The sequence below is a fragment of the Chanodichthys erythropterus genome, chromosome 3 (genome assembly GCF_024489055.1).
Source record: "Chanodichthys erythropterus isolate Z2021 chromosome 3, ASM2448905v1, whole genome shotgun sequence".
NCBI lineage: Eukaryota > Metazoa > Chordata > Actinopteri > Cypriniformes > Xenocyprididae > Chanodichthys > Chanodichthys erythropterus.
Genome location: NC_090223.1, coordinates 54,253,122 through 54,325,210, shown reverse-complemented (window position 1 = coordinate 54,325,210; position 72,089 = coordinate 54,253,122). Strand labels below are relative to the sequence as shown.

Here is a 72,089-nt window from a genome sequence, read left to right as displayed (position 1 = left end):
ATGCTTATTATCCAAACCCAATTAAACGGGATTATATACTTAAGGATTTTGATAACTCTGAAATTAAAAGAATAAGAAAAAAATATTTGTCTTTTCCCCTCCCTCCTAAAGCGAAAGAAGTGAATTTCAAAATTTTAAATGAGATTTATCCCACCAATGATTTCTTAAGATTAAAATTTAATCTTGATGTGAATAATTGTGTTTTTTGTGAAACAAATATAGAAAATTTAGAACATGTGTTCTTTTTTTGTGATAGGGTGCAACCTTTTTGGAGAGATATGCAAATCTGGTTACGGTCTAGGGAGGTTGAACTCCCTTCCCTTACTGTAAAGACAATTAGGTTTGGTATTTTTTTGGAAAACAAAGAGTTTGAGTTTATTTGTAATTTTTTGTTATGTCTTGGAAAATTTTTCATTCATAAGTGCAGATGGTTTAAATCTAGTCCTAACTTTAACCAGTGGCTGAATGAGTTTAAACTCTTGTGCAAATCCTTAAAATTAGTTAAACACACAAAAGCCCTCAAATTGATTTCTCTGTTAGTTAGATATAAATTATTTTAAAATTAAGCCCCTTTTGACTTATTTTATTATATATATATATATATTTATTTATTATTATTATAATTTTTTTTTTTTTTTTTTTTTTTTTGTTAGTTTGTTTTATTGTGATCTATGTTTGTTATTGGCTATGCTCAACCTATGGCTGATCATTGAAATTTTATTTTGTGAATTGATTATGTACCTTATTTGTTTGTTTGTTTGCTTGTAACTGGTTCATTAAAAAAAAAAAAAAAGACATGCCGTTAGTTCCTGATATGTCCTCTTCTTCTTTAGAATAATTTGTGGACTAAATGTGCACAGAGAGCGCCCTCCGGCTGCAAGCATGAATTGAAAACACCATTCCTGAAATGTCCTCTTCTTCTATAGAATAATTTGTGGACTAAAGGTGTACAGAGCGCCCTCCGGCTGCAAGTATGAATTGAAAACACCAGCACTCATAGTGATGATAATAAATATTGAATAAATATAACTCCTCTGTATAGAAAATTGACATAAACATATGAAAATCCATCAATATTTCTCCAAATGTGAATGCTTTTAAACTAAAAACCTATATTCAGACTCTTTGCATCACAGAAATACATTATATTTTAAAGAATATAATAGAATACCATAATTTTAAATTGAGCTGAGACATGATTACAAAGGTTTTTTTCACAGCCTACATGACTGAAAGGCCTCATTAATATGCAGCACCATTAGAGGTTCTTTATGCGATTCTTTTGTCTTCTCAGGTGTAAATGACCCATTATTCATGATGATTCACGCCTCCACGCATACTGTGTTTCTTGACAAAAAGTGTCTTACAAAAACTAAAATATATTGTTTTATATGAACAAGTAGGCATTATAATTTTTTACATAATTTTGAAGCAAAAACTCTAGCCTACAACCCCCAATACCCAGAAGTCTTGTAAACACAGATTTAATATATATTTCTGACCCCAATTTTCCACATTAATAAAGTAAATCAGTTTACTATGGATTTTATTAATTATTTAATGTACTATCATCACATAATGTACTCGTTCCTTTACAATGACAATGAAATGATTTGACCTCATTGAGGGACAATGTAATGTTATCCCTTATACTTATTCAAAAGTTGCCCTTTTCAAGATGTACACATGTAACTTTTAAGTTTAAAGATCACTTTATTAAGTTACATAGAATAAACATTAAATAAGAATATTGAATACAATAAACAAATCTCAATAAAAGCAATGTAAACCTTTTAACCCTCATGTGGTGTTCGGGTCACTTTTGACCAGAGAAGATTTTCTTTTTCCCGAAAATACTAGTTAATGTTATCGCTTTGGACTGAAACTTAGTGACTTTGTTCCCAAAGGGTATAACTAAATCTCAATATTTTTTTGGACATTTTCTTACTTTTTTGTGGGGGTTTTGTTACCTTGTTACACTCGTGGTGTTCCCGGTCAAAAATGACCGGCCCATAAAAAATAGCTTATAAATCACTCATTATACCATATTTTCACCCAATCTTGGATTCAATCTTTTTGTCAACTTGTTCTTTTTCAATTAGGACTGGTTTTATATTTCTGTTTGCATCTGATTAATCGTGGGCCTCATTTATCTGAGAGTAGGCATCTCATTTTTTGAGTAATTTTTTTAAAATTTTTGAATAATTTTGGAAATATTAAATAAAATCTGAAGAAAATTGGTATTGTTGATCACACTAGTCTACTCTAATGTTTCACCAGGAATTTTGTTTTGAAACTTTTGTTTTGTAAAAAATATGGCACATAGTCACACTTGTGGTGTTCCCGGTCAAAAATGACCGGCCCATAAAAAATAGCTTATAAATCACTCATTATACCATATTTTCACCCAATCTTGGATTCAATCTTTTTGTCAACTTGTTCTCTTTCAATTAGGACTGGTTTTATATTTCTGTTTGCATCTGATTAATCATGGGCCTCATTTATCTGAGAGTAGGCATCTCATTTTTTGAGTAAAAAACAAATAATTTGTGGGTAAATTTGGAAATATTAAAAAAAAATATGAAAAAAATGGCTACTGTTGATCACACTAGTCTACTCTAATGTTTCACCAGGAATTTTGTTTTGAAACTTTTGTTTTGTAAAAAATATGGCACATAGTCACACTTGTGGTGTTCCCGGTCAAAAATGACCGGCCTATAAAAAATAGCTTATAAATCACTCATTATACCATATTTTCACCCAATCTTGGATTCAATCTTTTTATCAGCTTGTTCTCTTTCAATTAGGACTGGTTTTATATTTCTGTTTGCATCTGATTAATCATGGGCCTCATTTATCTGAGAGTAGGCATGGTCAAAAATGGTCACAATGGCCGACCATTGAAAGTAAATGGGAGAGACTGAAAATAACAGAACAATTTAGTTTTCAGGAGCATGTTCATTATTTTCATGTACACATATGAGCATATGTGCTTGCAAACATCGAGCCCTTGGACCTGTGCATGTTTCGATACATTTATACACACGCTACCCAGACACACACACGTTAAAACATACAAACTTTTTTGAGTATTACACACATTCTTTTCCACAGAGAGAAATTTGATCCTACCCTAACCTGCATCTAATATACATTTATCCATCTGACATTACCACACACACACACACACACACACACACACACACACAAACACAAACTGGCCGTGACTGCAGTGACCCGGCTTCAAAAGAAGAAGGATTTGCTTTATAATTAAAATTTCCTGATAATTCACTCACCCCATGTCTTTCTTTCTTCAGTTGAAAGGAAAATAAGGTTGAGGAAAACTTTGCAGGACTTTGCAAGGGCTCGATGTTTGCAAGCACATATGCTCATATGTGTACATGAAAATAATGAACATGCTCCTGAAAACTAAATTGTTCTGTTATTTTCAATCTCTCCCATTCACTTTCAATGGTCGGCCATTGTGACCATTTTTGACCATGCCTACTCTCAGATAAATGAGGCCCACGATTAATCAGATGCAAACAGAAATATAAAACCAGTCCTAATTGAAAGAGAACAGGTTGACAAAAAGATTGATTCCAAGATTGGGTGAAAATATGGTATAATGAGTGATTTATAAGCTATTTTTTATAGGCCGGTCATTTTTGACCGGGAACACCACAAGTGTGACTATGTGCCATATTTTTTACAAAACAAAAGTTTCAAAACAAAATTCCTGGTGAAACATTAGAGTAGACTAGTGTGATCAACAATACCAATTTTCTTCAGATTTTATTTAATATTTCCAAAATTATTCAAAAATTTAAAAAACATTACTCAAAAAATGAGATGCCTACTCTCAGATAAATGAGGCCCATGATTAATCAGATGCAAATAGAAATATAAAACCAGTCCTAATTGAAAGAGAACATGTTGACAAAAAGATTGAATCCAAGATTGGGTGAAAATATGGTATAATGAGTGATTTATAAGCTTTTTTTTATGGGCCGGTCATTTTTGACCGGGAACACCACAAGTGTGACAATGTACCATTTTATACAAAATAAAAGTTTTTAAAAACAAAATTCCTGGTGAAAATTTTAAGTTGACTAGTGTGATCAACAATACCAATTTTCTTCAGATTTTATTTAATATTTCCAAAATTATTCAAAAATTAAAAAAAATTACTAAAAAAATGAAATGCCTACTCTCAAATAAATGAGGCCTATGATTATTCAGATCCAAATCAAAATATAAAACCAGTCCTAATTGAAAGAGAACATGTTGACAAAAAGATTGAATCCAAGATTGGGTGAAAATATGGTATAATGAGTGATTTATAAGCTTTTTTTTATGGGCCGGTCATTTTTGACCGGGGACACCACAAGTGTTATAGGGTTTTGAACACCACATGAGGGTTAAATAAATATTGTGAAGTAGGGCTGAAATGATTACCGGTTTGCCTTGCTTGCCTGGTTAAGGTAGGTTTTGAAGCTGGTATGCTGGTTTATGCTGGTCCTATGCTGGTCCAATGCTGGTCCCAGGACCAGCATAGGACCAGCATTAGGCGTTTAAGAATCTGCTCAAAATGCTAAGGGGGAAATTCTGGTATCGTCACATTTTTAAAATTTCAGTACCTTACTACTTTAAAACTTCACTACTTTATTACAGGAGAGGATTTGTGAATGGCAGTGAAGCGACACATCTGATTATGTGGTCATGTTACATGTGTGTAGGTCATGTAAAGGCCCCGATATACTACAAATAAAATCGAAGAACGAACTGATGTGACTACATTTCAAACAAAATCAGGCCAAAATAAAGTTTGTTTTGTGTTCTTTTTGGAAGTTCGAAACGGCTGCAAAATACCTTTGTGCCACCATTGGCCCGTGACAATAACATAATAGAAGGTGTGCGCAGTCTTCTTTCACGTGAAACCCTTCTCTGACTCATTTGATCTGTTGAGTTTGTTGAGGTAAGATCTCTATTCTTCGTGGGTGAAAACATGAACACACTGGATAGCCACTTTATAGTACAAGATGAAGTTGTGCTTTCTGATGAAAAAGGCGCTGACAGTTTTTGGTGTTTGATACTGTAAAGCTGCTTGCTTTTAAGCAATCTATTGAATAAACATCTCTTCTATATGCTATATAAATAAACATGACGTGAGTGCTAATTTGCAGAGCTTGTGTTTATTTTGTTACTGAGAAGAAAGTGCACAGCATATTTACATATTCATGTAACCGTCGCTCTCAATGGGTGGTGTCAGATGTTTGATTACAGCAGAGCCGTTGAAAAACAGAGTTGAGACACTCCTATAGACTTCCATAGGAACTTTGGAATGCAGAAGTAATGCGTGTCGTGGAGCAGCCGATAGTCCCAAACACTGATAGTTCCAGCACTGAACCCCATTCATTTTCAGTGTTTCCAAAGTTTGCTCGCTGGTAAGTTGATGAAATTTCTGCATTTTTGACATTTGAACGCATTAGCCGACCTCTCATGAATCTAGTCAATAGTTGTATTTTATGTAACCAGCTTTAGTTAATGTTTATTGGAAAATAACGTTAGTTAGACTCTAATTGCAGCTAGCTTAAAGGAACTTATTTTTTTGAAAATAGGTTCATTTTCCAACTCCCCTAGAGTTAAAAAGTTGAGTTTTACCATTTTTGAATCCATTCAGCCAATCTCCAGGTCTGGTGGTACCACTTTTAGCATAGCTTAGCATAGATCATTGAATCTGATGAGACCAATAGCATCTTGCTCAAAAATGTCCATAGAGTTTTGATATTTTTGATTATATATATTTTATTATATTTATTTGATTATATATATTTTTAACTATGTAACAGTTACATCCTGTACTAAGACAGACAGAAAATTAAAAATTGTGATTTTCTAGGCCGATATGGCTAGGAACTATACTCTTATTCCGGCGTAATAATCAAGGAACTTTGCTTTGAGTGTGTTGAAAATGATGTTATAACGTTACTCTGTGCGTTCACTCTGCGGCTGCTGTGAGACACTTGTTTGAGACTCACTGTAGTAAGATAGATCGATTTTAGAATATCATATTAAATGCTGGATGGCTTGTGTTGATAAATGGCATGCAATTCATTTTAAAATGTATTGTATGATGGAGAAAATTCTGCTCCAAAAAATAAAGCTGCATCTGATTGTGCTATGTTGGCTACTTGACAACTACTCGGAGAAAAAAAAAAAAAAAAAAAAAAAAAAAAAAAAAAAAAGAAACCCAAGAAAATTAGATTTAAAACAATAAGACTAAACGTGTTGAGTTATATAACAGCAATTCGTTTTCTGTCTATAAATATGTAATATATTAAAGCGTCTTTGGTGTTTCTATGGTTTCTACAAAATAAAACCGGAAACCGAGGGTAACGCGGGTGTGACGCAATTGACAGGCGACTCCTTACACGTGTTACGTTACACACCAGGTTCGATGAAGGCAGAGAGACGTGGAACAGAGGAGGTTACCAGACAGAGGGTATATCAAGACAGGATTACTGAACTTGATCTTCACACCAGATTCAACGATGACCAGGAGACTTGGAACAGAGACTGCACAGAGACACTCACGGAGGACTGGAGAACACAGAGGATCTAGGAGATACACTGGAGACAGGTAAGGAGTCCATGGTCTGCTGCTGAGGACAGAGGACCCCGCCATCATGGTGGTCGGCCTCTGCCTGGTCTGTTGGGATGTCTGGCATGGAAGTCTTCCAAAAGACTCGGATCCAGGATGTCAACTCTAGGTACCCATGATCTCTCTTCGGGACCGTATCCTTCCCAGTCAACAAGGTATTCTAGATGGGCACCACGACGACGGGAGTCCACGATTTCCTTGACCAGATATGCTGCTCCGTCCTTCAGAATGATCGGAAGGGGGAGTTCTTCTGCATCACCATGCTCTGTGGCGGGAAGAACAGATGGGTGGTAAGGTTTTAGCAGAGATACATGGAATGTGGGGTGAATTCTGACCTCAGGAGGGAGTTGTAGCTGGTAAGTGACAGGATTAATTTGCCTGAGGATGGTGTAGGGGCCATTGAATCTGGGACTCAGTTTCTTGCAGGGAAGGCGCATCCGATGTTCGGCCAGGCTCCGGGAGTAGATGAGGATATCATCGATGTAGACAATCACAAACTTGTGCAGGAACTCCCGGAGCACCTCATGCATGAAGTCCTGGAATACGGAGGGGGCGTTGACGAGTCTCATATACTCATAGTGGCCAGTAGGGGTCACAAAAGCAGTCTTCCATTCGTCCCCCTCACGTATCCGGATGAGGTTGTATGCGCTGCGGAGGTCCAACTTGGTGAACACAGTGGTGCCGCAGAGATGTTCCAGCACAGACGGGACGAGAGGAAGTGGATATCTGAACTTGACTGTTATTTTATTTAGGGCTCTGTAATTGATGCAAGGCCGCAAGCCTCCGTCCTTCTTGGCCACGAAGAGAAGCTTGAAGCAGCAGGGGAAGTAGACGGGCGGATGTAGCCTTGTGATAATGCCTCAGTGATGTATTCCTCCATGGCCTTTTCCTCCGGAATGGACAAGGAATATTTTTCCTCTGGGCACTGGCTCACCGGGGATGAAGTCTATGGCATAGTCCCATGGCCGATGTGGGGGCTCCGGAGATGAAATTTCCAGCTGACCCAGAGTCAATGAAGGCATTGACTGGAACACAAACATCAGCAGCAGTAAGGTTGGTGATAATGGTGAGTGGATTTTGATGATTTAACATAGGAAGGATGACACTGACCATAGATTGTACAGGACGAGTGGGGCATTCAGTTCTGAGATGCCCAGGAAGACCACAATATAAACAGACCCTGGGTCAGCCTCCTCTGTCGCTCAGCTGGTGATAGACGTGATATGTCGATCTGTATCTCGTAGCTGGCTGGTTCTGGGGTGCTGACGGATTCGGGATGGCGGAGGAAAGATGGGAAATGTTGCTGACTTTGGTGCTCTTCTATGCACAGCTGCATACGGGTGGCGAATCTGATGGAAAGTTAGATGAACTTCTCGAGTATCCTCGTATGCAGCGAGATGCAAGTTTCCAGACAGAGTATATATCAAGACAGTGATACTTGACTTGATCTTCACACCAGGTTCGATGAAGGCAGAGAGACATGGAACAGAGGAGGTTACCAGACAGAGAATATATCAAGACAGGATTACTGAACTTGATCGTCACACCAGATTCAACGATGACCAGGAGACTTGGAACAGAGACTGCACAGAGACACTCACGGAGGACTGGAGAACACAGAGGATCTAGGAGATACACTGGAGACAGGTAAGGTGTCCATAAGGTAAGCATTCAGGTTAGTATGCATTAACGAGTCCAGACAATGACTGAGTGACTGTGAGTGTCTTTATTGGTGCTGCTGATTGGAATGATGATCAGTGCCAGGTGCGTGTGATCAGTACTCTGGTGAGGGAGTGCAACGTGACTGGCTGGGTGCAGAGCCTTGTGTGTCTGTGACAACACGTCCCGGTTGGGGGCCTTGGTTAAAATTGCAAATTTCTCATGATTTACAAATAGTTGCAAACATTTGGGATATTGTAAATACTTAAGTGAACAAAATATATAACACTGATCTAGTGGTTTTTGGATATTTTACTGCAAAATCCTTACATATTGCATTTTAAGGGAATAGATTTTTCACTAAAGGGTTATATTACAACTGTGAACTGTGGCATGTTGTAGCTATAGTTTATAATTGTGTTGCTATTTTTTTTTTAAATAATAAATTCTATAAAAAGAAAGAAAGAAAAAAATGGTCTTACCTGTAATCATATCCTTATTGTATCAAATACTATAGTTAACAATTACAAGAATTATGTTACTTTTAAGGCCGAGTACAAGTTAGAAAGAGCTTTAAAATATGGACCTTCTTTAATTTTTGACTAAACATTTGGTTTTGTTTAAGAATGTATGAATATGAATATTTGATAAATATTTTGAATATTTACATTTGCATAATAAATCATCTTCTAGTGCTATGGGAGGTCTCTGACTAAATTACTGATACCTAGTGGTCGAAAGCAATAGCAAACGTAATAGGTCATTATTATTAAATTGTGGACAAAGATTTTGGATAGCTAGGTTGACTTGTGGAAGGATGACTGGTGCGGAATGGGTGCGGTAGGTGCCCCAACCTCATATTCTTTCATAGGTCCCAAAATTGCTAGCGGCGCCCCTGCCCATGCAAAGACTGCTGTTTGATCACGCTCAGGCACACACAACAAAGCACTGAAAACGTGACATCACAGCTTGTTCATTATCAAAATAATACAGTCAAACAAACATATATGGCGTCATTTCTACAACTTTCTTACTGTAATTCATAACTGCACATTTCTAATGAACAATGCATTAAGGTGATTGTCTTATTAAAAACTGTGTACATTTCATGTAAATATAACATGGTAATACTACAAATACTACAAGGTTTATTAAGGTGTTAGTTAATGACTTGGTGTTAGTTAATGACTAACAAGTAATTTTCAAATGTATTTTAATAGTTTTTGAGCATTTATAACTACATAAATAAGAATGGTGAGTTCAATGCAATACCTGCCAAATAGTGTTTACAGCCTGCCCACGGAAGATAGGGGTGGGATGAACATTAGCTCATTATCATTTAAAGAGACAAACACCGAAACAGCTCGCCATGAACAGAGCTGTTTTTGACAATGTAAAAAGGGTGTTCCCTTTCGATACTTCACTCTTACTGCGTATGGGGAAAAGTCTCCCTTTTTCCCCGCTACTGAAGCCTTTTCAATAACGCAGTGTAACTGCATCGTCATTGGTTCACTCATAGACAAGTTCTTGAACCAATTACGGCGCGGCATAGCTGCGCGGCCTATGGTGACAAAGCGCGCAAATTTTCCCGCTGAAAGGGGCGGGGTAATGGGCTATATAAGTGAGCATTTCGCCATAGGCCATCAGTCCTTTCTCCTTCAGCGACGACTCTACTTCTTTTCGCTGATCCTCACTGAAACCTGCTCACCGGAAAAGAAGCTCGCCACCGAGAAGAAGCTCTGCCGCCGTCGAAGAGGCCCCACAGCGGACCCTGCTGACTCGCCGGATCCAGCCAGCACCTTCGCCCTCATTGACTGCCGCCTCCGCGTCGCCAACAAGCCGCCGCCTCCCGCTTCCTGCTACCGGCTGCTTCTTAGCGTGTCTCCTGCCGCCATCCGGCGAGTCTCACAGAGCATGTTCCTGCGGTTTATACAAGCCGCTTTTGAGCACTTTTCCAGCAGTTTTCACCGCTTTTTGAGCCCGGCCCTCGCCGTTAAGAGCCTCCCAATCGCCGTTTTCACAGCGCCCGGCATTTTTAAATGCCACACCACTCCTGTGGTACGTGCAGAGCCCCTCTGCACGAAGAAGACGGACACGGCGAGTGCGTTGGATGTCTGGGCAAGCCCCATGGAGATGACGCGCTTGCCGGCGGCTCATGCCCGCACTGCGAGTGCATGAGTTTGGCGTCTTTGTGCTCGCGGGCCCCCTTCTTCAAGGAAAACGACCCCGCCGTTCACGCTCTCCCGTCTCCCTCCCCTCGCGAGCCGGCGAGGAAGAGACCGTGGGGCAGAACGGTCCAGCGCATGGAGTTGAGCAAGCCCACGTCGGCCCAGTGCCCGCGTGCCTCGCCCTCTCCCAACAGAGAACAGTCCCGTCTTGTTCTCCTGCCCTGAGCAACGTCCCTCAGCAGATGCGAGCGATCTTGTCTCCTTCAGCGGATCTGACAAAGAGCCGCTCTATGACTCTATGTCTCTGGAAGCCTCTGAACCTGAAGGATGGGTCGGCGAATCGGACGACCCCGCCCCCCTGCCTTCCCTGGAGCCCATCGACCATGGCACGGGTATGGACACCAAGCTCTTCCGCATCCTCTCTAGAGCCGTGGAGGATCTGGATCTCGAGTGGGCCCCACCAGAGGAGCCATCGCGGAGCCGCTTGGATGAATGGTTCCTTCCAGGCCGTCGTCAAGCCCTTCGACTACGCTTCGCCCCGTTCTTTCCCGAGGTGCACGAGGAGTTGACGAAGTCATGGCGCGCTCCTTACTCCGCCCGCCTGCATACTACCAACTGCTCAGCCCTCACCACTGTGGATGGCTCGGAGGAGAAGGGCTACGAGCACCTGCCGCCCCTGGATGAAGCAGTGGCCGCTCACCTCTGTCCGCTTGCGGCTGTGGGATAGAAAACCAACGTTATTCTTCCTCTTGCCACCTGGGCCGAGGGTGTCAAGCTGGATTTTAAAAACCATAAGCCAGGGCTATTCGCTCCAGTTTGCCAGAAGACCCCCGCGCTTTGGCGGGGTTATTCAGACTTCAGTACAAGCGGACGATGCTCATGTCCTCCGAGCCGAGGTTCTAACTCTGTTAAGGAAAGGGGGCTATAGAAATAGTTCCCTTCCCGGAGAGCGAGTCAGGCTTCTACAGCCACTACTTCTTGGTTCCAAAGAAAGATGTAGGTCTCAGGCCCATTCTGGACCTCAGGTTATTGAAACTTTCCCTCATGAAGCAAAAGTTCAAAGTCCTGACGCTGAAGCAGATCCTCGCACAAATACAAGAACTGGTTCTGCTCGCTGGATCTGAAGGATGCTTATTTTCACATCCAAATAGCCCCCCAGCACAGGCAATTCTTGAGATTCGCGTTCAAGGGTATGGCTTACCAATATACGGTCCTTCCCTTCGGGCTGTCCCTGGCTCCTCGCACTTTTACGAAGTGCATGAACGTGGCACTTTCCCCTCTGAGACAGATGGGAATATGGGTTCTGAATTATCTCGACGACTGGCTCATCCTGGCCAGCTCGCGTGCAGAACTGGAACACCACAGATCCGTGCTCCTCAGCCACTTAGAGTGCCTAGGTCTCAGGGTCAACCCAGCCAAGAGCTCACTGCTTCCCACTCAACGTATTTCGTTCCTGGGTGCAGTCTTCAACTCAGTCCGTATGACGGCAGTAGTCTTGCCAGAGCATGCTCTGGCCATTCAGCAGCTTGCGGCCTCCATCAAGAACAAAGCCTAGCTCCCTCTGAAGCTGTTCCAGAGGTTGCTAGGGCTCATGGCTTCCGCCTCCCCAGTTCTCCAGCTCGGCCTGCTTCGCATGCGGCCTCTGCAGTACTGGTTGAAAGTTCAGGTCTCTCCTCACGCCTAGCGTCACGACCGCCTGCGTCTCAAGGTCAATCAGGCCTGTCTAGCAGCCCTGAAACCCTGGATGAACCCCACTTGGTTCAGTCTTGGAGTACCCCTACAGGCGGTGTCACGAAGAACGGTGCTTTCGACAGACGCGTCCAACCCGGGTTGGGGCGCTCTGTGCGAGGGCAGTCCTTCGGCTCGTGGTCCCATGAGGAAAGCCATCTACACATCAACTGCCTCGAGATGTTGGCAGTGACACGAGCCCTCCATGCTTTCCAGGCTTACCTGACGGATCGCCACGTCTTAGTCCAATAGGACAGTATGACCGTGGTTTCCTACATAAACCGACAAGGGGGTCTTTTGTCCAGCCGCTTGTGCGCTCTGGAATGGGCATCCCCAAAGGTTTGGTCACTCAGAGCAACTCATATACCCGGGAAGAACAATCTGGGAGCAGATAAGCTATCTCGGAGCAACGTCCCCAGACGGGTTGATGCTCCACCCCCAGACGGTTCTCACTATATGGGAGTTCTTCGGGAAAGCAGAGGTGGACTCTCATTGCCCAAACTATTATTCGAAGGAGGACAATGCATTGGCCCACACTTGGCCCAATACCCTTCTTTACGCCTTTCCCCCGATCGCTCTGATCCCTCAGGTTATCAGCTGAATCAGGGAAGACAAACACAGAGTTCTGTTAGTGGCCCCACTCTGGAGGAGCCAGATTTGGACCTCAGAGTTGTTAAGGCTTTCCACGAAAGCCCCATGTCCGATTCCCCTGAGACGAGACCTTCTCTCTCAGGCGAACAGAACAATCTGGCACCCACAGGTGGAGCTTTAAGCTCTACATCTGTGGCCCCTCGACGGGAGCCGTCTGACCTCCCAAGGAATGTGCTAGATATCATTTCCCAGGCGAGAGCCCCGTCCATGAGACGCCTCTACGCCCAGAAGTGGTTTGGATTCGGGGCGAGCCCCCTCCACGCTCAAGGTTTACGTAGCAGCCATTGCAGCGTTTCACTCACCCATCGCTGGTCAGTCAGTGGGACGGAACGATCTTGTTATAAAGTTTTTGAGGGGTTCCATGCGATTGCATCCACCTCGGACCCTCACCGTTCCCCCCTGGGACCTTTCCTTGGTCCTCAGAGCTCTTAAGGGTCCTCCTTTTGAGCCACTGCGTCTAGCGGACCTCAGGCCCTTGACGCTTAAAACCACTTTGCTACTTGCGTTGGCATCGGTTAAGCATGTTGGCGACTTGCAGGCCCTCTCCGTGAGCCCTGTATGCCTTGAATTCGGGCCAGGTGACTCTATGGTCATTCTGAAACCTAGACTTGGCTACGTTCCCAAGGTGCTCTCAACTCCGTTCAGAGCACAGGTCATTTCGCTCTCTGCGCTCCCCCCTTTGTCGGACGAGCAAGAGCTGGAGTTATTATGCCCCGTCAGGGCATCACAGCCTTTCCGGCAGTCTGATCAGCTCTTTGTCTGTTTTGGTGGCCGCACCAAAGGGTCTTCGGTCTCAAAGCAGCATCTCTCACGTTGGATTGTCGACGCTATAGCTCTCTGCTACTCCTCTTTGGGCATGACTTGCCCCATCGGAGTTAGAGCCCATTCCACTAGAGGCATGGCTTCGTCTTGGGCCTGGTCCAGTGGAGTCTCAATTAAAGACATCTGTGAGGTGGCCGGCTGGTCTTCGCCGTCCACTTTTGTCACGTTCTATCAGTTCTTTGCAAAGTTTAACGCTAAGCACAGAGATGAACTCACTAACAAACTTAAAAAGGGAAACATACAAAATCACTGGATAAAAGACTGTCTGGCAGAGTATGCAGAGAGCTTTCCTGGAGGCCAACATCAACCAATGTGCTTATGGACCGGAAGTATTTGAGAAATATGGGATCTCTATGGACAATATTCTGCCCAGAAGGCCAGGCCAGATGATTTTAGTTTGAGTCAGAGTGATTCGATCCAGAAGGCATACAGCTCTTTCAGCTGGTAGCTAAATACACATGTGACCAGTCTTCAGATGAAAATATTTAGGAAGTTCAATTATGACAAGAATCAAGCAAGTTGTCTCAGTCACAATCCGCATTAACACAACATTAACTCAATGTTTTCAAATTATTACCATTTCAACACATGATGATTTTCATGATAAAAAAAGTTAATCAGAATGTTATGACTTATATTTGTTACACAGATGTCAAGCTCTTCCATCAATGACTCCTCATGGCTGGATAAAACTCACTTATTAGAGGTGATCAAAGTCCACAGCTTCAACAGTCTCATACACAAAATTATTAAAGGTGTACTCATTCACAACCATAAGTCATGTTTCATCTGCACAACTGTTCCTGAGTGACTCTGCGGTGAGTAATATTTACATACTCAAATGTATTAAACATAAATTAGTATAGTTGGAGTTAAAGTATGTAATATTATGTAACTGTTTTTTGTTTTGACATATTACAGGTCGAGTTGGAGGGTTGTGTGCGACTGTGGGAAAATCCCAATGGTACCCCACCAGCTGACCTCTCCTAGGTGAAGGATGATGCAGAACGAGGACTCTTTAGCCCCATTCAAGTGTACCGTGACAACACTGATGTCCTGAAGAAGCAGCGAGTGATAAAATCACATCGAATTTGGTTTTACCAGAACCTCCAAGCTACATTAGTGGTTCTGTGCCAACTCCAAAATCTCTTCTTTTGGAGTCACATCTTGGAGTCAACCTTAGGACACACGTTTGAGCTCCACCACCTCCAAGAGAGCTGCCTTTTTCTGACATATTTCACTGGATCTATCGTTTTGATGCAGCTGTTCACACTGACATCCATTCTGAGTATGCTGTGTTCCAGTCTGCCATAGCACTATTCAAAGTTAACTTTTAAAAGAAATGTTCCAACAATGTTCCTAATTGAAGTTCACAATATGTTCACTTGTGTGCATCCACTACTGTGGTATAACATGTTTATAACTGCTGCACAATGTATTGTCCAATCCTTTTGAGGTAGACATATTTTTCACATATTTTTGTACTTTTTGTGTCCCTGGGTAGGTTGCTTGCAATTTGTACACAATGGGCAAGTGATTTACACGTGATAACTTGTTTTGAACATGAGAAAGATTGTTTTCTTTCATACAGTGTTGCTCTGGACCAGACAGAAGGGGTTTCAGTTTGACTAGTGATCCAAACACTCATTGAGTGATTACACACCATGAACAAAGACATGGTCTGTGGTCGAGTCGTGTCTCCTCCTCCTCCTCCCTATCACAGTCAGCGATTGACAAATTCACATTGAAGTAGCTTTATTGGCATAGTAAAATGGCTTTTCATTGCAGCGCTCTGATCCAGTGGTGTTGAGCATTATCAAATTCACAAGCAACAATGGGAAGCTAATCAAGCAGTGATAGCCAACAGATGGGCCTGGTGGACATAGGCCCGCCCACTATGATGAATAGGCCCCACCCAGAAAAATCCCTCACAGCTTTTGAATGGAAAATGTCTCTTAAATACTGAAAGCACTTTTTGCGAAGGTAGAATTATCAACATTTTAACACTTTAATGTTATTCTGTAAACACTATAGGTGCATCCCAATTTGAGTAGCCTACTTATGCACTATTCTATGACGTTTTTAAGTACAAATAGTGCGAGTAGTGCGTTCACACAGAAAATTCCAAAAAGAAAAAGTACACTTTAAATGCCCGGATGATGCATTAAATTAACGGAGAAAATTAAGTGTGGAATGTTGGACACTTCATGTACTCAACTCACAACTGTCGCAGCTTTAATTAGTTGAGGGGGAGAGGATATCAAACTCCGATGTTAAATGACAAAATTAACCTTATACAATTCACACACTACATGGATGAGTACATAGTGCTTAAGTACATAGTGTATAAGTGCATAGTGTATAGTGCGTCATTTGGGACGCAACTTCTGATTCCGATTCTGGAGCCGTCTTTCCACTACACATGACATTCGCATCCGATTGTTGCATTTTGACCCCTAGCGGAACTTTGAAATTGGTCGTGAAGCAACCGTTACCATGGCTTATTCACCATGGAAAACTGAACGATTTTAAAAGATTCCCATCCCTAATATCCAGTCAGGACTGCTGTCCTGTGTGGAAGATGCGCACAATTTGAAGTGTTGTGCTGATCTAACTGCGTGAAAACGTGGCGCTGTTGCGCGCTCTACAGACTCCGCCAGCAGCACTTCAGACTGCTTCGTAATTAATGAATAATACACATTTATGCCAAGCTATTGGTTATGCTAATACTGATGAATTATGACAATGTTTACTACACAATGTTTATATGGTAATATGTTTTAGATGGTTGTAAGAATGCATATTTTATCTCCCTCATGAATAGAGTTCCCCAGGGATGACGCGTTTTTGTAGGCAAAACCTGGAAGCGAGTTAGCATTTTAGGACTTCCGGTTCCAACGCCGTAACAAGTCTATGGGTTTTTTGAATGGGTTTTTGCTAAATCGCCTGAAATAAGGTCTGTGGTTAACAAAGCCTCTAAATATTTTCACGTTTTGATCTATGACATAAAACACACCAGTTATAACCCACTTGTGATTTTTTTTTACTTTTACTGTGTCTTAAAATCGGCGGTTGCTAACAAATTGCTAAAAGGGACTACTTCCTTTGGCGGGGACTTTAGACGTCATCATGACAAACAGGACATTTGGACAGCATTTCTCATGAAAAAGTGGATAAGTATTCATACACAGTGCAGATCATAATCAGTGAGCATGTTTTTAAATAGAGTTGTTTTCTAAATAAAGTTTGAGGACGCTTGGTGGTGACCATGGTGTGCTTTAGTCCGTTTATAGCCTACTATTAGCCTTTTATATCTGACGACTTTATTTAGGCTTCAAACTCTATAAATGTTGTGTTAACTTGTAAAGATTATCTTGATAGACAAAACGTGTAAGTGTCATAACCCTTTGTTAAACACAGAGCTTATTTTCTGCGATTTTCCAAAAGTCTATAGGAAAAATTAATAGGCTTTCAGTCGAGGGAACCCGTGCGCTGCTAACTTCCGGGTTGGCCTACAAAAACGCGTCATCCCTGGGGCACTCTATAGCCTGCTACTAATGACTAATAGGCTACAGTGCAGACTGCAGACATTTCAGAATAAGAGTCACGGTGTATTTCGGGATGGTTTATAATTATTATTTTTTCCTGGTCATTATGTTTAGCTACACAATAAACTGTATTAATTTATTTTCTATTTAATTTATAATAAACTACTATATCTTCTGTCACAGAAGGAAAACTAAGAGCATTATTTGACATCTTCAATATATTTTAGTATGGGTTATTATAGTTAACTAAACCTAAAACCATAAAAAAACTACTAAACAAAAATAAAAAAATACTTGAAATAAACTGAAATAAAAAATAAAAATGTAAACTTATTTCCTTTCATCTAGTTTCCAAGCTTTAGCTTAACCTGTCCTGATTAAACTAACTAAAATTTAAATAATAACAATAATAGTAATAAAAACTATATAGACATTTAAAAGCAAAAACAAAAAGACATAAAAAATTACTAAAACTTTTAACTAAAATCATATGATATTTAGTCGACTAAAACTACACTAAAACTAAAACAATTTCCGATGACTAAACTATGACTAAAACTAAATGGCATTTTAGTCAAAAGACTATAACTAAAACTAAATCGAATTTTGCTGTCAAAATTAACACTTATTTTCTAAACATAAGCACAACACTTGTTTTGACAAATTTATACTTTGACCTAAAAGAGCATGAAGCTCAAACCCTAGAGCAATTGCTAGCCATAGGTTCAGTTCATGTAAAGGGAAATGTTTGGACTGATGAAATGTATACCTTGAATGCAATGTAAGTTGCATTAGATATAAGCATTTGCCAAATGCAACAATGTAACAAAACTCCTTCAATATCTATTGAAAACTAAGCACATAGTTGATCTAATTACAAAAAAAAAAAAAAAAGAAAAAAAAAGAGAGAGACAAAAACAGAAGTGAGCATAGATGATCCTTATCCTCTGGTATTTTTCCTGTTTTCTGTGACACAAAAAGAAACTGTAATAAATATCACAAAAAAAGTCACTATAAGATTAAAAACGTGGGCATAATTCTGGCATACATACAGCATGTTATTACTGCTTTGGACAGCGTCTTCCATTAGACAGCTCCGTTGGCTCCTGTAATAAGAGGAAAATTGTTACCTATGAGAACAATTTGCTTGCAATTCATGACAACATTTTGAGCAAATCTTGACGAAGGCCAAAATATAAAAGATAAGAGTGTAGTCTCAAACTACTTATAGGTTTGTGACTGTATATTTTATTAATATTTTACAATAAACCTTAAATATAAATATACTGTATAATCAATCACATTTACATACTTTATGACTTTGTATAGTCGTTGTACTAAGCATCTTTTTTGAGCATCTCTGTTAAAACTCATCAAACTAGAGCAAGAAAACATTGTTTTCTGCAACACATTTGTGCAGTGTTGCCACAAATGAACCACTGCTGTGGCATCAGAATGTAATAACTGCATGTAAAGTTTCTCAAAACAAATTATTATTATTATATTTTGTAATCATGGACAAGTGAAATAATGTTTACAATAATACATTTCTGTCAACATAATGAAGTTGTGAGCACAAAACATTTTTTTAAAATGACATTAAAAGGAATGTTGTCTTATGGTCATACAGGTAGGTCCAGACGTATCTGAACAGTGATACAATTTTCATAATTTATTTCTCTGTTGGATTTGAAAATCAATCAAGCACTCTTTCTCTGCACATATAGTATATTGATTGGAGTTGGAGCTAAACTCAGGATATCTCTCTAGGAGGTGGGTTGGCTACCCCCTTCTTAAATGGTTCATGCTAAGGGTGCTCACTGATCACTGATTGTTGATTACGGGAAGCATACGATCACCGATACCAATCTTTTTGGAACCTTCTTTTTATGATGAATAATTATTAATAGGGATGCTCCAAACAGTTTGTTTTACATACATTCATTCAGGGCCTGAATTTCATTTTTGAAAATGGGGTCAATCCCGCAATTAAGTGACTCTTGTGTGGGGATTATTATTATTATTTTTTTTTTGGTCATGCAGTGCATTTTTGTTTTTACAGTGGGGCAATTGTTAGCACAATAGCTTTCACATGGCATAAGCCCATTTCAAACTCTGAATTGAATAAACATTGCTTTAAGGTATTTTATTATTATTATTTTTTTTTTAGGTAGGAAGGTCTAACCGTAATAATTGAGGTAAGAAATACTAAATAAATGTAATAAGCAATCAAATGTAAAATAATACTGATGCTCTTCACTGAAGAAATTAAATACAGATCCTGTAATCCTTACAATTAAAGGATTAGTTCACTTCAGAATTTACTCAACCCCATGTTATCCAAGATGTTTATGTCTTTCTTTCTTCAGTCAAAAAGAAATGAAGGTTTTTTAAGGAAAACATTCCTGAGTTTTTTCCATATGGTGGACTTCAACAGCTACCAAAGGGTTGAAGTTTCAAATGTCAGTTACTATGCACCTTCAAAGGGCTCTACATGATCCCCTGCCGAGGAATAAGGGTCTTATCTAGTGAAACAATCTATCATTTTGTAAAAAATAAAATCAATAAAAACATTTTACCTTTTAACCACAAATGTTTATCTTGCACTGCTCTGTGATGCACCACGCATTACATAACCACGTTGGAAAGGTCACGTGTAGGCGAATGTACCAAGCAAGTGTTTACAAAGCGAACTTGCAAAGACGGCCTTTACAAAAAAAGGGTAAAACAATGATAGCAGACAATTTTGAAGTAGGAGGAGAAAATGAGATGCAGTTTTTGACCCTATCGCAGTACTTCTGCCTACGTCACATCATGTGACTTTTCCAACGTGATTACATAATGTGTGGCACATCGCAGAAATGAGCATTTGTGGTTAAAAAGTATATACATTTTTAATTTTTTTTTTTAGGAAATGGCCAATCATTTCATTAGATAAGACCCTTATTCCTCGTCTGGGATTGTGTGGAGTGATTTGAAGCTGCAATGAAATTGCAATTAAGTTTGGACCTTCAACCCATTGGTAGCCGTTAAAGTCCAGTCTATGGAGAAAAATCCTGGAATGTTCTCCTTAAAAACCATGATTTCTTTTCGACAGAAGAAAGAATGAACATGAGCATGAACATCTTGGATGTCATGGAGGTGAGTAAATTATGGCAGACGCACATCATCTGACATTAAAAGGAATGTTGTCTTATGTGTATACAGATAGATTATGAGATCGGCCTTTATAGACCACCGATCAAACTTCCCAAATCGATTATTGGGCGATTCACACAATTTTTTTTGTTACAAATGCATCAATGTTTGTTATGCTTTTAAAAGATAACTATTGTTTTGGTATAGAAACTATTACAATATGACAATATGAGTTCATGATGAAATAAATTTCCCACAATTTAAAAATATTTTATTATATTAAGAATGTAATACTTATTAAATTGCGTGCCATTATTACATGTGGCTGTGTTTTTACATTATGAGTTGCTACACAACACTTAAAGCAAATTACTTTAGAAAACATCAGCAGATTTTTCTGCTGTACCTGCGCTGTTGACTGCTTACCTCCATTGGGGACATGTCCATTGCTGTAGTTTGTTGCTGGGAAGAGGAACACAAAAAAGATAAACACAGAGAGATAATTAATTAAGCTACAGATATTCCTACAGTCTATGTACATCTACTGACAACCGATATTTTATATATTTATCTATTAAAATGAGTTAAACACTGCTTACATTTATATTTTATACTGAGATAAATCTGGGGTGGAAATGCTTTTTCTTAGGGTGTCAGTTCAGTTCAGTTGTCTGCTCCTGATTACTGATTATGTTCTTCATCTGTGTCTTGTTTGGTTGCTCGTTTGCTCTGGTATATATTGCCCTGTGTTTCTGTCTTGACTTGCCAGTTGATTAGCATTAATAATGACAGCAGGTATATTTGGATGCTGTCCCTTTAAGACTGACTGCACCGATCCATTATACTCAAGCCTTGTCTTTCTCATAAATGGCTCATTTACTTAAAAATACATGATCACTTTGACACATAGGTATGTGTCAAAACCACTTGTTTTTAAACCGCAATGCTTAAAACATGCAAACATTAAGGTTTCGTGGCTGCGCAGCACAGTAACATCACGTGAGCGTAACCGCGATAGAGGCGTCTAACAACTGAGACAAATCAGACAAAATTATTTGTATATTTAACAAATAATTGTTTAAAACTCACTTTGGGGTCTGTCCCCTATCCCCTGAGAAGACCAGTCTGTACAGGCGGCCTCAGTTACAAGTTTTATTGTGCCGAAGTATGTGGGTTGCCACATGGAAGAGCAGAGACAAAGAGACACATAGACAAAACAAAACAGACTTTCCTGCATTAATTTATAGATGAACCGATCCATAAAAGAACATGCATCCCATGACATTATTATAAATGTCTATCAAACTGTTGTGTGCATGATATCTGTTTTATGCATATTTTATGATAAGAACCAATGGTTAACGTAAATCAACCTATGCCAAGTTTGGTGTCTACGAGTTTGTATTTTGAAGATTTAAATGATTGTTATTTAATATATTGATACCTGTGCAACATATCAGCATTACAAGAATCTTTAATAGTTTCTTCAAAACGACTCAACAAGTTTAACCATGCTCACAGACAAGAGCCATAAACTCCCCCCAAAAAGGAAGTTCCCGTTACAGACATTCCACTTTGCTCATTGGTCAGGTCCACCCGAAGAGGTGTGGCTCCTCCCAGACCTTTAGAGGAGACGCACAACTCCGCCTCTCTCTCTTGCTTCTTTTGGACGGACTGACTGAAGAGGCCTATGGGCCTGCAACCCCAGCAATGTGCTCCTCTAGAAGAGTGAAAGAACTCTTTCCTACCACAAAATTCAAACTAACCATGCAAGTTTGTTATCGCTTCTTCATTCAACGCAGAAGACATCGATTGCAACTTCAGTACCATCAGACTGAATTCTCAGGACTTCCTACAGCAGCAATATATCCAGACCCTCTTCAAAAAGGCAGAGGCCTAATGCAAGTACCATACCACATATTAAATTGCTGCTAGTTAGTTAAAATTGTGAACCTCCTTTGTTACAGGGGAGTTTTTATGATGAATACTGATGATTCTTTCCCTGGCTTTTGGTTTCTTCATAGCTCCTACTGTGTCCCACTTCCAGTTTCAGTCTATCATTTATCATTTTACCCGTTTATGTGCGACTTGCGTGTATGTATGTTTGTGTTTGTTAGTTAGTTATGTGTTAGGGATGTGACGGTGAGAACATTTTTGTCACTGGGGGGCCTATCGCGTCTAAAAATGTGTCGAAAGCGCGGCCACATCGCTTTCTCCTTGTGTCCAAAGCACTTGAGCTCTTGTGGCATTCTGTCATTGCTATGCAACCATGAACTGCGCTCTCCGCAACGAGGAACGTTTTTGACATGAAAAATAAAAACCCGCCCTGTATAGCTATGATCAGCTGTTCGGCTGAGCTTTCGATGTTTTGTTACGGAAAGGCCGACTGTCACTTTCAAATTAACGGCAATTGCTTGAATGGTGGGTTTACTCTTACTGAAAAACACTCGACAAAATGGACATTTTGGCATAATTTTTGTGTGTGTTATGGTTCATTAAGGGCAGAAGAGAATTCGATAACGGCGGGTGCGTGTTGTGTGTGTCACATAGGCAGGACATTCACAGGCCGCGCGTTCTCTTTTGCCTTGTCATGCTTGAATGGTTTAAAAGCATTAGCATGAATAAGAGCTTGATCATATAACGCAGAATGGGAAATCAAGTGACTTTGGCGCCCCGAGTCACTAATTCTATTCATAAAGCTCTGAAGCAGTGTTTTGAAATCGCCCATCACTATATTGTTGAAAAAGTCATTATTTTGTTTTTTTGGCACACAAAAAGTATTCTCATCGCTTTATAATATTAACAGACTGTACTCACATGAACTGTTTTAAATATGTTTTTAGTACCTTTATGAATCTTGAGAGAGGAAGAGTCATTGAACGAAGGTCTTACGGGTGTGGAACGACATGAGGGTGAGTAATAAATGACATTATTTTCATTTTTTGGTGAACTAACCCTTTAATTAATTATTTTTAAAAAATGCTTTGAATGAATTATTCAACGACTCACTTATAAGTACTTCATTATTTCATTACTGGAATCTGCGTTTTTTTTATTAATCTCTTGAATGAACGATTCAATGCAGAATACATTTTAAAACAGTCTCTTGTCGCCACTTAGTGGCATAACGATGTAACTGATACAATCGTTACTTTAAAACGTGATTCACTCTATTTTGATCGCTAACGTAGACATACGTCTTTATATATCTGAACTATACACTTTTTTTCCCAGTTCTGCTATGATAATATGAATATTTGTAACACAGAAATAACAACTGTGTGGTTGACAAGACATTTCATATCTATACGTCACAACTGCTCTCTCTCTGGGTCAGCGGAGCACAAACGCAGATTTGAACTTTCCGATGTGATTTTGTCAAAAGTTTAATCGTTTGAGCAAAATTTCAGGCGAAACATTGTCATTTAGGAATGAGAACGCGTGGACACAGCGTTATCGAGCTATTTTTCAATAAACATTCATTTTAGACAAGCTAGAAGGTTAACTGTTATTTGATCTGTACTCTGCTACTTCAATTCTGCGGTAAGGGTTGGACGATATGGCAAAAATATATCACGATTTTTTTCAGAAAAATCACGATTCACGATTTTATCACAATTCTTCATTTTGGTTTTAAAGGCAAGATCTATTTAAGTTCACATGTCATACTGAAAATAATCTATGCTTCTACCACGGGTTGAGAGCTGTAGTTCTAACCACACAACTTTGTAATGCTGTTTGTGAATGTTCGTTGGAACTATGGTTTTGGGAAACACCAAATCGCTGGATTATCTTATCTTGCAACCATAATTGGCTAACAATGCTTTTGGGAACCACACACCAGAATGTTAATCATTAGTAGCAAAAAACATTCCCTGTCAAAATACAATCACTATGTATTTTAAGCAGCAATCTATCCCATTTGTGTCAGAGAATTTGGCCAATGTGCAGCCCATCAAAACCATTAGAGAATCCAGCAGTAGGACTATCCACTACAGGACCTCTAGTGATAAAACTGTTGTACTGTATGTGTGAACATTCCATAACACTTATCTAAAGGGAAATCTAGATTCACTCCATTGGAGTCCTATCTGAAGCAGCTTACCTGGGAGAAGTGTTCCATTAGCACCATTTGCAACTCCATTTGTATTATTCTGTTGTGTCAGGGTGCCTACAGATATAAACAGGTGAAATTTTAGACTTTTTAAGACCTTTTTAATACCACTGTATATGAAATTTAAGACCAAACCTGCGATTGAAATACACATTATATATATCTTAGAGCTGCACGATTCTGGATCAATTAAAAAAAGTTTTGGTTTCAAACAGAGATCACAATTTTCCCACAATTCTGAACAGACTACTAAACAAAATAACATGCAATTTACAAAATGACAAAAGTTCTGACAAAATGTTAATTGCTGCAGTCTATTTAAAATGTTTAATGATTTTTAATGAATGATTCAATGCAAAATACATTTTTAAACACTCTTGTCGCCACATAGTGGCATAACGATGTAACTGATACAATCGTTACTTTCAAAACGTGATCCACTCTATTTTGATAACATAGCCGTAAGTGTTTATATATCCGAACTATACACTTTCCCCCAGTTCTGCTATGATAATGTGAATATTAGTAACACAGAAATAAATGTGTGGTTGACAAGACTATGAAGCTGTTTCATATCTATACGTCACAACTGCTCTCTCTGGGTGAGCGGAGCACAAACGCAGATTTGAACGTTCCGATGTGATTTTGTCAAAAGTTTAATAGACAGGCAAATCGTTGTCATTTAGGAATGAGATGGACTCAGCGTTATCGAGCCATTGCGATGTCAAAAGTATCATACGATTTTATCACGATTCTTCATTTTGGTTTTACTATTTTGCAAGTTACTGAGTATTAGGCTACAGCCAAACTAATTTTTGTTAATTTTAACTTTGTTTAAAAAAAACAAAGCTTGACATAATAACAAAATATAAAATAAAAAAGAATGGCAGACATTTAGGCCAAACGATGAAAATCTTTTGTCATTATTTATCTTTGTTATTAATATATATATATATATATATATATATAAGATATAGGCTACTCATTATACAAATTAAATCAACAGTGCTTTATTTTTTTCTGCTACAGTAGTTGTATTTAACAGTAGCATTGAAGTAAAAATGAAATGAACAAATATAAAAGTAAAAACTAGACATACATAACTGTATAAATAATACATTGATTCTTAATAAAGCTAATGTATTAAAGTTCTCAGTCAAAAGCAGTGGGTGATTTTCTCTTTGTGTTTTGTTTTATTAGGGATAGTTAGCCCCCCAAAAATGTCATAATTTACTCTCTAAATAAGTTTCTTTCTTCTGTTGAAAATAAAAGTTATTTTGAAGAATGTGGGTAATCAGACTGGTCCACAGTGACTTCTAAGTCAATGGGGACCAGCAACTGTTTGTTTACCCAATTTTTTTTTTTTTGTTCTGCACAAGAAAGAAATTAATACAGGTCTGAAACAACATTACAGTGAGTAAATAACAAAGTCCCTTTAAGACAAGTAATTTCACTCTCCGACCATCTTTGAAACGCCTCTCGAGCATCCTGGGCATCATGCAATCTCTTTGAATGGGGAAACATCAAATTCTCCAAAACTGTTCGCCAACCTTATGATTAAATTTCATATTTGAAATCACCAATGAAATCTAACAACAACCGGCTCATAAATTTAGTTTCGAAACGCTCGAATCATGACTAAAAAACTATTTTTCAGGCTGGATCAAGCTAATGCGCATGCGCAGACCTAAATGCGCGAGACTGTTTCTGACTGTTTCTATAGAAACTGGTGATTCTAACGGCCGGTGCAGTGACTTTACCAGTCGGCGATTGGCTCTTATGTAGAAGGCGGATCTTATTCCGCCATTGCGCGTTACACTTTCTCCCATTCAAAACAATACGAGTGACACGTCTTATGTTATTTTATAGTCTTTGGTAAATATTGACAGATTTTTTTTTATTTTTGGGTGAACAAGATGATCGCGTGAACGATTGGCTGATATTTTTAAGGCCCTACCTCGTGCACAGTATATTAATAATATTCCTTTCAGTGCACCTAATAAATAGTCTTTTATCACTTAGTAAAGACAGTTTCAAGTAATATTGCAAAAATGTATGAAACAAAACATCCTCTTTACCACCTTTAATGGTACTTATTCTGCTGTTGCACTGAGTTTCTCTACGCATTGCTTGCTGGTGCTGCCTCGCAAGCCGCATTCATTGAGAAGTATAGCTTATGTTGTACATATTCAGTTTTATACAGCATTTTTCTGCCTAGTATGTTGAATTTCTCAGCGTGTTGCTTGCCGGTTCCACCCTGCAAGCCGCATTCTTTGAGAAATATAATATGACACTCTCCCCCGTCTCGGGTGAGAGATCTATGTCATTTATACTCGGATGATATTGCGTATTCAAATCTCTCTGTGTGTCGCTTGTTGGCCCCGCCCTTGCAAGCCAAGTTCATGAGGACGTATGCGCTCACTGAAAGCGAGCTCAATGCTCGCTCGTGCTCGGTGGAACTAACATATGCTCATTATGCTGGACCTCTGTTCATGTCACTTGCTGGCTCTGCCCCGCAAGCCATGTTCATTGAGGAAGAGTGGTCTCACTTCCGACACCGCTCGGCTGAATAAACCTTGATGCTCTCCCCTGACTCAGGTGGGACTCATATGCTTCTTAGCAAAAATATACATCATATCTATTGCTGAGTTTCTCAGCGTATCGCTTGGCTGTTTCACCCCGCAAGCCACATTCAATGAGAATGAGCGTCCTCACTGAGCCCTTAAGCTGCTCAGCCCCCAAGCCGCGTTCGTTGAGGACACACGCACTTAGTGCTGATTTTTGCTTCTGAGATTTCCAACAGGTGTACGTTGCAGCCATCGCAGTATTCTACGCTCCCGTCGCTGGCCAGTCGGTGGGTCGAAACGGCCTTGTGTTGTGTTTCCTGAGAGGCTCTAGGCGATTAAATTCCCTGCATGGTTTCCCTGCGGTGTCCAAGACAAATGAAGTCGTTCCCTGCCGTGGCACGGCACGGTTGAATTCATTCCCCATATGCAGTACGAGCAGCGGCGGTTCTACATTGAAATACACCCTGGGCGAGACCCCTTTCGAGCGCCCCCCCAAGTCTACTTCATATGTACACTTCAGGCAGCTCCATAACCCACAATGCAACACGATTGTGACGTCACCGCATATCGCGTTTATTTTACCCAACCACAAACAACTCTATGATATATTAATTATTTTTTAAACATTTAAAACACACATATATACATATAGAATGCTGTATTAAACAATTTTGTAAGGGGAAAAATAAATAATAAATCAGCTCCATTGCGGATTCCAAGTGATCAAGGGCTTAGGACGTTCCAGTTCAGCCAAAGGTTCCGCCAGAAGTGGGCACTCGTGCAACGTAAGCAATGATGTACATCCGAGTCAACAAGACCGAGTGAAGTTAGCGAGGGAAGGGCATTTAAAAACCGAACTGGAACGCAGCCTTGGTGTGGATCCCCCGTCCCTGTCCCTTTTTTTTTTTTTATCTGCTCGTGCTGCCGCCCCCAATGTGTCACGAAAAAATGTCGCCCTGGGCGGCTGCCCGGTTCGCCCGTGCCTAAAACCGCTACTGAGTACGAGTGAAGTAACGAAAGGGAACGTACTCGGTTATGAACGTAATCTCGGTTCCCTGAGATACGGAACGAGTACTGCGTTATATGCTGTGCCATGAGGCTGCGGCTTCAGTGTCGTCACTTCAGTCGAATGACCTGAAATCCTATGGTGAAATGCCCGCTTATATAGCCATTCGCCCCGCCCATTCTGGTGGGCTTTGGTGCGCTGCATCGCCATAGGCTCGTGCAACTCTGCTGTGCCATCATTGTTTCAAAAAGTTCTCAAGTTTTAACCAAAGGCTGTGCAGTTACACTGCGCTATTGAAAAAGGCTTCAGCAGCAGGGAAAAAGGAGACCTTTCCCCATACGCCGTACTTGTTCCGTATCTCAGGGAACTGAGGTTACATTCGTAACCGAGTACGTTACAGCCTATATGAATTGCTGTCATAATACGTATTGCTGTAAACAATGATCAAATTTTTTTCTCCTGATTGGTTATATCAGCATTTAGGGCGGTGCCCTGAGCTCTGATTGTTTAGCTTCCCACAGCATGTCAAAAAATGTGAGAAGAGAGAGAATGGCCTCGAAGACACGTAGTGATATTTTGCTTCACTTTGAAAAGATTGATGAAAATACAGTTCAACGCAAGCTGTGCAGCGCCAAGCTTTTATCTTGTGATGAAAATATCCTTTCAATTCTATTAATAATTAATTTAGCAATAATCACCAGTGATTTTCATACTGTAAAATAATATTTTGGTTTATAAGAAAGTGCAAATTGAATCCAAAATATTAAAATACAAAAATATAAAATTACATTAGTGACACTTCTTTAAAGAGCAATCAGAGTAACACTTTCGGTCAAACTCACGTTTGCATTTGCACAACTTTTGCAGATGAAAGTTGTAATTGCTACATCTGATTAATAGGCCAGGATTCGTTGGGATATGAACATTTATTAACATGCTGAATGCGCTGCATATCAGCGTTTCATGCTCAAATGCAATGCTCGACATTAACTATTTGAGTTATTTGAGACGGCCATATTGCTTTTAGATGTTTCTTTAAAAAAAAATAAAAATAAAAAATACTGACGTTATAATAATGCCATGCTCCGCCCCCCCTCACATGCCCCGCCCACCGAGTACTTGAGTACTCATTTTTGAAACCTATCGATGATCGAAATGAAAAATTGCCATAAATGCAAAGTCTAGTCTAGACAGCATAAAAAAGGTATAGTTTTAAAAGAGGTTCATTGTTTGCAGCTTAACCAAATTAATATAAATTTTAATGGACAATTTCAAGATTTTGGACATACTGCTCACCCCAAAGTGAAACAATAGTTTTTTTTCTCTCTCTCTGATGCAGTTCAATCTAATTTGCAACGTTACAAGTAACCTTTATTTAAGAATTAAAAAGATTGTGCCCAGAATCTGTATTTGTCGTAATACTCACCATGTCTTTTAGTCTTATAAAGGTAAATGCAGACCACTACAAGTAGTACAGCTCCAAGTACAACTCCAATCACAATTTTAATAACCATAAAAGAGCCTTCATTACAGTCTTGGCATTTTCCATCTGCAAAAAAAGAAAGAAAAAAAAACAGTAAAAAAAAAAAAAAAAACGAATATTGAACAATGGCATGTAAAGTATAAATGTCTACTACATTTAGAAAAACTGAAATTCAATTCCATTAAGCCTTTAACAATGTCATTTTAAATCTGTTTAATTTGAAAACTGTTTAATTAACTGGGCAGTGAATATAAATCTTCATAGTGTCCAGTGTTCATCAATTCATCAATCTGGTGCACTTTAAGAGTTCAAAATTAAAGGGTTAGTTCACCAAAAAAATAAAATTCTGTCATTTATTACTCACCCTCATGTCATTCCACATCCGTAAGACCTTCATTCATCTTTGGAACACACATTTGAATCTTTTTGATGACGTGTGTTGTGTTCAGACTCGCACGTCAACTCACTGCATATAAGTGAGCGTTCACGAGAGCATCACAACGCATATGTTTTGTGTTTATATGAGAGCTGGCATTGTTGCGTGAACATGCTTTGGATAATATACAGTTTTGTAAATAATGAAGATGAACAAAGGTCTTATGGATGTGGAACGACACGTTGGGGGAAGTAATAAATGACATGATTTTCATTTTTGGGTGAACTAACCCTTTAAGAGCTCTAACCCATATTCAGTGTGCAGATTGAACAAAGAAAAAAGTCTGTGCATTGACTTGTACCTGAACTTTAAAAGGGTACAAGTCAATGCACAGAATACCACTCTTTTAGTTGTGATATAGTGTCTCAGTTTACATTACACTACTTAGTAATAGTTATAATCATTCATATGACAGTAATAATCACATATTTTAAAACAAATGCACTAAAAAATACATTTTGTCCTAATTCCTATAATTTAAAAAGATGAACGTGAACTTTTATTTTGATGTATACTGCAGTCAAGCTTTTATTTTCACTTTACAAATGCATCTCATTACAAATCTAGTGAAAGTGCTGACTGTAATCGTCAACTATGCAAATGTGAAAATAATGTGTAACTACTGTCCACTAGATGTTAAACTCAGCACATGCAGAGATGGAGTTCATTGCATTCATTCACTGTGAACTGAGACGCAAAGCTGATCACGTGAGCAAAGTTCTCACTTCTCTTTGCGCAGTGCAAACAGACAATCTTTAGAGATTTGGTAAGGACACAAAACCTTATCCTGCTTTACGAATCGAATCAGTGGTTTGGAGCACCAAAGTCACGTGATTTCAGCAGTTTAGCAGTTTGATACGCGACCCATATTTGAAACAAAAGATTCAGAAGCTTCACAAAGCAGTGTTTTAAAATCGTCCATCACTAGATATTAGGGCTGGGTATTGACACAATGTATATGACCGCAAATGTTTGTTTTTCACTTTGTGAGAGGTTCTGTTTGGCATAATTTCTCTTCTATAGACCCGTAGCTCTCAGTAAACTCTGCAGGTGTCATGATAATCACAAACACAGAGATCTAACTATAATCTCACCAAACTAATTACTCTTTAAAAAAAAAAAAAAAACTTACAGATCATGCTTAAAGTTGTTTAAAGTAGTCATTGCCACCCTTCATTCCTCGGAGGAATAAATAAATAAATGTTTTTGCTTTGCCTACCCCATTTCTTGATAATTGGTTCTTTGAGAGTTTTGTGGAACACAAAACAGTCATATTCAGCTTTTTCATCCTCTTTTATGTCCACACTTTTCCTCAGCTGGAAGGTTCCATCATGGTTTGGTCTGACTCCTGTGGATTCAACCTCATTATCAGGCAGGGATGTGCGATATTTCCTTATGATCAACATGACGTCTTTGGGGTAGAAGCCAGTGGCCAGACAGGTGAGTTTCAGCTTAGTTTTGTCACTGGTAGACTTTTTTGCAAACACATGAACATCTGGAGGAGCTGAGGACACAGAAATCAGTTTATCAATTACTTCCATCTGACAACTGCAGAAAATCAACAAATACAAATACTGTACTTTTACTCACAGCCATTTCTGAGTTCCTCTTCTCCATATTCTCTGAATTTGTTGAGCCAGTCCACACACTCTTTCTCCAGGTAGCCCTTGGTGTACTGGTTTAGGATGGGCACATTATCCCATTTCTTCTTGGTTGGAAGAGCGGCATCAACAGGGGCAACCCACTGAGAATCCTTATCATCAAAAGACAGGAAGTTCTCACCATCATAGCTGTACTCATCAATGCCTTTGGAAAACTTCCAAAACGGTTCATTTCCCTCCCTTCCCTCAACTTCACAACCATGTCTCCACTGAAGTACATGAACACCTGAAAAGGACAGAAAACAAAATGTATACAATATAATATGATAATTATATGTAGATGCATTTTAAAATGTATCACTGTTGCTCACCTGAATTACTGTCATTCATACGGCTCATCAGAATGTTGACGTTCACATTAAACCACTGTTCTTTGCTCTTTCTGGACTGGGTGCCTTTTTCCCAGTAATCCTCCTGCATTTTCTCTTTCATCCAGTGCTGTGTGGGAATCTTTCTCTTTTCCTTGCTATTATAATAGTCAATCTGTCTGTCATCTAGCAGACCCATAGCAGTGAATTCATGGATGCCCGGCAGCTCGACAGGTTTGGACAAGGCCGTGTAAATGTAATACAGGGAGTGTTTTTCTGCAATACAAAATAATACAATAAGCTATGTATAAAATAAGTGTATTTGATAAAAGGGGTAGTGCAGATCAAATACGGGGTGGGTGAGGTTAAAACATTTCTCAATACATTTCAGTTACAGAAAGAGCTATAAACAGAGTAAATCTAATGTTATATAAAAACAGAGGAATATATTTAGTGAAAATCCCCAAAAAGCAATCCTAACGGGATCTGATATTGATTTACTACTTTCAGGGTACTCTGACAGAATATATATCCAGTAGGATTGTTTTCTAATCTTGGTAACGTAATATCAATCTTATGATCAGTAGGCCACTGCCATGCTTATCAATGTCTGATTTGTGTATAGTAACGTTAAGCTTTTTATTTAAAAAAACCCATACGCTATATATGTAGTTATATAAGTATATAGATACACTTTTAAATTTCATTTCATTTTCAACCATGTAGCATAAGCAAATTTTAATTCTGTCTTTTCAAGGCCGTTTTACACCAGGAATGTCACTGTAAAATGTACAATGTAAAATGTCACTTTCACTTCCTCTAACAAATGCAGCAAAATGTAATAATTTACCTTGAAGTGAAGGAGAAGTCCCGCAGAGGAACAAAAAACAAAGCAGAGCAAAACTCTTGGTTGCGACACCCGAGCCCATGATTAAAAATCTCTTGATTAGTCTTTCTAATTCTGCTGATGTCGGAACTCAAGCACTTTCAAAGACATGTGGCTGCAGAAAATGGCGGCCGTCAGGGGCGGATCTAGAAAATTTTATGTAGGGTGTCAAAGGGGTGACATGAGGTCTATGATGGGTGGCAACATGAAAGCAAGTGCCCATGTTTCCATAGTTTTGGAGATTTATAGCCAGACATACTCAATTGTGTTCATAAATATTGCATTACCAGAAAGTATTCATCTATACTGTTTAAAATTAAAAATAAATAACAAGATTTCAAAATCCACCAGGGCACCAAGTCAAGACACTATATGAAAAACATCAACAGATTCTAAATGAGGCTGAGGAGGTGAGCAGTTTTATTCATATTACACAGACTACTTCGATGGTATAAATCACGTTTTAGTGCAAGTTAAAAAGCAATGAAAACTTTTGCATTTCCACAGTTTTGCAAACAATTTTTGAGTTTCTGTTATTAACAGAGGTGGGAATGTTTGTGTGTTTAGAACACCCCCATCAATCACATACTTTAGTAATACCCCAGCAACTGCATAGCAAGAGCCTAGCAACCACCCAGAATCTCCTAGCAACCACCTAGTAACACTAGCAAACACCCAGAACATCTAAATATTCTGGCCTAACACACCAAACTATTTACTTTTTTAAACAAGATGTTGGCTTTATGACAGTTAGCCAGCATAAATTTGTCTTTCAAACTTTTCAATCTAGTTATTGTTTTTCTTGATTGCTAACACACAATTCATGAAACAATTCAACACTTTCTCACAATTATAAACACAATCTCAAATTACACCAACTTGCACAAACCTCAAACTTCCAGGTCAAAATAAAATGTTCTATTCAAAAACCTATTCTTTTTTGACCAAATCAAACTTTGACATCAGATGACACACAAAACCTAACAAATACACAGACTGCCCAGTGAACACTAGTGAGGTCATATAACACTGTAACAAAACCTTATCTTATTGTGATTCAGGAATTATTTTAAATGTAAATAACGGCATCAATATTGCTGCCCATCAATTTGAGCCCGAATCAGACCCAGATAGCAGTAATGATGAAGAGGGTCAAGCAGAACAGTTTTTAATGGACGTTTATGAATGTTAAGTATTTTTGTTTGTATTTGTGTCAAAGTGTTTAGATATATTCTGCCGCTTGTAAATGTTACTGCTGTCCAATAGTGTTCTGATTAAAGCTTTACTGTGGCTGAATACATGACTGAGTACTAGCATTTTTGTAAAGGTATTGTTTAAATTATAGCATGAACGAGCATGTGAGAAAACACAACATAAAAGCCATAATGAAACAATGCTGTACACTGATAACAGAAATGCCAACAGAAGTTCACTGGTGTGATTACATAGAAGTTTGTTGGTGTTTGATGGAGAAGTATGATCAGTTTAATAATTAATTTAATAATTCATAATATTTTGACAGCCCAAAGGGCTGCAGTCCATATTTCAAAGTGCAAATAAGGGCCATTAAAATAGCATTAATGGAAAAAGTGTATTACAGTAGGTTCATTGAAGTGCATTATAGGAATACACAAATGTAAAACTTCTGATCAGGTACGTAAATTTTTTTCACAATTTCAAACTGTCTATATGTTGTTTTCTTTATTTGTCTTAATTACAAATATTTACTTATGTAACTACTTTCTATATTTATGTGTAGGCTATATCTGTTTGCAACCATGCAAAATTGTGAAAAGTGCTATTGAATTAAATTAAACAATAGCCTACCTGATATTCAAAGTGTGAGAAAATGTTTTAAAAAACTGTAAAGGTCATAATTATAAACTTATAATTAAAAACTCATATTACTTATGATTATTTTTTGCAAGTCAAAACACATTTCCTGTAAAATTTTATCTAGGCCAATACTTTTTTTTTTTTTTTTACTAAACAAATAGAACTCAAATACTGTTCATTGAATTGGACATTTAATCATAACATATATATATTCAACAAAAATAAATTACTGAAGTGCTTAAAATGTAGCAAGTGAAATCATTTTATTTAGAAATTTCTCATGGTTACGTCTGAGCTGTAGGCAAAAGTTGAATTGAAAATTCTGCCCTTACAGCCAATTAGCAGAAACAAACTTGATGTTTCAGTTCATACCTCATGTTTGCTGTGGTTTGCACAAAAAAAGAGTCTCATCTAAGAAATTATATAGCATCATCTAAAAATAATTTGATCATTCTGGGAATTTAAATACATGGTGAGACTTGTGTCTTTAGCTAAAATGACTTTCTAGACTCTAAATATTTCCTTCTGACAAATGTGCCAAAATCTGCAACACAGATTCCCAATAGTGTGCTCCAGCGAGTTCAGTTGTTTAGCAAAAGTACAGCAAATCCAATTGTTGGTGAGTGTGATGGCATTGGCTTTATGGCATGTTCAAAACATATCAATCATTGTGGTTCAACCAATAGTAGGACGTTGGGGCAGGCCAATGGGGGTCAAGGTTTAGCTTCAACAGTGACAATGTTACTCTGGTAATTTCCTTAAGAGTCTCTTAATCACCAACATGTATGTGATGGTGAGAAAACATGTCAGAGGCAATAGATGCAGAGTCTGCCCTAGTGAAAAAACCCTACAAAAAAGTGTTTAAAATAGGCCTACATTCATTTCATACTAACTAAAAACCCATTAATACAGTAGTCAGCATTTGAAGTGGATCAAGAAGGTTTTAGGACAACTTTGATGAAGGGTTCACTTCAAATGTTGACTATTTTCACACATATATATTGTAATTAAACTTTATTTGCAGTTCTTCTTTATTGCACAATGCACAAGGCATATTTCTAAATATTAAGCCTAAAATGTGTTTAATATCACTATTAGTAAGGATAGTATGATCACATAATTTGAATGCAAGATATATAAACTTGTTCTAAAGTATACTTGCAATAGTTCCACTTTATCAAATATACTATACTTAAGTATAGTTGGACTTAACACAAAAATACTTATTCCAGTTTAGCACACTTTAAATATACCAATTTAGTATACTAAATATACATATGCAAGGTCTTTATTGTTACGGCTGGTGGTGTAGAGATGAGGCAGATAACGGATTTCCACAAACATATAAGACTTTAATATAACCAAAGGCAGAGTACACCAAACAAGCATCTAACATAAACAGAGAACGGACGAGGAGTGAAGGGAGTGAGTGCAATATATGGGGAGTGCTGACAATAGAGTCCAGGTGCAGGTGATGAGTGACGATGAGGAGCTGACGAGGGAAGTGAGTGCAGGTGTGGAGAACAGAAGGATCTTGGGAAATAGAGTCCAGGGGAACACGGGATCTGTAACAGTACCTCCCCCTCCCGGTAGGCGCGTCCTCGCGCCGTAGATGTAACAACCGGGAGGGGGGCGGGCGCCCTGGAGACCTCAAACCGGAGCAGGGGGAGGAGTAGACTGGAGTGGAGGTCTCCAGGGCAGGCTCAAAGGCCATGGCGGGTCAGGAGCCGTGGGCAGCCATGGCGGGTCAGGAGCCGTGGGCAGCCATGGCGGGTCAGGGGCCGTGGGCAGCCATGGAGGGTCAGGGGCCGTGGGCAGCCATGGAGGGTCAGGGGCCGAAGCCTTCGAGGCGTTGAGCCCAGGCGGCGGTGAGGGACCGGCGGGTGATGGCCGAACTGTAGGCTCCGCCGACCGAAGCGCAGCCGGGGCTCCAGAAGGCCGCAGTGGAAGCAGGAGGACAGCCAACAAAACGAACACCGGGGGGAGTGAGGAGGCCAACTGGAACTGAGGGACGGAGTGACGGAGCGGAGACGGAGGAGTGTAGTCCAGAGGGGAGGGCAGGCCGACGAGTGAACAAGGTGTGAGTGGAGGCAGGATGGATACTGGTGAAGCTGGTGGACTGATGGACAACGGTGGAGCAGAGGGAGGTTGGAGCCGGGGTGAAGGTAATCGCCCAGAGGTCCGAGGTGGAGATCTGGGCGAGGGGGCTTGAGGTGAAGGTTCAGTGAAGAAACACATGGGAGGCGGGAGAGGGAGGCAGGGAGGGAACACAGTCCTTACAAAGTTCATAACAAAGGGCTCGGTGGTGGCAGGAGCGGCAGGCTCGGCGGCGGCGGCTGGAGCGGCAGGCTCGGCGGCGGCGGCTGGAGCGGCAGGCTCGGCGGCGGCGGCTGGAGCGGCAGGCTCGGCGGCGGCGGCTGGAGCAGAGGGCTCGTAGGCGGCGGCTGGAGCAGAGGGCTCGCAGGCGGCGGCTGGAGCAGAGGGCTCGTAGGCGGAAACTGGAGAACTTTGCTCGGCGGCGGAGACTGGAGAACTTTGCTCGGCGGCGGAGACTGGAGAACTTGGCTCGGAGGAGACTGGGGTTGAGGGCCATTTCATCCCCTCAAATACAATTAAAATCCCCACAGGCACTGGAGCTGGCTCTGTGGGGACTGGAGCTGGCTCTGGAGATACTGGAGCTGACTCTGGAGATACTGGAGCGGGCTCTGGAGATACTGGAGCGGGCTCTGGAGATACTGGAGCGGGCTCTGGAGATACTGGAGCGGGCTCTGGAGATACTGGAGCGGGCTCTGGAGATACTGGAGCGGGCTCTGGAGATACTGGAGCGGGCTCTGGAGATACTGGAGCGGGCTCTGGAGATACTGGAGCGGGCTCTGGAGATACTGAGCGGGCTCTGGAGATACTGGAGCGGGCTCTGGAGACACTGGAGCGGGCTCTGGAGACACTGGAGCGGGCTCTGGAGATACTGAAGCGGGCTTTGGAGACACTGGAGCGGGCTCTGGAGACACTGGAACGGGCTCTGGAGAGACTGGAGCCGCTTTCTTCCTCCTCCTCTGCTTACTGGGCCCAGTGGAGGAATGTGGGTCCAGCATGGGGCAGGCAGGGAGTTTGCTGGAGGGGTATGCGGAGGAAGACGGAGCTTGGCAGACTGGCCGGGCTGACCGTGTTTTTGGAAGGACTGGACGAGAGGAACACCCAACATTCTGAACCTCTTGGACTAAGAATTCGGAGCAATTTAAATACAAAACTAAATTTATAGCATCAGTTAAGGAAACATAATCATTAGGTTCCATAAAGCGAATGGTATTCTCATCCAGTCCATCCAAAAACAGGTCAATCAACTGAGCATCCGACCAATCTGTCGAATAAGCGAGCTCTACGAACTCCTCCACATACCTCTCCAGCGAACGACCTACCTGCAGGAGCCCGATTAGGCGATCGCCGGATGACAGGGTGAGAGGCGTTGGAGGAGCTGGAGCCAGGGAAAGTCTCCATCCCTTTTTTTGTGGAAATCCAACGGTATTGGTCCGTTCTTCTGTTACGGCTGGTGGTGTAGAGATGAGGCAGATAACGGATTTCCACAAACATATAAGACTTTAATATAACCAAAGGCAGAGTACACCAAACAAGCATCTAACATAAACAGAGAACGGACGAGGAGTGAAGGGAGTGAGTGCAATATATGGGGAGTGCTGACAATAGAGTCCAGGTGCAGGTGATGAGTGACGATGAGGAGCTGACGAGGGAAGTGAGTGCAGGTGTGGAGAACAGAAGGATCTTGGGAAATAGAGTCCAGGGGAACACGGGATCTGTAACATTTATATTAAGTACATGCAAATGTAAATGAAATTGTAGTACACTTAGCATAAAATAAAGTATTACAAATAGATTTTAGTATATTTATTTTTCACTAGGGTATGTACGCGTATGGCCTCATCCACTTTTTTGCATGTTCCCGGGGCAGTGCTTATGTTAATTGCAGGGTTTATGATGTCACCATTCCGGGAAGAAGCTTGTTGTAGTCCAAACCGGTCATTTTTGTAGGCATTAAACTGCCATAACTTTAAAAGAAAATATCTCCGTTTGCATTAAACTTTCAGTGCTGTAACTTTGCAGATACTCAAGCAGCAACATTACTCACTAAATTAAAAAAAAAAAAAAAAAAAAAATATATATATATATATATATATATATATATATATATATATATATATATATATATATATATATATATAAAAAGGAAATCGCAATGAACCACCCCTTTAAAACTTTTTGTCCTCCAAATGACAAACAGAGCTGTGCGTAACAAAGTGCAGCAGAGCAACATTAAGAATATAAAATATTGAGGGACAATTTGGCCATTTCTAATTTTGGGGAGACTGAGGAGTTAAGGGCTCAACTTTCTTCATTCGCTACACATTCAGCCTAAGCAAGGCAATTTTGGGGGTCATCAGTAATGTTCCGTCTGCTGTCCTGCATTGGTTTGCAATTTTTGGGGGGAGTACTATGGGTTCGGGCCAAAATAACGAGCTCGGAGCCCTCTCCTTGGACAGCACGCCAAATATGCATACTACTACGCATACTATTTACTATCTGATTATTTGTAAGTGTGAACTCGTGAAATGTGCATGCGCGCAGAACATGTCCAGACCTAGCACCGCTATATAAAACAAATTTAGCTGTTTTATTGTTTAACTTAATGTGTATGACATACCTAATTTGTTTTCTTGAAACTATTACTCATTTTAATTCTGTATTTTACTAAATATACATTGACTGTTCTAAACAGAAATACACAATGTTAATACTATGTATATTTATTTTTACCCTGTATTTTCTGTTTTACAGAAAACCCACACACACATACTGAATACACTCAACTAAGACAACTCTTCAACTTTCTACTAATAACTGAGTTGTTGTGGTGACAAATAAACGGGTTACTCCCATATTTCAACCATCTTTGAATATATAAGTCTCTTACCGAACACCCTGTGGCGGGTTTCAAACCTAACCAGCAATATACTCCAATGACAGTGTGCTACCAACAGCTAACTCATTTTTTCAAAGAGAATAGCAAATGTAGGCTAATAATGCTTCATGCTAGATTGTGACTGGAAGTAGATTGTTTGGAGCTTTTTATAATTTAGTGGGTAGCAAGCAAGAAAAGTAACACACATTAATCAAAAACGTTACACATATACAACAATTCACTTACATGCATATGCAGGCAATCTCTCAGTAGCAGACGGTGCTTGTGCATTTGGGAATCGCCCACTCAATTTTAGCAAATCAGATAAAGAGGTGGAAAAACACCTATTTCAGTTTGAAGATGCCCCAAAATTGGGAAATGCCTCTTTTTGTTCCGCACAAACGTCCTTCTCAATATTATGTCCAGAAGGCCAGGCCAGATGATTTTAGATTTGAGTCAGAGGGATTCGATCCAGAAGACATACAGCTCTGTCAGCTGGTGGCTAAATACACCTGTGATAAGTTTTCAGATTAAAAGATTTAGGAAGTTCATTTATGACAAGAAGAATCAAGCAAGTTGTTTCAATCACAAACCACATTACAACAACATTAACTCAATGTTTTCAAATTATTACCATTTCAACACATGACGATTTTCATGATAAAGAAAAAGTTAAACAGAATGTTAGGACTTGTCAAGCTCTTCCATCAATGACCCCTTATGGCTGGATGGCACTCACTTATTAGAGGTGATCAAAGTCCACAGCTTCCACAGTCTCATCCACACAATTATGAAACATCCTCTTTCACAGCCATAAGTCATGTTTCCTCTGCACAACCGTCTCTGATTGACTCCAGTGAGTAATATTTACATACTTAAATGTATTAAACATAAAGGTCGAGGTCGAGTTGAAGGGTTGGGTGCGACTGTGGGAAAATCTCAGAGGTATCCCACCAGCTGAGCTCTCCTGGGTGCAGAATGCAGAGTGAGGACTCCTGAGCCCCATTCAGGTGTACCGTGACAACACTGATGTACTGAAGTGGCAGCGAGTAATAAAATCACACCAGATGTGGTTTTACCCTCCAGGGGTAACATCTCGGAGTCACATCTTTGTGTGGCAGCCCGTTGGGTTATGGAAATACTCACTGAAGTGTCTTTAAGGTGAAGAATGGTCAAGGAAAGGATGTGTACCAAGCCACTGAACACTGGTGTAAACCTAACATGCTTTGAATTAGTTATTAGCCACTGTCGGCATAATAATTATCACACTTTACTGGCATGGTGTGGACAAAATTGTGGTGCGGCTTCTACGGGATTGGACTGAAGGGACCACCATGGTGAAGGTGTTCAGGAGAATCACTTTGAGGAGAATCTCCAGAGTAAAGACCTGTACAACACTTCTCATGACTATTATGAAGCTTGGGAGGATTGTGTCGGCCTTAGGACACACGTTTGAGGCTCCACCTCCTCCAAGAGAGCTGCCTTTTTCTGACATATTTCACTGGATCCATCATTTTGATGCAGATGTTCACACTGACATCCATTCTGTTCCAGTCTGCCATAGCACTATTCAATATTAACTTTTAAACAATGTTATAACTGAAGTTCACAATAGCAAGCCATAAGTTCACTTGTGTGCATCCACTACAGTGGTATAAAAAGTAACAATGTATTGTTCAATCCTTTTAAGGTAGACATAAAAACTTTCATATGTTTTCTTTCATACAGTGTTGCTCTGGATCAGACAGAAGGAGTTTCAGTTTGGCTAGTGAGCCAAACACTCATTGAATGGTTATACACCATGAACAGAATCATGGTCTGTGGTCACTTGGTTGTTGTGACCAGTGATCTCCCGGCCGTAAATAAAACTTAATTTCTACAAAGAGCAACTTGAAATTCATGTCAGGTATATGCTGCACAGCTAAGAGATAGAAGATCCTACGCTCAAAAGACAACAAAAGTAACAACCAAGTGTGATTGAGGTAGTGATAGTAGCTTCTTGACGGGACGCCATCAGGGAAGTATTGTATTGGATTGTAAGTATTCAGGAATTCAGGGAATTACCTCGAGATACTGTATTATATTAACAACTAGGAGTTGTTTAAATTGTCAGTGGTGAAGTCAGATTTGTATTGGGAATTTCCACGACAGTTGTTTCTTTGATTTTAATATAATTGCAAACATGATTATACCATCTTAAATCCTAAACTAAATAAAATGTGTTTTTGGATGATGCTTGATTGATTGACAACCGTTTGGTAATTAGCAGTTATCCTGTCTCAGCCATTTCATGCCTGTGTGCTTGTGTTCACCCATCCCGTTGTACTTGGAAGTTATGTGTTAGCCAGCAGCAATGTTTAAACAAAAACTTTAAACAAAAACGAGAGCGATTCAAAAGCATAAGGAGTCCTATGCTCTCCAATTGCTCTCGCTGTACTTTGATACAGACAAGCCTATTGACTTATTTCTGTTGTCTGCAAGCTGATGTGATTTGTGTCAATTTTCTTGTAGTCTCAATAAATAAGGCCCAGGTGAACCACTGGCAGCTGGAGTGTGTGAATCCTCTTGTGTTTGTACTAACTTGTCTAACTTGGAAGAAAATTATCTGTGCAAGATGTTCTAGCAAAACACTTAAGACTTAAGCTAACACTTCTGGACAGTTAGATGCTTATCAGGGGTGAAACAGGTGACAAAATGTGGGAACTTAAGTTAAAAAAAGTTTAATATCAGTTTTATATAATATACAGGAAGAAACATGTGAACAAACAGAAAACTGAGCTCAAAAAAAAAAAAAAAAAAACCCCAGAAACTGTTAGAAAGATTTTTGAAACATCTTTTAAAATATTGCTTTTACATATGGCTTAATAAGAACAAGACTGAATAAAAAGCTACAAATAGAGGAGGAAAAATAAAACGTTTCTATAATCAACAAATTCAAATCTGCCACCAAACGATTATTAGACACCCACAGTGGTAAATTAAGATAACAATTTAACATCACTTTTCAAAGCATATGTACAACACACTTATTTTGACAAATTCATATTTCATAATTCATTCGTCCTAAAAAAGCATGTAGCTTAAACCCGAGAGCAGTGGTGTCAAACTCATTTTAGGTTGAGGGCCGGATTGAAAAAAATAACCATATGCAGGCTAAATTAATAATAATAATAATAATAATAATAATAAAAGTGCGCTGATAGTTGCATTAATATTAACCATATAAACAACAAATTAAGTTGCAAAAAAACTAGTACACTGCTTCTTTTACAGTTACAATAATGCTTTTTTTAAAAAAAAAAAAAAATTATTAGTGATGCACCTATTTAAGATTTTTCTTGGCCAATTCCAATTTTTTTTTAAAAAAGCAAATTTATTTGTTCAAAAAATGTGTAGCTTTTTGATATTAGAGGCAAACACTGGATTTTTATTTCAATCCCAACAAAGATGTTATGAACATGAGCATGTTTTTAATTTAAATTATTGTATAATTTTAAGATTAACAGCAAAAACAGCATGGTCTGACTTCAGCTTTGTGAAATTATGCTACATAAGACACCTGCACAAAATAAAATCAGCAGGACTGAATGAAAATGAAAATTCACTCTCTGACAGTAGGTGGTGCTTAAGTGATTTCCATTACAGCTATACACAAAGCAGTGCTGCGTTTATGAATAGGCAACTTTATACAGAGGTAAGAGAAAAAGCTATTAAAACATTTCTAAAGACAGTTCCCTTCAGAGATACATTCATATCAACCCCAATTTAATATTTATATTATTCTTCCTATATTTTGCGAACAGTGAGCTTGTGCAATGGTGCAGTATTTTCTCGGTGTCCGTGTTCAGTGCGTGCCTGTGTTAACGACATTTTCAGACTTCATAAATTTTCCACATAAATTACATTTTGGGAAATTGTTACAAAGCACTTTGTTTGTAAACCCAAAGTAAAGATTGAGAAAATTAAACCTAAAAAAAAAAGTGTACTAGTGCATCTCTCTTTTTTTTTAATATTGTAGTTCAAATCATTGGACACCTTTGTGGGCCATATGTTTGACACCCCCACCATAGAGCAATTGCTAGCGATAGGTTCATTTCATGGATGTACTGATGAAACGTATGCCTTGAATGCAATGTAATTCACATTAAATGTAATCAAACAATGCATCAATGTAATAAAACCCCTTCCATATCAGCTAAATTGATCTCATACTCTGGAAAAGTTGATTTGATTACAAAAATAGAAGTGAGCATAGATGTGAGATCCTTATCCTCAGGTAATTTCTGTGGCACAAAAAGAAACAGTAATAAATATCACAAAAAAAGTCATTATAAGATTAAAAATTTGAGCGTAATTTTGGCATACGTACATCATGTTATTTCTGCTTTGGACAGCATCCTCCATTAGACAGCTCCGTTGATTTCTGTAATAAGAGGGAAATTGTTACCTATGAGAAAAATTTACTTGCAATTGCAATTGACATGACAACATTTTAAGCAAATCTTGATGAAAGCCAAAATATAAAAGATAAGAGTGTAATCTCAAACTACTTACAGGTTTGTGACTGTATATTTTATTAATATTTTACAATTAACCTTTAATATAAATAAACTGTATAATCAATCATATTTACATACTTTGATTCAAAATTCGTATAGTCATTGTACTAAGAATCTTTTTTGAGTATCTCTGTTGAAACTCGCCAAACTACAGCAAGAAAACATTGTTTTCTGCAACACATTTGTGCAGTGTTGCCACAAATGAACCACTGCTGTGGCATCAGAATGTAATAATTGCATTATTATTATTTGACATGTAATTATAATAATGTAATAAATGCTCATAATGTAATTTTCTCAAAACAAAATCTTATATTATTTTTATTTTATTTTGTAATCATGGATAAAGTGAATATATATTTTTTACAAAATGACCAATCGTTTGGATAGATAAGAGCCTTATTCCTCATCTAGGATCGTGTAGAGCCCTTTGAAGCTGCATTGAAACTTTCAGTTTGGACCTTCAACCCACTGGTAGCCACTGAAGTCAGCCAATGTGCTGCTCATCAAAAACATTAGGGAATCCAGCAGTAGGACCATCCACTACAGGACCTCTAGTGATAAAACTGCTGTACTGTATGTGAGAACACCCCATAACACTTGTCTAAAGGGAAATATAGATTCACTCCACTTGAGTCCCATCTAACACAGCTTACCTGCGAGAAGCTTTTCCTCTGCTCCATTATCACCATTTGCTACTCCATTTGTTTGAATCGGTTGTGTGCAAACTGGAGAAGATTACAAATAAAATACAAAAATACAGTTACAATCTACATGAATTGTGTCAGAGGTAAACAAGTGAAGTCCAGACCACATAATTAAGTGGTTCAGTGTTTGCAGCTTAACCACATTAATATAAAATTTCAATGGACAATTTCAAGATTTTGGACATACTGATCACCCCAAAGTGAAACAATAGTTTTTTACTCTCTCTTTCACTGAAGCAGTTCTGTCAATGTTGACAGTTAAAGCAACTTTATTTAAGAATTAAAAAGATTGTGCCCAGAATCTGTATTTGTGTCGTAATACTCACAGAGTCTGTTAAACATTCCCTGTCAAAATATATTCACTATGTATTTTAAGCAGCAATCTATCCCATTTGTGTCAGATAATTTGGCCAATTTGAAGCCCATCAAAAACATCAGGGAATCCAGCAGTAGGACCATCCACTGAAGTCACTAGAATGTTTTCCTCAAAAACCATAATTTCTTTTCGACTGAAGAAAGAAAGACATGAACATCTTGGATGACATGGGGGTGAGTAAATTATCAGGTAATCTCATGGTAGACACGCATCGTCAGCATGAGATTGGTTTATGAGATCGGCCTTTATAGAAACCGTCGTCAAAATTCCCCAAGCGATTATTGGCCGATAGTGAACGGTAGACAATCATCGGAGCACCCCTAGTTCATGCAATATTTTTTGTTAAAAATGCATCTATGTTTGTTATCTCTAAAAAGAATACTAATGTTTTGGTATAGAAACTACTACAATATGACATTATTTTTGGTGAGTTCATAATGTATTAAATTTCCCACAATTTAAAAATCCTTATTAATTTAAGCTCCAGTAACTAAAAATGATTAAATTTCAAAACTAAAATTATTACATTCGAAATATTTTATTATATTAAGAATGTAATACTTATTAAATTGCGTGCCATTATTACATGTTGCTGTGTTTTTACATTATGAGTTGCTACACAACACTTAAAGCACATTACTTTAGAAAACATCAGCAGATTTTTCTGCTGCACCTGTGCTGTTGACTGCTCACCTCCATTGGGGACATGTCCATTGCTGTTATTTCCTATTGGGAAATCCAAAGAGGAAACAAAAAAGATATAAACACAGAGAGATAATTAATTAAGCTACATTTATTCCTACAGTCTATGTACATCTGATGACAACATATAGTTTATATATTTATCTACTAAAATGAGTTACAGAAAACACTGCTAACATTTAGATTTTATAGTGACATCATCTGGGGTGATAAGGATTTTTCTTAGGGTGTCAGCTGCCACCCTGTGCCACTCCGGTAGATCCGCCCCAGGTTACTGATTATGTTCTTCATCTGTGTCTTGTTTGGTTGCTCGTTTGCTCTGGTATATATTGCCCTGTGTTTCTGTCTTGAGTTTCTGGTTGATTAGCATTAATAATGACAGCAGGTATATTTGGATGCTGTCCCTTTAAGACTGACTGCTCTGATCCATAATACTCAAGCCTTGTCTTTAACTGTTCAAGCCCAATTAGGCAGCAAAAAGCACTCGGTTTCACCCTCATGCGCTCTATGAGCACCGTCATGTCGCACGTCTCTCAGACATCGCTGGGAATTAGTCTCTCAGAGCGCGCACATATGCTGAAATGAGTTGTCTTTTGCTTCTATTGTGCTTCAGTGATTTAAAATAACTTGTTTTTAAACTGCAATGCTTAAAAACAGATGCAAACATTAAAGGGGTAGTTCACCCAAAAATGAAAATTCTGTCATCATTTATTCACCCTCAAGTTATTCCAAACCTGTATGAGTTTCTTTCTTCTGCTGAACACAAAGGAAGATATTTGGAAGAACGTTTGTAACCAGGCTGCTTTGGGGCACCATTGACTTCCATAGTAGGAAAAAAAAATACTATGGAAGTCAATGGTGCCTCAGAACTGTTCAGTTTCCTGTAATCTTCAAAATATCTTCCTTTATGTTCATCAGAAGAAAGAAACTAATACAGGTTTGGAATAGCTTGAGGGTGAGTAAATGATGACAGAATTTTCATTTTTGGGTGAACTATCCTTTTAAGCTTTCGTGGCCACGAAGCACAGCAACGCCATTTGAGCGTAACTGCGATAGAGACGATAGTAAAAAATCTACCGGTAAACAAGTTTCTACCAGTTAATCGTGTCTGTCGGTATATAGCCCACCCCTACGAGGTACTAAAGCACATTTGCACATAAACTGTTCAAAAGCTGCACTTTCGTTCTCTTGATAAACTAAAAGACATTGAATGAAATTCGTATATATAAATGGAATGAAAGATTGATTTTACTGTATCTTTGCTTGCTTATTTTGCACAAGAGCACGATCTATTTAAGTCCATATATCATACTAAAAAGAATCTATGCTTCTACTATGGGTTGAGATCTGTAGTTCCAACCACACATCTTTGTGATGCTGTTTGCAAATGTTTGTTGAAACTATGGTTTTGGGAAACACCAAATCCTTGCATTATCTTATCCTGCAACGGCTAACAATGCTTTGGGAACCACACACCAGAATGTTAATTATTAGTGGCAAAAAACATTCCCTGTCAAAATATAATCACTGTATTTCAAGCAGCAATCTATCCCATTTGTGTCTGAGAATTTGGCCAATGTGCTGCTCATCAAAAACATTAGGGAATCCAGCAGTAGGACCTTCCACTACAGGACCTCTAGTGATAAAACTGTTGTACTGTATGTGTGAACATTCCATAACACTTATCTAAAGGGAAATATAGATTCACTCCACTTGAGTCCCATCTGAAACAGCTTACCTGGGAGAAGGTTTTGGTATGTTCCATTAGCACCATTTGCAACTCCATTTGTATTATTCTGTTGTGTCAGGGTGCCTACAGATATAAACAGGTGAAATTTTAGACCCCAAAGTGAAACAATAGTTTTTTACTCTCTCTTTCACTGAAGCAGTTCTGTCAATGTTGACAGTTAAAGCAACTTTATTTAAGAATTAAAAAGATTGTGCCCAGAATCTGTATTTGTGTCTTAATACTCACAGAGTCTGTTAAACATTCCCTGTCAAAATATATTCACTATGTATTTTAAGCAGCAATCTATCCCATTTGTGTCAGATAATTTGGCCAGTTTGAAGCCCATCAAAAACATTAGGGAATCCAGCAGTAGGACCATCCACTGAAGTCACTAGAATGTTTTCCTCAAAAACCATAATTTCTTTTCGACTGAAGAAAGAAAGACATGAACATCTTGGATGACATGGGGGTGAGTAAATTATCAGGTAATCTCATGGTAGACACGCATCGTCAGCATGAGATTGGTTTATGAGATCGGCCTTTATAGAAACCGTCGTCAAAATTCCCCAAGCGATTATTGGCCGATAGTGAACGGTAGACAATCATCGGAGCACCCCTAGTTCATGCAATATTTTTTGTTAAAAATGCATCTATGTTTGTTATCCCTAAAAAGAATACTAATGTTTTGGTATAGAAACTACTACAATATGACATTATTTTTGGTGAGTTCATAATGTATTAAATTTCCCACAATTTAAAAATCCTTATTAATTTAAGCTCCAGTAACTAAAAATGATTACATTTCAAAACTAAAATTATTACATTCGAAATATTTTATTATATTAAGAATGTAATACTTATTAAATTGCGTGCCATTATTACATGTTGCTGTGTTTTTACATTATGAGTTGCTACACAACACTTAAAGCACATTACTTTAGAAAACATCAGCAGATTTTTCTGCTGCACCTGTGCTGTTGACTGCTCACCTCCATTGGGGACATGTCCATTGCTGTTATTTCCTATTGGGAAATCCAAAGAGGAAACAAAAAAGATATAAACACAGAGAGATAATTAATTAAGCTACATTTATTCCTACAGTCTATGTACATCTGATGACAACATATAGTTTATATATTTTTCTACTAAAATGAGTTACAGAAAACACTGCTAACATTTAGATTTTATAGTGACATCATCTGGGGTGATAAGGATTTTTCTTAGGGTGTCAGTTGCCACCCTGTGCCACTCCGGTAGATCCGCCCCAGGTTACTGATTATGTTCTTCATCTGTGTCTTGTTTGGTTGCTCGTTTGCTCTGGTATATATTGCCCTGTGTTTCTGTCTTGAGTTTCTGGTTGATTAGCATTAATAATGACAGCAGGTATATTTGGATGCTGTCCCTTTAAGACTGACTGCTCTGATCCATAATACTCAAGCCTTGTCTTTAACCGTTCAAGCCCAATTAGGCAGCAAAAAGCACTCGGTTTCACCCTCATGCGCTCTATGAGCACCGTCATGTCGCACGTCTCTCAGACATCGCTGGGAATTAGTCTCTCAGAGCGCGCACATATGCTGAAATGAGTTGTCTTTTGCTTCTATTGTGCTTCAGTGATTTAAAATAACTTGTTTTTAAACTGCAATGCTTAAAAACAGATGCAAACATTAAGCTTTCGTGGCCACGAAGCACAGAAATGCCACGTGAGTGTAACTGCGATAGAGAAACGATAGTAAAAATCTACCGGTAAACAAATTTCTACCAGTTAATCAGGTACTAAAGCACATTTGCACATAAACTGTTCAAAAGCTACACTTTCATTCTCTTGACAAAGTAAAAGACAATGAATGAAATTTGTATATATAAATGGAATGAAAGACTGATTGTACTGTATCATGGCTTGCTTATTTTGCACAAGAGCATAATCAATTTAAGTCCACAATTCATACCAAAAAGAATCTATGCTTCTACCACGGACGGAACTACATGAATTGCTCTCAGAGGTAAACAAGTGAAGTCCAGACCACATAGTTAAAAGTGGTTCGGTGTTTGCAGCTTAACCACATATAATATAAAATTTCAATGGACAATTTCAAGATTTTGGACATACTGCTTACCCCAAAGTGAAACAATAGTTTTTATTCTCTCTCTCTCTCTCTTTCTCTGAAGCAGTAAATGTTGTAAGTTAAAGCAACTTTATTTAAGAATTCAAAAGATTGTGCCCAGAATCTGTATTTGTGTCGTAATACTCACCATTTTTTTTAATCTTAAAAAGGTAAACACAGATCCCAATCACAAGAACAGCAGCTATTCCAAGTACAACTCCAATCGCAATTCCAATAACCATAAAAGAGCTTTCATTGCAGTCTTTGCATTTTCCATCTGCAAATAAAAAAAAACAAAAAACAAATTGGACAATTGCATGTGAAGTATAAATGTCTAATATATTTAGAAAACTAAAATTCAATTCTATTGTTAATCCTTTAACAATGACATTTTAAAGTCATTTTAAGGGGTCATAAAACACTAAACTACATTTTCTGAGATTTTAACAAGTGTGTTACATCCGTTAATTTTAATTACTCATCCATGTGTCTTTCAACATCTTTAAGACATTCGTTCAGCTTTGGAAAACAAATCAATATATTTTTGATGAAGTCTGAGAAATGTCTGTCTCTCCAGGACATCTACCACTCCAAGTTCCAGAAAGGTAGGATAAAACATCATTAAAGTACTCCATGTGACTCCAACTCAATTTTATGAAGTGACGCAAGTGCATTGTTTGTGCAAAAAACAACATAAAAACATAATTCACCACTTTACTTACAAAAATATTGATCGGCAGCGCACGTTAACAAGAGCTTCAAGACGCATGAATTTTGAATAATATTATTTTTAATAATATTTTTTTTCTAAATAATGTGGTCTGTTTTTTTTTTTTTTTTTTTTTGCAAAGCACTCACGTCTCTTCTTAAAATGGTACTTTAATGATGTTTTTCCTACCTTTTTTGGACCTTGGAGTGGTGCGTTGGAGAGACAGAAACACCTCAGACTTCATCAAAAAATATCTTAATTTGTGTTCCAAAGATGAACAAAGGACTTGAGGGTGAGTAATTAATGACAGAATTTTCATTTTTGGGTGAACTAACCCTTTAAGAGCTCTAATCCATATCGAACAAAGAAAAAAGTCAGAATATCACTCTTTTAGTTGTGATATAGTGTCTCAGTCTACATTACGCATAATAATAATAGTTATAATTATTCATGACTGTAATATTCATATATTGTAAAACAAATACACTGAAAAAAAAATGAAAACTTCATAATTAGTTTTGTCTAGCATTTTTAATGTTTTAGTCTAACATTAAAAATGAACATGTGAGCTTTTTTTAATGCTTATAAAGGATTAGTTCACTTTCAAATGAAAATTACCCCAAGCTTTATTCATCCTCAAGCCATCCTAGGTGTATATGATTTTCTTCTTTCTGATGAACACAATCAAAGAAAAATATTAATAAATATCCTGACGCATCCAAACTTTATAATGGCAGTGAATGGGGTCAATGAGTACAAGCTCGGATGCGTCAGGATATTTATTAATATTTCTTTGATTATGTTCATCATAAGTCATATACACCACAAATAAATCAATGTATGGGAAACAGTGGTGTCACTGTCAAAGGTTGTGACTTTTGTCACATTATGGTGTACTGACGACTCATCAGTATCTCATAATTATTCTATAGATAGTGTGTGCTATCCTATGAGAGACACATTTATGGACCGCAAGTGTTTGTTTTTGCTTTGTGAGAGTTTCTGCTTGGCCTAATTTCTCCTCCATAGACCCGTAGCTCTCAGTAAACTCTGCAGGTGTCATGATAATCACAAACACAGAGATCTACCTATAATCTCACCAAGCTAATTGCTCTTTAAAAAACTTACAGATCATGCCCTTGATTCCTCAGAGGAAACACTCCTGATTTAATGACTTAATAAATGCTTGTGCTTTGCCTACCCCATTTTTTGCTTATTGGTTCTTTGAGAGTACTGTGGGACACATAACATTCATATTCAGCTTTTTCATCCTCCTTTATGTCCACACTTTTCCTCAGCTGGAAGGTTCCATCATGGTTTGGTCTGACTCCTGTGGATTCAACCTCATTATCAGGCAGGGATGTGCGATATTTCCTTATGATCAACATGACGTCTTTGGGGTAGAAGCCAGTGGCCAGACAGGTGAGTTTCAGCTTAGTTTTGTCACTGGTAGACTTTTTTGCAAACACATGAACATCTGGAGGAGCTGAGGACACAGAAATCAGTTTATCAATTAGTTCCATCTGACAACTGCAGAAAATCAACAAATACAAATACTGTACTTTTACTCACAGCCATTTCTGAGTTCCTCATCTCCATATTCTCTGAATTTGTTGAGCCAGTCCACACACTCTTTCTCCAGGTAGCCCTTGGTGTACTGGTTTAGGATGGGCACATTATCCCATTTCCTCTTGGTTGGAAGAGCGGCATCAACAGGGGCAACCCACTGAGAATCCTTATCATCAAAAGACAGGAAGTTCTCACCATCATAGCTGTACTCATCAATGCCTTTGGAAAACTTCCAAAACGGTTCATTTCCCTCCCTTCCCTCAACTTCACAACCATGTCTCCACTGAAGTACATGAACACCTGAAAAGGACAGAAAACAAAATGTATACAATATAATATGATAATTATATGTAGATGCATTTTAAAATGTATCACTGCTGCTCACCTGAATTACTGTCATTCATACGGCTCATCAGAATGTTGACGTTCACATTAAACCACTGTTCTTTGCTCTTTCTGGACTGGGTGCCTTTTTCCCAGTAATCCTCCTGCATTTTCTCTTTCATCCAGTGCTGTGTGGGAATCTTTCTCTTTTCCTTGCTATTATAATAGTCAATCTGTCTGTCATCTAGCAGACCCATAGCAGTGAATTCATGGATGCCCGGCAGCTCGACAGGTTTGGACAAGGCCGTGTAAATGTAATACAGGGAGTGTTTTTCTGCAATACAAAATAATACAATAAGCTATGTATAAAATAAGTGTATTTGATAAAAGGGGTAGCTACGTTTCTGAAGAAGAGTGCAATATATATGAGGTGGGTGAGGCACACACAGAACAAACATTTCTCAACACATTTCAGTTACAGAAAGAACTAAACAGACTAAATCTATTGTTATATAAAACAGAGGAAAATGTTATTGACTAAATCCCCAAAAAGCAATCCTAACGGGATCTGATATAGATTTACTACTTTCAGGTTATTTTGTCAGTATATATACAGTAGGATTGTTTCTTTTGATAATTTGAAGCGGCTAATCTTTACGTCACACATATCAATGTTATGATCAGAAAAGGCCGCCATGTTGATCGACGTCAAATTTGTGGATAGTAACGTTAAGCTTTTTTATTTGACAAAATCCATAGGTTATACATTTAGTTATATAAGTAACGTTATATAGATACACTTTAAAATTTCATTAATTATAGCGTAGGGTAGAGTGGGGGAAAACGCCCCCCCTTAAGGAAAATGTGACATTACAGTGAAACAAAACATAAATGTGACTAGAATTGCCATCCTGGTTTTGAGTGACTATGGCAGGAGTTATTCACCAAATATTAAAATTGCTCAGCCTTCATAATTAATTAGTATTTTGACTGAAAATATTTTTGTACAAAGGGGGCGTTTTGCCCCAGCGGTGGGGTAAAACGCCCCCCAGGGTGGGGTAAAATGCCCCCTTTTCTTTACCAACCAGTTTGCTTCATAGATCAACAGCAAAATGAACAGACTAGTTTTTAATCTCTAAAAGTAAAAGGCAAATAATGTATCAACATGTATAGGCCTATATATTTAATATTTTTAATATTTATTTGAGGAATATCCAACATATCCAAATTTTTAACATTTGATAATTGATGTATTTGTTCACCACTATCACCAAGACAAACAGAAAACGTCTCGGGTTACAGATGTAACCCTGGTTCCCTGAGTAGGGAACGAGACGCTGCGTGACAACGCATTGGGAACCTTCTGCGTGATGTCGTCACTGAAGCACTCATGTATCTAACCAATCGCGTAGCGAGACGTCAGAGACGGGTGACGTCACGGACCAGGAAACTATAAAGCACACCCGGATGCAGAGCACGGTAGCTTCTGGATAAGTCTGAAGCAAGCACTCACAAGTGTGCAGGGGTCTCGTTCCCTACTCAGGGAACCAGGGTTACATCTGTAACCCGAGACGTTCCCTTTCGTGGGAACTATCGACGCTGCGTGACAACGCATTGGGAACGCAATCCCAACTGAGCCGTAGCTCAAACACTTGTCAAAGTTATCTTGACAACCCGGAGGACCCTAGGGTGGAGCCGATATCAAAGTTATAATACTTAATAAATGTGTGCTGGTATGACCATCCAGCTGCATCACATATATCACCCATGGAAACTCCTGACATCAAAGCTTTTGATGCCGCCATACCCCTAGTTGAATGGGCGCGAACATTCAAAGGAGAAGGCTGTCCGGCCGCTTCATAGGCAAGTGAGATGGCCTCGACCACCCACTTGCTCATTCTCTGCTTCGATGCTGGGCCGCCTTTTTTTAGGGGACCAATAACAGACAAACAATTGATCTGACTTACGCCACAGGGCAGCTCTGTGGACATAAGCATCCAAAGCCCTTACTGGGCACAGCAGATTAAATTTTTCCTGATCCGCAGATTCAAATGGAGGAGGATAGAAGGCCTGAAGCACAATGGGGCCTGGGACATTGGTAGGGACCTTTGGGACATAACCCGGTCTAGGATACGGGAATGCTTTCACCATTCCCGGAGCAAATTCAAGAAAAGAAGGAGCAACAGAAAGTGCTTGTAAGTCTCCTATCCGCTTCAGAGAAGTGATAGCCAAAAAAAGAATTGTTTTAAGAGTGAGGAACCTCTCAGGAACCTCCTCTAGTGGTTCAAAGGGAGCCTCAGCTAACCCCTGTAAGACCACGGCCAAGTCCCAGGCCGGAACCCTTGTGCGCACTGGAGGCCTCAACCTCAATGTGCCATGGAGGAAGCATGTGACGAGGGGGTCTCGACCTTCCGAGATATTCCCCTCAAGAGGAGCATGTTATGCTGAAATTGGTACAATGTAAACCTTCAAGGTTGAGTGAGATAGGCCCTCCGAGAATTTTTCCTGGAGGAATTTTAGCACACAGCTAATAGAAGAAAGGACAGGGTCCGTATTATTGTTTCTACACCAGGTAGAAAACAAATTCCATTTGTAGGCATGCAACTTCCTCGTGGCGGCAGCATGGGTCCCTGGGACAGGAATCAAGGCTTTTTCCACATGACCCGAGCACGAAGGCATCGCTGCGTGACTTCGATCATGCGAAAAGGGTTTCCCCTCAGGGAAAACCCCTTGGTCCTGTGCCACCACTGTAAGGGTCTCATGTGCAGAAGGCCAATAGTAATCACGTTGGACGCAGCTGCCATCAGACCCAACAGTCTCTGAAACTGTTTTAAAGTGAGAGTGGTTCGAAGGGAGCCTCAGCTAACCCTTGTAATACCACAGCCAGGTCCCAGGCTGGCCTCAACCTCAGTGTGCCACAGAGGAAGTGAGTAACGAGGGGGTCTCGACCCACCGAGAAGCCACCCTCAAGAGAAGCATGAAAGGCTGAGATAGCCGCAACGTAAACCTTCAAGGTTGAAGGCGATAGGCCCTCCGATAATTTTTCTTGGAGAAATCTTAGCACAAAGCTGATAGGAGGGTGGACAGAGTCCATATTATTCTGTCTGCACCAAGCAGAAAATAAATTCCGTTTATAGGAATAAAGCTTCCTCGTGGCGGGAGCTCTGGAGTTAAGGATGGTCTCCACAACCTCGGTTGGAAGACCAGCATCTATGAGCCTGGCCCCCTCAGAGGCTAGGCCCATAGCTTCCACAGTTCTGGGCGGGGATGTATTATCGAGCCGCCCGCTTGCGACAGGAGGTCCTGTCTAAGGGAAAGCTCCATTGGGGAGCCGTCTAGTAAGGACACTAGGTCCGAGAACCATACTCTGGTTGGCCAGAAGGGGGCTACCAGTATTAGGCTGACCCCTTCCCGGTGTACTTTCTCCAGAACTCCCGGGAGCAAGGTGATCGGGGGAAATGCATACAGACGTAGCTTCGGCCACGTCTGTACCATGGTATCCAGACCCAGAGGTGCTGGATGTGTTCGGGAGTACCAGAGTGGTCACTGGGTTGACTCTCCCAAAGCAAATAGGTCGACTTCCGCTCGACCGAAATTTTTCCATAGGAGATCCACCACTTCTGGGTGGAGTCTCCACTCCCCGGGCCTCGGCCCCTGCCTCGACAGGGCGTCTGCTCCCTTTATACCCCAGGATGAAAGCTGGCTTCAGAGAGAGCAGCTTCCCTAGGGACCATCGGAGGATCCGACGGGCCAAGTAGTAAAGTTGGCAAGACCGCAGACCCCCCTGGTGGTTTATATGTAAGACCACTGCCGTGTTGTCCGTGCGGACCAACACGTGATGGCCTCTCTGGTCTGGGAGAAAGTGTTTTAATGCTAGAAACACCACCATCATCTCCAACCGATTTATGTGCCGGCCTGGTATGCAGAAAGGCTTTCACCATACCAGGTGCAAACTGCTGACAGCGCTTGTAAATCACCAATTCTCTTCAAAGAAGAGACGGCCAGGAGAAAGATAGTTTTAAGTGTCAAGAACTTGTCTGACACTTTCCAGGACCTCCCATAGACCCTGAGCTGAGTGACCACTCATGATCGCCCCCCAGCCCGTGAGGGAGGCATCTGTCGTAAGCATTACATGACGACCAGAAATCCCCAGCACGGGTACCTGGGACAGGAACCAGGGATCTTTCCACATGGCCAGAGCACGAAGGCATTGCCGCGCGACTTTTGATCATGCGAAAAGGATTTCCCCTCGGAGAAAATCCCCTGGTCCTGAGTCACCACTGTAAGAGTCATATGTGCAGAAGGCCAAAAAGGTATGACGTTGGACGCAGCTGCCATAAGACCCAACAGTTTCTGGAACTGTTTTACAGTGAGTGACTGGCCTAACTTCACCCCTTTCACGGCTGCGAGAATGGAACTCACACGAGCAGGAAACAAATGTGCCTGCATCATGGTGGAGTCCCAAACTACACCTAGATAAGTGGTAGTCTGAGCCGGAACTAGCACACTTTTTTTTTTTTTGGCATTGAGCCTCAGCCCGAGCCTTTTCATGTGGTACAGAGCAGCATCTCGATGCTGAACTGCTAGTTGCTCTAATTGAGCTAGAATCACTTTCTATGTAATTCAGTACGCGGATGCCCTGGAGTCTCAGTGGAGCCAGCACTGCATCCACGCACTTCGTGAATGTGCGGGGTGATAATAACAGGCCGAAAGGAAGAACCCTGTATTGGTAAGCTTTGCCCCCGAAAGCAAACCTGAGGAACTTCCTATGGGAAGTATGCCTCTCTCAGGTCTATCGCCACAAACCAGTCCTTGGACCTGATCTGTGGGATAATCTGTTTAAGTGTAAGCATCTTGAATTTGAGCTTTCGTATTGAGTGATTTAACACATGTAAATCTATGATAGGACACATCCTTCTTTGGAACAATGAAGTAGCGGCTGTAGAAGCCTGACAGCTTGCTGGGAGGAGGAACCCTTTCTATAGCTCCATTTCGCAAGAGTGTCATAACCTCTTGTTCCATAACCAGAGACTGCTTGGGGGTCATCACTATGGGAAAGACCCCATTGAATCTGGGCGGGCGAGACCCTGTAACCCTCTGATGAGCAGCATCCATTTTGATATATTCGGTAGAAGTTTCCATTCTACCATAAAATCTACTAAGGGAACCAGTCTCTCGAGACTGACCTCTGGTGTTTTTGAGCACTCGATTCAACGTTCTGGAGCGGCGCACCGGCAGAAAACAGACGAATCAAGTCATAACCGGCTCTCCTCGGAGAGTCGGTGGAGACCGTTGTGCCCTGACGCACACTGGGTGGCAGGGTTAGCATAACGGCCCCCTGAGGGCGCCAAAGGGGGACGGGTGTCAGATATTCTAACACAGGACCCCCTCCGGAGGGGGCTGCCCTCATGGATCCTGGCCCACAGATGTCAGGACCTCTTTGAAGCCTTCTTGGTGGTAATAACAGTCCGCAGATCTGTCCTACTTCACAAGGACTCCAGCTGTGTCACCTGTCCCGGTCCCCAAGCTTTCTGCGGGGGAGCAAGGGTGGTGACACCCTTTTCCTTTAAATTCCTCAGAATTTAATGTATTCAATATTTAATTTAATCCTTAAATTAAATGCAGCCCAAAACAGTCAAAAATGACAGGCTGAATATATTAGAATACAAAGAGAATTATAGCTCGTAATAGTTTGCAAGGTATTATAGGGAAAGAGAGAAAGGGAAACTCCCGTCTGCTCAGTTCCCTCCAGATATATATATTATGTATAAACATTATATACAATATATACTACGTGCACGCAATCTATGCGCAGCCTTGGCAAACGCAAGATCCGAGCGAGCCGTATATTTTTTGTTGCACACTTAATCTACGCGCTGCCTCGGCAAACGCGAGATTCGAGCTATATATTCCTTATTGCAGGCTTAATCCACGCGCTGCCTCGGCAAACGCGAGATCTAAGCCTCGTGTTAGACTTTTATTCCCTCGAGAATAAAGCCAACAGGAGTGGAGATAAAAACTCCCGCTAGTTCATTTCCCCTCCGGGACATTTTTATGAATGAACCGTCAGCTGCTTTATTTTTGAACTGACGTGCATGCTCCACTCCCTAACACGATGTGTGTGAGGTGGCGAGTCCTCAGATCGATATCACAATATCCACCTCCTCAGAGCTGGCATGTGAAATACCGGTGCCTCAACCCGGGGAAGAAACCGCAGAGCGTGCTTCCACCTGGGAGACGGCACTGAACCTGGCAGGTAAGGGCAGAGAAAGGGCAACGCCCGTCTCTAACCCCTCTGTCAGATCCATTTGTGAACCCCACGAATGGCTTCTTTTCCGCGATCCGCGGGGAACACTGGAACACAGTATTCTGAGAGCGAGTTTCTTTTTTTTTTTTTTTATAGTGCACACAGACGGCTCCCTCGAGAGCTGCCCAGGCTTACTCAACTCCCATTCAACTGCTGTTTCTCGCCATAATACGTGTCTTTTTTATATATATATATATATGGATTGGTGTGAGATACTCTTGTCCTCAGACAAAGATATCGTGACTTGTTTATATGAAATAAGACAAACAACACCAAATAAGACACACGATAACATAGAGCGCTTGCTGAAGACACAGAAGCTACCGTGCTCTGCATCCGGGTGTGCTTTATAGTTTCCTGGTCCGTGACGTCACCCGTCTCTGACGTCTCGCTACGCGATTGGTTAGATACATGAGTGCTTCAGTGACGACATCACGCAGAAGGTTCCCAATGCGTTGTCACGCAGCGTCGATAGTTCCCACGAAAGGGAACCCTAAATAAATATTAAACTTATAAATTTGTATATTTATGTTTTATCCCTCAGCGTAGGGGGCGTTTTACCCCACAAGCTACGACTTTTAAAAAAAATGTTTAATTTTTAAAATATAATTATATTCCTTATAAATAACATATCCTCTCAAACTACAGACTTCACTATTCATCTATCACACATCACTGTGATATCCTGCAGAACAATATTCTCTTAAACACTTGTTTACTAATATCTGAAAATTATAGCGCTTGCCATGTTAATCCTCTTCTCTTCAAATACGTCGCTGGTGTCAGCTTCCCCAAGAAGATTTGTTTATCCCCGTTGTCAAACGTAGTGCATAGCAACAGTGAAAATGTATATTGACTACCTCTAGTGCTTATTTTGAGAAAAACAGGTGGGGGGCGTTTTACCCCACTCTACCCTAATCAAATTTAAATTCTGCCGTTTCAAAGCCGCTTTACACCAGGAAGCGTAAAATGTTACTTTCGATTTCTTTCTCTAACAAACGCAGCAAAATGTAATCATTTACCTGCTTGAAGTGAAGAAGTCCCGCAGAGGAACAAAAAAACTAAGCAGAGCAAAACTCTTTGTCGCGACACCCGAGCCCATGATTAAAAATCTCTTGATTATTCTTTCTAATTCTGCCGATGTTTACTGACGTCTGAACTCACGAACTTCCAACAACACAATCTGACTGTAGAAAATGGCGGATGAATTTTAACCAATAAGAAAATCTAGAATCCGTATCTGGGCAGATGTAGTCAAGCAATGTTACTAAATCAACAACACAACCCTTAAAGGTGTAGCCTACAGCCTAGGTTGATTATTATTAAATCACAACATCGGGACAGACAGTTAAATGTTCAATAAAACATTACATTTATTAATGATATTTACACTAAGCACTCCAGCCTAAAAGTTCGTTGCTTGCCTGTTACACTTAGTAAACTGTATGGACAACAGTAGCTGTAGGCTAATATTTTTTTGTCTTATAAAGGTAGGCAACAATACAAGTGAAACTGTTTTATAAGCTAGAATAAATGGATTAATGTGGAATAATGGTATTCATGTTGGATCCATTTATTCTAACTTATAAAGACATACTCTGATCCGTTTGATACCATGAAAAGTGATTGTAATGGTCACTGCATTGTATTATGTGAAATATATAAAATAAGGAATAAACTAATGTAAAAAAAAAACAACAACAAAAAAACAATTAGTCTAACATTAAAAATATCTTAAAGAATAAGACGTTCAAGAGTATAGTTTTATAGAATATTCAAGATAGTAATAATAATAACACTGTCCCTTTAAAGGGCAATTAAACTAACATTTTACACCTAAACTTGTACAGGGATAAACAGGAAAATAATGATTCAATGATGTATGAGTTCACTTGCTGTAAAGCAGCTCTAAAAAGAAAACAGTGTTCAGCTGAGGTCAGTTTATCACTACTTTTCAAAACGTCTATAAGTACTTTTGATCTTTATGTAAAATAAAATAAAAAAAAAACAAAACGATTTATTAATAACCAATTAATAAAGATATGCCCCTGATATGAAAAGTACTGAAGCTGACTCCCCAAAACAGACTAAATCTATTATTTAAAAACAGACCTATAATTCGAGGAGGAACATTTTAGTGAAAATCCCCCAAAAAAGCAATCCTAACGGGATCTGATATAGATTTACTACTTTCGGGTTATTCTGTCAGTATATACAGTAGGATTGTTTCTTTTGATAATTTGAAGTGGCTAATCTTTGTGACGTTATATTGATGTTATGATCAGAAATAACAAGGCCGCCATGTTGATCGACGTCAAATTTGTGGATAGTAACGTTAAGCTTTTTTATTTGACAAAACCCATATATTTAGTTATATAAGTATATAGATACACTTTAAAATGTCATTAATTAAAACGTAATCAAATTTTAATTCTGTCGTTTCAAGGCCGTTTTACACCAGGAAGCGTAAAATGTTACTTTCACTTTCTTTCTCTAACAAACGCAGCTAAATGTAATCATTTACCTGCTTGAAGTGAAGGAGAAGTCCCGCAGAGGAACAAAAAACTAAGCAGAGCAAAACTCTTGGTCGCGACACCCGAGCCCATGATTAAAAATCTCTTGATTATTCTTTCTAATTCTGCCGATGTTTACTGACGTCTGAACTCACGAACTTCCAACAACACAATCTGACTGTAGAAAATGGCGGATGATTTTTTTAACCAATAAGAAAATCTAGAACGACAATTTCATCCGTATCTGGGCAGATGTAGTCAATGTTACTAAATCAACAACACAGCCATGAAAGGTGCACAGCCATTTGTGGGGAGAGTCAGGGAATGTTTAGGTCTCATTTCTTGGTTTCATGTTGAAAGGGTGTTTGATGTGAATATTTAAATATGGTGACTTTGTTCCCACGTTCTTCGTTTAGCTCACAGGCAGCATTTAAAAACAATATGACCACCTGTAGTGGGAAATCTACTCACCTTCTGATAAAAGTTGATATATTTCACATATTTACAATATTTGGAGGGGACTTACATGTTTAAAAAGTTCGTGTTGAGTGTTAGCTTATTACATTAATGTTGACATTTTATGAATTGAATTTTTTTACATTTTTCATAATCTGCCTGTAAATGTTTGTATCCCACATACATCGCTAGTTTGGGGGTATAAATCAGCTGAAAACAGAATGCTTGTTTGGCAATGCGTGTTACATATTAACCAATTTTTTAAAAAACATTTATTCTCTCATAACTTAAAGCAAACATTCTTTGTAAAATTCTGTTGAACAATAAGCATAATGCCTATTTATGAATATATTAGCCTACTGTATAATATTTAATATGCATATTTCTAGGGCCTGTAATTTATCAGTATGGCCAAAACTTTGCAGAAAATCCTGGTGTACACAATCTACTTCATGCCTTCTGTCCTCTGATTGATAATCATACTTTTTTTCCTGGGGGATAGATGCAGTTTGTACAGTACAAAAATCATTGTCTACGCCTAAAGTCCCCACAAAGATTGTGTGAGAAATGATACTCAAAAAAATACATGCAAACTTGTATGCTTTTTTTTGAGCATCATATTTATACATCAGGCTTTTATACCTCATATATGCAATTTTTGGCAAATCAAGTATAACAACTGATAATTGTAAGAAGAACGAGTACATTTTCCCCAAACATGTTGTGTCATATTTGACTTTTACATTAACATGTAAACAATGTAAAAAGTTTTAATTTTTAACATTAAAAAATGGTGTATGAATGAATATGAATAATCAAATTGCTTCTGTCCAGTAAATGTTTATCTTACATTTACTTTATAAAAAGTCATTAAAAATTTATGAGCAAAAAATACAATACTTTATAAAACAAAAAAATTATGAACTATCAATCAGGACAGAAGGAATGAAGTAGATTGTGTACAAAAGATTTTTTTCAGCAAAGTTCTGGTCATATTGATAATTTAAAGGCCCTAGAAATTTGCGTATTAAATATGATACAATGGACTAGGCTAATATATTCATAAATAGATGTTATACTTATTGTTCAAACATAATTTTACAAAGAATGTTTAGTTTAAAAGTTGTATTATTTATGGTCTTGCCAATGCCATTTTTAGAGTTAAAAACACAACAACGGGACAGAGTAAAATGATCAATACAACATTATTAATGATACTTACAATAAGTAGCATTCCAGTTCGCTGCTTGCTTGTTACACTTAGCAAACTGCATGGACAACAATAACTGTAGGCTAATACTTTTTTTTGTCTTATAAATGTAGGCAACATTACAACTGAAACTGTTTTATAAGCTATAATAAATGCATTCATGTGGAATAATTGTATTCATGTGGGATCCATTTATTCTAACTTATAAAGACATCCTCTGATCCGTTTGATACCATGAAAAGTGATTGTAATAGTTACTGCATTGTATTATGTGAAATAACAATATAACATAATGAGCAGAAAGGAATAAAGATCAGTTTATCAATACTTATTCAAAATACTTTTGATCTTTATGTAAAAACAAAACAAAAACAAAACAAAAAACTATTTATTAATAACCATTTAATAATGATACAAATATCAGTAGGCTATAATTCGAGGAACATTTTAGTCGAAATCCCCAAAAAGCAATCCTAACGGAATTTGCAGTAATATGTACTACTTTTTAGGTTATTCTGTCAGAATGTATTTCCAGTAGGACTTTATTCTTTTGATAATTTGAAGCGGCTAATCTTTGTGACGTTATATTGATGTTATGATCAGAAAAGGCCGCCATGTTGATCGACGTCAAATTTGTGGATAGTAACGTAAGACTTTTGTTTATTTGATAAAACCCATAGGTTATATATTTAGTTATATAAGTATATAGATAGACTTTTAAATTTAATTTCATTTTCAACTTAAGCGTAATCAAATTTTAATTCTGTCTGGCTAATCTTTGTGACGTTATATTGATGTTATGATCAGAAATAACAAGGCGTTGATCGACGTCAAATTTGTGGATAGTAAAGTTAAGCTTCTTTATTTGACAAAACCCAAATATTTAGTTATATAAGTATATAGATACACTTTAAAATTTCATTAATTAAAACGTAATCAAATTTTAATTCTGTCGTTTCAAGGCCGTTTTACACCAGGAAGCGTAAAATGTTACTTTCGATTTCTTTCTCTAACAAACGCAGCAAAATAATCATTTACCTGCTTGAAGTGAAGGAGAAGTCCCGCAGAGGAACAAAAAACTAAGCAGAGCAAAACTCTTGGTCGCGACACCCGAGCCCATGATTAAAAATCTCTTGATTATTCTTTCTAATTCTGCCGATGTTTACTGACGTCTGAACTCACGAACTTCCAACAACACAATCTGACTGTAGAAAATGGCGGATGATTTTTTTTAACCAATAAGAAAATCTAGAGCAGTTTCATCCGTATCTGGGCCGATGTAGTCAATGTTAAATTAACAACACAACCCTTAAAGGTGCACAGCCTAGATTGATTTATTACCTTTAAAATAGGCTACAACAACGGAACAGACAGTTAAATGTTCAACAAAACATTATTATTTATATTTATAATAAGCAGCATTCAAGCCTAAAGGTTTGCTGCTGCTTGTTACATTTATAAAACTGCATGGACAACAGCTAATTAAATTTTCATTAAGACCATTACAGGAAAGTTGACAGAGTAAATTTGTTTGGGGTTTCTTTATGGGTTTAAGTTTTAAAATGTTTGGCTAACCATTCAGAACCCCTATCCACTAGACTAGCAACACTCCATGCTGTTATTGGAAAATTGCTTATTGGAGATCAACTTCACTGTATGTGTCAATTAGTGCAGTTTTATATCAGTGTATTCAGCTAGTTCTCAAAGCAAACAACTCCAAAACCCGTCCGAAAGGTATAGCTAATTAAATAGCAGGCATAAGTAGGTCTAATTGTCAGAAACAAAACCACACAATTGAGTGGTATACAATCAATGAACCCCTTTATCAGGAAGATTTTTTTTAAACAGTCAGTTCTCACAGTGGAAACAGTTGTAATAGCCTACTGTAATCCTTTTATTTCTTGTCTTATAAAGGTAGGTAACATTACAACTGAAACTATTTTATAAGCTATAATAAATGGATTCATGTGGAATAACTGTATTCATGTGGGATCCATTTATTCTAACTTATAAAGACATCCTCTGATCCGGTTGATACATGAAAAGTGATTGTAATGGTCAATGCATTGTATTATGTGAAATATGTAAAATAAGGAATTAAAAAAAAAACAATTACATTAAAAATATTTTACAGAATAAGACATTCAAGAGTATTATAGTTTTATAGAATATTCAAGATAGTAATAATAATAACACTGTCCCTTTAAAGGGCAATTAAACTAACATTTTACACTTAAACTTTTACAGGGATAAACAGGAAAATAATGATTAAATGATGTATGAGTTCACTTGCTGTAAAGCAGCTCTAAAAAGAAAACAGTGTTCAGCTGAGGTCAGTTTATCAATGCTTTCAATAAAACGTCTATAAGTACTCTTGATCTTTATGTACAATTTAAAAAAACTATTTATTATTAACCATTTAATAAAGACACAAATATCAGTATGAAAATACTGAATGTGTGCTCCCCAAAACAAAACTTGTGCTATATAAAGAATAATATTTGGAGTGTTGTACATTTGGTTTCATGTCTTTAGTTCAAACAATCATTGAGTTTTTGCATAGATTAAGGATTATTGAGTCCGTATAAAAGTGTTCTTATGTTTTGTACTATATAAAGAATAATATTCTGAGTGTTTTACAGGTAGTTTGAGGCTCCTTCTAGGTCAAACGATCATTGAGTTTAAGCATATCTGGGTATGTCACATAACCTGCTTTCTGGAATACCCCCCTGGGTAATTGTGTGCTAACAGCTGAAGCTGACCTGAGTGAACAGTATTGAATATGCTTTGAATCACCACATGGTGTAGGCAATTAGAAATTAAAGGTTTTGTGTGTAGAGTTTTGCAGTGACAGTTCAACAAACCTGACTGTGTCAAAACAGGGGAACAGGGTTTATAGTTTAGGGAAATGGGTGTGCTTTTTGATAAATGGCGTTATGGTTTTGAAATTTTAGTTCAAAAGCCTGGTTATTAGGGGAAGTTGTGGGGAGGGTTTTTATTCTCCCAATAAGGCAGCATCCATTTAATAATTTTAATAAATATAATCATTTACACTCTATTATTGTATCCTGTTAATGTACAAAATACTGACGTACAAATCTGCCAATATAAAGTATAGATTGTTACAGATCCCTTGTTCCCCTGGACTCCATTTCCCATTATCCTCCTGTTCTCCACACCTGCACTCACTTCCCTCGTCAGTTCCTCATCATCACAGATCACCTGCACCTGGACTCTATTATCTGCACTCCCTTTATATTGCACTCACTCCCTTCACTCCTCGTCTGTCTTAATGTTATATGTTTGGTTCCTCTTGCCTTTTGGATTAAAGTATTATGTATTGTGGAAATCTGTACCTGCCTCATTTCTTCAAACCAGTACAACCGTAACAGAAAGACGGACCCATACCATTGGATTTCCACAAAAAAGGGATGGAGACTTTCCCCGGCTCCCTGGCTCCAGCTCCTCCAACGCCTCTCACCCTGTCATCCGGCGATCGCCTAATCGGGCTCTTCCAGATTGGACGTTCACTGGAGAGGTATGTGGAAGAGTTCGTAGAGTTAGCTTTTCTGACTAACTGGTCTGATGCACGTTTAATCACCCTGTTTCTGGACGGACTGGACGAGAACACTATCCGTTTTTATGAACCTGAAGATTATTTTTCCCTGAACGAAACCATTAATCTAATTCTATATTTAAACGGATCTAGTTTCTATTGTGATGAGGTTCAGGATATGTGTTCATCTCGTCCAGTCTCTCCTGAAACACGGGTGGCCAGGCCAGTTGGTCAGCCTGCGTCTCCCTCCGCATATCCCTCCAGTGAACTGATTTCCTGGTCAACGCTGGACCCACACTCCTCAATTGGGTCCAGAAAGCAGCGGAGTAGGAAGCAGCCCGCTCCAGTCTCTTCAGAGCCCGCTCCAGTCTCTTCAGAGCCCGCTCCAGTGTCTCCAGAGCCCGCTCCAGTGTCTCCAGAGCCCGCTCCAGTGTCTCCAGAGCCCTCTCCAGTGTCTCCAGAGCCCTCTCCAGTGTCTCCAGAGCCCGCTCCAGTGTCTCCAGAGCCCGCTCCAGTGTCTCCAGAGCCCGCTCCAGTGTCTCCAGAGCCCGCTCCAGTGTCTCCAGAGCCCGCTCCAGTGTCTCCAGAGCCCGCTCCAGTGTCTCCAGAGCCCGCTCCAGTGTCTCCAGAGCCCGCTCCAGTGTCTCCAGAGCCCGCTCCAGTGTCTCCAGAGCCCGCTCCAGTGTCTCCAGAGCCCGCTCCAGTGTCTCCAGAGCCCGCTCCAGTGTCTCCAGAGCCCGCTCCAGTGTCTCCAGAGCCCGCTCCAGTGTCTCCAGAGCCCGCTTCAGTGCCTGTGGGGATTTTAATTGTATTTGAGGGGATGAAATGGCCCTCAACCCCAGTCTCCCCAGCCCTCAGCTCCAGCCGCCGCCTACGAGCCCTCAGCTCCAGCCACCGCCGCCGAGCCAGCCGAGCCAACTGCTCCTATGAACTGTGTTATTGAAGTCTCCAGCCCTAAGACTGTTTTCCCTCCCTGCCTCCCTCTCCCGCCTCCTCCCATTTATGTTTACACTGAACCTTCACCTCAAGCCCCCTCGCCCAGATCTCCACCTCGGACCTCTGGGCGATTACCTTCACTCCGGCTCCAACCTCCCTCGTCTCCACCGTTGTCCATCAGTCCACCAGTTTCACCAGTATCCATCCTGCCTCCACTCACACCTTGTCCACTTGTCAGCCTGCCCTCCCCTCTGGACTTCACTCCTCCGTCTCCGCTCCGTCACTCCGTCCCTCGGTTTCTGTTGGCCTCCTCATTCCCCCCGGTGTTCGTTTTGTTGGCTGTCCTCCTGCTTCCACTGCGGCCTTCTGGAGCCCCGGCTGCGCTTCGGTCGGCGGAGCCTACAGTTCAGCCATCACCCGCCGGTCCCTCACCGCCGCCTGGGCTCAACGCCTCGAAGGCTACGGCCCCTGACCCGCCATGGCTGCCCTCGGCCCCTGACCCGCCATGGCTGCCCTCGGCCCCTGACCCGGCATGGCTGCCCTCGGCCCCTGACCCGCCATGGCTGCCCACGGCCCCTGACCCGCCATGGCTGCCCACGGCCCCTGACCCGCCATGGCTGCCCACGGCCCCTGACCCGCCATGGCTGCCCACGGCCCCTGACCCGCCATGGCGGCCCACGGCCCCTGACCCGCCATGGCGGCCCACGGCCCCTGACCCGCCATGGCGGCCCACGGCCCCTGACCCGCCATGGCGGCCCACGGCCCCTGACCCGCCATGGCGGCCCACGGCCCCTGACCCGCCATGGCGGCCCACGGCCCCTGACCCGCCATGGCGGCCCACGGCCCCTGACCCGCCATGGCGGCCCACGGCCCCTGACCCGCCATGGCGGCCCACGGCCCCTGACCCGCCATGGCGGCCCACGGCCCCTGACCCGCCATGGCTGCCCACGGCCCCTGTCCCGCCATGGCTGCCCACGGCCCCTGACCCGCCATGGCTGCCCACGGCCCCTGACCCGCCATGGTTTTTGAGCCTGCCCTGGAGACCTCCACTCCAGTCTACTCCTCCCCCTGCTCCGGTTTGAGGTCTCCAGGGCGCCCGCCCCCCTCCCGGTTGTTACATCTACGGCGCGAGGACGCGCCTACGGGGAGGGGGAGGTACTGTTACAGATCCCTTGTTCCCCTGGACTCCATTTCCCATTATCCTCCTGTTCTCCACACCTGCACTCACTTCCCTCGTCAGTTCCTCATCACGGATCACCTGCACCTGGACTCTATTATCTGCACTCCCTTTATATTGCACTCACTCCCTTCACTCCTCGTCCGTCTTAATGTTATGTTTTACGTTGTATGTTTGGTTCCTCTTGCCTTTTGGATTAAAGTATTATGTATTGTGGAAATCCGTACCTGCCTCATCTCTTCAAACCAGTACAACCGTAACATAGATAGCATCTAATTACTATTATCTTATCGCAAAGAACCAGCAGTTACGTATGTCATTCTCTTGGGATTATTTAAAATGCTGATAAGTGTATACATTATTTTTTCCCTGTAACTGTAAACACCCTGCTCAGTTTTCTTAGTTGCTTGAAATGTTCTTTCAGTCTGTAATTGTCTTGCAATGAATATTTTTCTTGTAATGACTATATTTTGTTACAGCTGTACATGTACATAATACCTTTTTAACGTTTTTCTATGAATTGTACAGTGTTTTATAATGCATCCAAGCTACATAGATTAATAGAGTATTAATAGATTTATCTTTGCTATTGATGTCCTTCATTATTTAAGATACATTCATTGTAAACGCATGACAGAAATAAAGTCAAACTGGTTAGTAACTGGTTAGTGAAGCTGGTAATGCTTTTTATGGAGTTGTTTAATCAGATCTTGAGAGATTTTATGTCTTTTATCTTCATGTGATTTCATCTAAGGCAGTGGCTGAGAGTCAGTTGTAGTTCTTGTTTTTCTTCTCAACTCTTTTTTTCCATTCTTTTTGTTTCCCTTTCCTTCAGTGATTCTGCTTTTTAACAGCAGGTGTTAACACTCATTATGATCAGTAACACTTATCATTAACACTCAATCATCGCTCAATCACATAATGTCTCATTAACTTAAACACTGTTTCAGTGTTATTTGTATCACTGTGTAGTGTGGATTATATAAAAATTACATACATACATACATACATACATACATATATACATATATATATATTTCGTTAGGGCTAACCCATGTGGGACCTCCATGGAAAACTGTACAAAACTGGCTGGGCCTCAGTTAGACAACCCAGGTCTAACTCAGTTTGGGCTCCACTATGGCTGTGTTAGTGCGTAGCATTTGACCATTTTAACTTGCTGAATCAAGGCAGTGACGGGATCATTGCAACAGTGTGTTCTGTACAGCTCTACAGTAGGGCTGCACAATTTATCACACAATACGAAAAGAAAAATTTGAAATTGTGCTTAAACACGATTCTTTGTACGATCATGAAATCGCAAAGGATGTTTATTTTTTTTTTTTTTTTTCTTTTTTTTTTTGTGCACAGCTTGTCAATGAAGTATGGCTCCAAATGCTAATCCATCTGAAAACACTGCGAATTTGAGTCGCTTATAATGTACATTTGAAAAAGCAACACCCGTTTAATTAACATCTTGTCCAACAAAAGACAACATTTAATAACGTTTTTAATCCAAACTCACTTCATAACGGCAGTTGAGTGTCCTTCTGTGAGATTATGTGGCTTCTTACACAGAATAAGGCAGGTGCGTTAAGTTAAAATGTTTATGTTAAGTTAAAATGTTGACATTTGCATGAACTGGCTGCATTTCAACATCAATCAGGCTAAAAAGGAAGTGTTAAGAAAATCATGCAGGTAAAAAGAAAAAGACTCACAAAGGCTGGAGGGTGAGCAGTCATGGTCTCATCAGTAGTAAGGGAGCCCCATCATGATCTGTCTCTCAGTCACTCTGGTACACCTCATCATCCTCATCTGGATCAGGCCGGCTGGACTGAACCACTTCCTACTTGGAGAGGAGTGCTTTGTGAGGTCACTGAGGGAGAAGCACAGACATGTCTAAAGTCCCCCCGACCCCGCTCCAATCCAGCATTGAGTGCTGACTTTTAGTAATTTCGTTGTGCTTTTTTGATTGTATTAGTTTTTTTTTTTTTTTTGCCAATTAGATTTAATTCAATTCTAAATTTCAGTTCTAGTTTTAGTTTAGTTTTTATTTATTTCCAGCTAATAATTTTAGTTGTTCAACTTATTTAAGCTATTTCAATTTATTTTTTCAGTCTATTTGGGATGCTCAACGTTAACCGACAGTATGAAGTTAGACCAATTAATTGCCTATAAATTAAACAGTTTAAAAAGAAATTTAAGTAATTTTTTAAAAGTATAATAATCATTCAATATATTTTAAAACATTTGCTGGTCAAAATATATGCTATATAAAACCGTAGTTTTGGGGGAAAAATATAAGGACACTTTTTATTATTACATCCAGAAATAATGTAAAATACTGTTTACAAACCTAAACACAGATAAACATAACTAAAAGCTATTTTAGTTTCCCTTACTCCACAACAAATACTTTAAATTAACTGGTATTCAGAACAGTAGAAGAATGAAAAAACAAGTGGGCCTATTATCATCAAGTCAAAACTAAATCATTTCAAATGAAACTGAAACAGAAATAGGCATTGGGCTCCCATAGCCTACCTCTCTCATTCGGCATGAATCCAAATGATTTATTATTCACAAAGTATTTGGATGCTAAACTATTATTTATTATGTAAACTAAGTGGTGTACTTCACTTGTGTTCCAATATTCACGCAAAAAATGTCATCCTTCACATCAACAAAAATGTGCTTGTGGTCACGCTGAATGGCTAAGATTGTACTATGCCGGACTATTTAAATTGAGCAGTTTAACTTTTATATGTTTGTTTGACTATTTTGATAATGAACAGGCTGTGATGTCAAATTAGCAATGCTAGAGCAGAACGTGCAGATCGCCTCACAATGCGCACTGTTATGACACAGAGGGGTCAGACACAGATGTACAAACGGTAAGTAGTCTTTATTGATAACCAGTGAGCAGATATGGTAAGCAGCGTAAAGCAGATGAGCAATGGTAAAGTCTGGTGATATTTACGGTCCTTTTATGATTGCAGATGGTGGAGACTTGGAACTGGATGGAGCTGGAGAACGTAGGAGACGTAGGAGCACTCACACACCGACGAGGAACACACTGGGAGATCAGGTAGCACAGGAGACAGGTAAGTAGTGAGCGAGGGAGTCCTTGAAGTAAGCATACGGGTAAGTGTAGCTCAACGAGACCGGACAGTGAGTGCAGGGTGTGAGTGCTCTATATACTGATGTGATGAAGGGGATGATGATGTGCAGGTGACAGTGATTAGTATTCCGGTGATTGGGAGCGTTGTGATTGGTGCATGGTGGAGCCTGACGTGTCTGTGACACGCACACACACACACACACACACACACACACACACACACACACACACACACACACACACACACACACACACACACTATATTGCCTAAAGTTTTGGGATGCCTGCCTTTATGTGCACATGAACTTTACTGACATCCCATTCTTAATCCGTAGGGTTTATTATGGAGTTGGCCCATCATTTGCAGCTATAGCAGCTTAAACTTTTCTGGG

The 72,089-nt window shown here is 39.7% G+C and overlaps 3 protein-coding genes across 7 annotated transcripts; all 3 read right to left on the bottom strand.

Annotated features, from left to right (window-relative positions):
- Positions 1 to 6,448: 6,448 nt before the first annotated feature.
- LOC137004914 (uncharacterized) lies at positions 6,449 to 7,777 on the bottom strand. The gene is made up of 2 exons (XM_067365622.1): positions 7,599 to 7,777; positions 6,449 to 7,510 (listed from the first exon to the last, which is right to left on the bottom strand). The coding sequence occupies exons 1-2, from the start codon at positions 7,775 to 7,777 to the stop codon at positions 6,688 to 6,690; spliced, it is 1,002 nt and encodes a 333-aa protein (XP_067221723.1). The 3' UTR covers positions 6,449 to 6,687.
- A 7,339-nt stretch (positions 7,778 to 15,116) lies between these two features.
- Positions 15,117 to 32,957, bottom strand: LOC137017993 (zinc-alpha-2-glycoprotein-like). Of its 4 annotated transcripts, none has more exons than XM_067382815.1 (10): positions 32,804 to 32,957; positions 31,957 to 32,229; positions 31,575 to 31,871; positions 31,204 to 31,488; positions 29,492 to 29,614; positions 24,484 to 24,549; positions 21,468 to 21,516; positions 20,805 to 20,840; positions 18,293 to 18,346; positions 15,117 to 18,206 (listed from the first exon to the last, which is right to left on the bottom strand). In XM_067382815.1, the coding sequence occupies exons 1-10, from the start codon at positions 32,880 to 32,882 to the stop codon at positions 18,077 to 18,079; spliced, it is 1,392 nt and encodes a 463-aa protein (XP_067238916.1). In that variant the 5' UTR covers positions 32,883 to 32,957; the 3' UTR covers positions 15,117 to 18,076. The 4 variants fall into 4 exon arrangements, with proteins under 4 accessions (XP_067238916.1, XP_067238917.1, XP_067238918.1 ...); XM_067382816.1 differs by having other exon boundaries at positions 18,066 to 18,206; positions 21,468 to 21,503; XM_067382817.1 differs by lacking the exon at positions 21,468 to 21,516 and having other exon boundaries at positions 18,066 to 18,206.
- Positions 32,958 to 43,605: 10,648 nt separating this feature from the next.
- Positions 43,606 to 61,434, bottom strand: LOC137017992 (zinc-alpha-2-glycoprotein-like). Of its 2 annotated transcripts, none has more exons than XM_067382813.1 (11): positions 61,256 to 61,434; positions 52,486 to 52,758; positions 52,104 to 52,400; positions 51,733 to 52,017; positions 49,971 to 50,099; positions 48,710 to 48,742; positions 47,730 to 47,804; positions 45,983 to 46,015; positions 44,863 to 44,934; positions 44,017 to 44,070; positions 43,606 to 43,930 (listed from the first exon to the last, which is right to left on the bottom strand). In XM_067382813.1, exons 1-10 carry the CDS (start codon positions 61,335 to 61,337, stop codon positions 44,051 to 44,053), a joined length of 1,299 nt encoding a protein of 432 aa, XP_067238914.1. In that variant the 5' UTR covers positions 61,338 to 61,434; the 3' UTR covers positions 43,606 to 43,930; positions 44,017 to 44,050. The 2 variants fall into 2 exon arrangements, with proteins under 2 accessions (XP_067238914.1, XP_067238915.1); XM_067382814.1 differs by lacking the exon at positions 61,256 to 61,434 and adding an exon at positions 59,754 to 59,930.
- Positions 61,435 to 72,089: the final 10,655 nt, after the last annotated feature.

Coding starts and splice junctions, on each gene's coding strand:
- LOC137004914 (XM_067365622.1), bottom strand. CDS start 7,777: ATGGTCAGTGTCATCCTTCCTATGTTAAATCATCAAAATCCACTCACC. Junction 7,511..7,598: donor TGCCATAGACTTCATCCCCG/GTGAGCCAGTGC, acceptor CATTATCACAAG/GCTACATCCGCCCGTCTACT.
- LOC137017993 (XM_067382815.1), bottom strand. CDS start 32,882: ATGGGCTCGGGTGTCGCAACCAAGAGTTTTGCTCTGCTTTGTTTTTTG. Junction 29,615..31,203: donor ACCAATTATCAAGAAATGGG/GTAGGCAAAGCA, acceptor CTTTTTTTGCAG/ATGGAAAATGCCAAGACTGT. Junction 18,347..20,804: donor TGGACATGTCCCCAATGGAG/GTAAGCAGTCAA, acceptor CTCTTATTACAG/GAGCCAACGGAGCTGTCTAA.
- LOC137017992 (XM_067382813.1), bottom strand. CDS start 61,337: ATGGGCTCGGGTGTCGCGACCAAGAGTTTTGCTCTGCTTAGTTTTTTG. Junction 52,018..52,103: donor TGAGGAACTCAGAAATGGCT/GTGAGTAAAAGT, acceptor CTGTGTCCTCAG/CTCCTCCAGATGTTCATGTG. Junction 46,016..47,729: donor ATACCAAAACCTTCTCCCAG/GTAAGCTGTTTC, acceptor ATTTCCCAATAG/GAAATAACAGCAATGGACAT.